The 60948-nt window shown below is 43.1% G+C and overlaps 2 protein-coding genes across 6 annotated transcripts; one reads left to right on the top strand and one right to left on the bottom strand.

The window, feature by feature from the left end:
* The first annotated feature begins 9399 nt into the window (after nt 1-9399).
* On the top strand, nt 9400-25376 carry LOC144608502 (tubulin beta-4 chain-like). Of its 5 annotated transcripts, none has more exons than XM_078426350.1 (5): nt 9400-9456; nt 17547-17655; nt 18107-18217; nt 24305-24623; nt 25125-25376. In XM_078426350.1, the coding sequence occupies exons 1-5, from the start codon at nt 9400-9402 to the stop codon at nt 25363-25365; spliced, it is 837 nt and encodes a 278-aa protein (XP_078282476.1). In that variant the 3' UTR covers nt 25366-25376. The 5 variants fall into 5 exon arrangements, with proteins under 5 accessions (XP_078282476.1, XP_078282477.1, XP_078282473.1 ...); XM_078426351.1 differs by having other exon boundaries at nt 24305-24445; nt 25145-25376; XM_078426347.1 differs by having other exon boundaries at nt 24305-25376.
* Nucleotides 25377-36760: 11384 nt separating this feature from the next.
* On the bottom strand, nt 36761-60405 carry LOC144608397 (NADPH oxidase activator 1-like). Its single transcript, XM_078426121.1, has 11 exons — nt 60223-60405; nt 57099-57181; nt 56216-56324; nt 54584-54718; nt 48946-49053; nt 47586-47645; nt 46475-46600; nt 42648-42790; nt 41432-41537; nt 38252-38375; nt 36761-37082 (listed from the first exon to the last, which is right to left on the bottom strand). The coding sequence occupies exons 1-11, from the start codon at nt 60397-60399 to the stop codon at nt 36898-36900; spliced, it is 1356 nt and encodes a 451-aa protein (XP_078282247.1). The 5' UTR covers nt 60400-60405; the 3' UTR covers nt 36761-36897.
* Nucleotides 60406-60948: the final 543 nt, after the last annotated feature.

Consider the following 60948-nt stretch of genomic DNA (forward strand, 5'->3'; position numbering starts at 1 on the left):
TAATGGAAGTCACAATGATTAAATTAATAAATTGATGGGTCTGTGTTAAATCTCAGCCCTTTATTCTAAAAGCATAATGCTCAATGCCAGGAGCTGGCCTGCTAATTACTGGGTAATTATAGAATGATTAAGGTTTCACATAAGCCTTTGTACGGTCTCAGTAGGGTTGAACACCAGAGTACAATAGCATCAATCAGTCAATATATGAGCAATGCCATTGTTTAAAAACAATTCCAGCTTTTGGTGTTGCATACACTGGAAATCTAGTTCCCAGAGCTGATTCACCTGCTGTATGTTTACAGCACACCTATATTATTCTTCAATTATGTCTCTTTTTGAAAAATGTAATTTGCCATGTAACAGCTTTCACAAATTAAAACAAAAACTGCTAGAGATTCTCACGTGGGACTGAGACACAGTCGAAAAGGGCCAGGTCTGGTACCTCAACATTCATGTCCGAAACCTCTTAAAGTGAGGAAAATGAATTTTGAAGGGTGTCTGAGGAAGAATTGGTTTGCCCAGAGGGTAGTTGGGTGCTAAAACATACTGCCTGACAAGGTGGGGGAGCCAGGTCCTCTCATAACATTTATGCATCTGGGTAAGCACTTGAATAGCCAAGCCGAAGTAGATGACAGACCACATCTAGTAAAAGGATTAATGTAGATTGGTGCTTGATGGTCAGCATGGACATGATGGCTGAAGTGCTGTCTGACTCCATAAGATTCTGTCTGCATAGCAAAAGAAACAATGTTTCAAGTCAATGATCTTTCAACTCCCAAGTTATCCCTTGGGCGAGTGATAGGTTTATTGAATAAAGGTGGTCACCAGTTGGAATATGGCAGTAGACAGGCATCCAGCCACAAATGGCTGGTGGAGAGCTCTTTAGTAATGAAGGCTCTGGTCTCAATGCTGACCAGCGGCAGATGGTTTCCCAGGCAAGTGATGTTGGAAGTGGCCCATCATGCATTTCATTTTGGTTTGGATTGAAAGATAATCAAACTCTTTTGGATAAATTTGCTATCCAATGTCAACAAGTTAATTTTCCTGCCAAGTTACACAAGGGGCTCCAGGTTGAGGACCCTTGGGCTTGTTGACTTGGATATTTGGGATAAAATGCACAATGTTAAAAGTGTAAATGAATAAAAAGACAGGTGGGACCTGAACTGTGATTGATGTGCCTTCTTGGCTGTTGCTTCAATGTGGTGATCCACAACAGAACATTGGTAATATTAATGCCAAGGAACTTGAAGCTCTCAACCATTTCCTCTTCAGCACTATCAGTCTGAAGAAGGGTCTCGAGCCGAAACGTCACCCATTCCTTCTCTCCAGAGATACTGCCTGTCCCGCTGAGTTACTCCAGCATTTAGTGTCTACCTTCAGCACTATTGATGTTGATTGAGACATGTACTCCCCCATGCTGCCTGAAGTCAATATTTAACTTCGTCTTGCTGACATTGCAGGAGGGGTTCTAGTCCTGACACCATGTTCCCAAGTTCTTTATCTCCTTGGTGGACTCCGTCTCTTCATTATTCACAACCTGGCCCGCCACAGCAGTGTCATCTGCAAACCTGTAGATGAAGTTATAGTAGGGGAGTGGGAACACATCCTTGCGAGCCACCGCTGTTGAGGATTATTGTGGAGGAGCTGTCTCCATTCCTCAGTGATTATGGTCTATGACTCAGAAAGACAAGGATCAAATGGCAGAGGGGGTGCTGGGTCTAAGAGTTCAAGAGTTTGTAGTTAAATGTGGATTGAATTACGATGTTGAAGGCAGAGCTCTGGTCAATAAATGGGAAACTAGCGTAGGAGTCCTAGTTGTCTAGGAGTGTCAGAGATGAGTGGGGCCAGAGAGATGGCATTTCCTGTGGACCTGTTGTGATTGTAAGAAAACTCCAGTGGATCAAGACTGGCTGGGAGACTGGACAATGTGTGCCTTCACCAATCTCTTGAAACACTTAATGATGGTGGATGCCAGAGCTTCCGGACAGTAGACATTAAGACATGCTATGCGTTCTTAGAAAAGTTGGCAAATTGGATGCAAAATTGGCCTGGAGACAGGTGGTTGATGGTGGTGGGTTAACATAGTGACTAAGGTGTACCACAGTTCTTGGCCCTTGGAACTGTACTGCTTGCTATATGCATTCATAATTTAGATGTGAATACCACTGATATGATTAATAATTCTGCAGGTGACATGATGTTTACAGTGAGGAGAGTATAAGGCTACAGGGATCAGTTGGTAAAATGTGCAGAGCAATGGCAGATGGAATTTAATCCACATAAGTATGTGAGTGATATTGAGAAGATAAGGCTATAAGATAAGCATGGCATAGAATGGTTCTGTGGAGTATTGAAGGAAAGGGACCTTGGTGTACAAGTGCAAAGATCCCAGAAGAGGAAATGCATGTGGGTGGAATGATGAAGGTTTACAGGATTCTAGCCTTCATTAACCAGAGCATAAAATGATTAGAGCAGGGAAGGTACAACTTTATAAAACATAGAAATGTAAACATGTACAGCACAGGAACAGACCCATCGGCCAACCCTGGCCACGCTGACCAAAATGGCAATCTAATTAATCATATCTGTCTGCACATAGTCCATATTACCTATTCCCTGCCTGTTTATGTGTCTTATCTAAATTCCACTTAAAAGTTTATATTATATCTGCTTCTCCCACCTACCCCGGCTGCACGTTCCAGGTACGTCCATTTTCTGGATGAAATGCTTACCTTACAAATCTTTTAAACTTTCCGCTCTCACCTTAAACCTGTCCTATTGTGTTTGATATTTCCAACCTGGGATAAAGACTACTTCGGCCACGGCTGGAGTACTGTGTATGGTTCTGGTCATCCCGTTGTTGGAGAGCATGCAGAGAAAAGGCATTTTATAGAGTCATGCAATGTGGAAATAGGCCCTTTGTCCCAACTTGCCCATGCTGAGCGACATGCCCCATCTATCCTAGTCCCACCAGCCTGCACTTGGCCCATAGACCTCTAAACCTATCCAATCCATGCACCTGTCCAAAAGTCTCTTAAATGTTGCGATAGGAACAGAACAATGGAATGACCTGAACTATACAGTGTATGCCAAGGTATTTAATTATATGGACAGGAAAGATAGCCTTGGAGTAGAGCAGGCTAAAGCGAGGGGAGGGGGGTAACCTGACAGAAGTATATACTTAATGCAAGGTAAAGCCAGTAATCTGGCTTAAGATTTGGAGGCATAGATTTGCAGAAAAACACTAAACGCTGGAGGAACTCAATGGGTCAAGCAGCATCTGATGGGAATGGACAGACCATGCTTTGGGTAGAGACCCTTCTTGGGAAAACACCATCTGTCCATTGCCTCCACAGATTCTGCCAGCCTTTTGCTTAAGATTTCAGCATCAGCAGTCTTGTGCTTGCAAAGATATAGAAGGGATTTGTGGAAGAGTTTTTGTCGCCCAGAGGGTTGATGGAATCCGGAACACACGGCCTCAGTGGGTGGTGGGGGAGGAGACTCATTTGAGGTAAAGTGTGGAGATACAGCACAGAACCATGCCTTTGGCCCACTGACCACCCATTTACACTATTCTACATTAATTCATTTCTATTCTCTCATTCTCGCCCACATCCACAAGGTTCTACATCTCGCCTACAGACTGAAACAATTTACAGCAGCCAATTAACTGGCCAACCTGCATGTTAGGGTGTGGGTGGAATCCAGAAGAGCTGGAGGAAACCCAGGTCAGGGTTAAACCCCATCTCTGGAACTGTGAGGTAGAGTATTTACGAGCTGTGGCACTGTGTTGTAGACGGCAGTTAGGTGGCTACAATTGAGTGCTGGAAAATGGGATCAGTATAGATGGGTATGATGGTAGCATGGTTATGATGGGCTGATGGGCCTGTTTCCACATGACTATGACACACTGGAACCTCTGCATCCTCCTCCCAGTTTAGTCAGATAATCCATCCTGGAGAAGTGGAGGTTTTGAGTTGTTCTTTCACACCACCTGGTGGCTGAGAATAAGGGTTCCCTCATTACATGAACAAGGTAAAATCTCACCAGCCAGAGGATGCCTGACAAAGGAAATATGTGCAAAGTAAGCTTGACAGAGAATATTGAAATCCTCAATTTCACTCCGAATTCACTTATTTGAGATTATTTCATAAGACTGAAAACCATCAAATGGTAGGAAACAGGAATTCCTAAGAACGAAATTCCGACAATATCTTAATTCAATACCTTTGACTGCTTTGAGATTCAATATGCACTGTCATAGTTTAATCCACGGTGCATCTGTCACTTTATCTGTCTGGTTCCCATGGTTCCCAAGATAAATTAAGCTTGCTTTACTGTGTGCTGAAAATATTAAGTTGATCAAAACATCTTTATTCTTTTAAGACTTTAAAAAAATTATACTGCCAATTATGGCTGCAAAATCATATGGTAAAGGGATTGTTCTATTTAGTACTCTTCCCTCATGATTAAGAACATAGTACATAGAACAGTAGAGCACAAGAACAGGCCATTTGGCCCACAGTGTCTGTGCCAAACATGATGCCAAGACCATCTCTTAACTACCTGCACATAATCCATATACCTCCATTCCCTGCATATCCATAAGCCCATCCAAAAATCTCTTAAATGCTGCTATCATATCTGCCTCAACTACTACTGAACCCAGCAGCACGTTGCAGGTACTCAACACCCTCTGTGTAAAAAAAGGTTGCCCTGCTCAGTAATCTCTGGAGGACATGGATTGGTGATGTTTCGGGCCAGGACCCTTCCTCAAACAGGTTTGAAGAAGTCCTAACCCAAAACATCACCTACCCATGTCCTCCACTTACTGCCTGACCCGCTGAGTTACTCCAGCACTTGGTGTTCTGCACCAGATTTCAGCATCTGCAGTTCCTTGTGACTCCAATAGATTAGGAAGATAGGATTAAAGAATTATGTAGAAAATTCCATGTGTTGTTATCTCTGTTAACTGATGAAAATCTTTGATTCTTATAGTTTGCTGATGAGATGCTCAGAGCTGCCCGACCTGCTGAGTTACTCCAGCATTTTGTGAATAAATACCTTCGATTTGTACCAGCATCTGCAGTTATTTTCTTATACTGCTCAGAGCTGACAGCAGTTAGAAAGTTCGGAATCACAAAATGCTGGAGTAACTCAGCGGGTCAGGCAGTATCTCAGGAGAGAAGAAATGGGTGACGTTTCGGGTCGAGACCCTTTCTTCAAGGGTTGTAGTGCGGATGGTTGGCTGGAGTCAACTGGAATTAGAAGGTAAGATGGTAGATCGGTAATGACAGACAACAATGGAAGATATTCCCTAAATCTGAAAATTCTAATGAAGAAGCTCAGCCTGCCAGTAACTAAGGAAGTTAAGAATGATATGAAAAGTCAAAATACTGGTTAAAGAATAAAAAGCAGAATATAATTGGGAGCAAAGTCGAATGATATATTAAACAGGGAGGACTTCTGCACATGAAAAGGAAGCTCGGGGAATAAAGGGGAAATGGGCAGTACAGTGGTGCAGCAAAACAAATCTACTGTATATAGCTCCAGCATGGTCTGATTGTCTAGACCTGATGCCTGCACAATGAGATCTTAAAGCATTAGCTGAAGGATAGGCTGATTAATTAGTGATAACCTAATAAAGCTACCCAAATTCTGAAGAGATCTCAAGATAATTGACAAATTACAAATGTAATGCCATTGTTCAAGAATGTTCAATTGAATGTGGGGAAAACATATATGATAGCCTGTATCTCGGATTGGAGAAGTACCGGTATGTATTAGCTGGACATTCAGAAAATAAGAACAGAGTTAACATGGTATTATCACATTGTAGTGACAGATTGGACAGAGTTTGAGAATTACAAGGATTGATAAAAGGAAGCCAATAGATGTAATATTTTTAGTTTAGAGGTACAACATGGAAACTCATTTTAGTCCAGTGATCACTCATTCATGCTATGTTATCCCATTTTTGCATTTGCTCCCTTACATTAGGGATAATTTCCATAGGCTAATTAACCTACAAACCCCAATGTCTTTGGGATGTGGGATGAAACCAGAGCCTCTGCAGAAAGTGCAAGCTCCACACCGAAGCACCCGATGTCAGGATCAAACACGGGTCTCTGGCGCTATGAGTCAGCAGCTCTCGCCAGTGGTACCATTGTGCTGCTGCAATGTTAGTTGGGTTTTTGCAAGTTCCACGTGAGGGTTATTGCACAAAGGAAGAGAGCATGTGGTTGGGTGTAATAGATAAGGAAATAGCTAACCAACAATGTGTATAGATAGTAGTCATTTTCAAACTGGTAATCAGTAACCAGTTGGGTCTCATAGATCAGCAGTGGGGCTTCAACTATTCATGTTTTTTGATATAGACAATAGACAATAGACAATAGGTGCAGGAGTAGGCCATTCAGCCCTTCGAGCCAGCACCGCCATTCAATGCGATCATGGCTGATCACTATCAATCAGTACCCCGTTCCTGCCTTCTCCCCATACCCCCTCACTCCGCTATCCTTAAGAGCTCTATCCAGCTCTCTCTTGAAAGCATCCAACGAACTGGCCTCCACTGCCTTCTGAGGCAGAGAATTCCACACCTTCACCACCCTCTGACTGAAAAAGTTCTTCCTCATCTCCGTTCTAAATGGCCTACCCCTATCCTGGATGAAGAGACTTTGCTAATGATGCACCGAGGGGAGTTGGCAAGTTGAGGAAGATAAAGAACATATAAAAGGATGTAGATGGATTAAGTGAGTGAGCAAAGATAGCAGGCGGCATATGATGTGGATAAATTTGAGTTTTGCACTTTGGACGAAACCATGAAAAAGTATTTTAACCGAGTGAAACCATAAAATGTAGATGAATCTGATGGCCCTATTACATGAAATGCATAGTTGACACCCAAGTAATTCCTTATCTATGATCCCACTCCCCTGCCATCAGTCTGAAGGTCTCGACCTGAAACGTCACCCATTCCTTCTCTCCTGAGATGCTGCCTGACCCACTGAGTTACTCCAGCATTTTGTGATACCTTCGATTTGTACCAGCATCTGCAGTTATTTTCCTAAGCAGTTAGAGACTTTAGTTTTCAACTGCAGTTAACTATTAATGTAATGTCTGTTTGCTATTTAGAAAGATTGCCTACAAAGTCTAACCAGAATAATACTGTGGCCAGATGATGAAGACAAAGGAATATAAGTAATTATTCACAAATTTGGAGATCAGTGGGTCAAATTTGGAGGTCAATGGAGGAAGAATGATGCAGGAGTTGGTCAAAATATTACACTGGAAAGAAGAAAGAAATTGAAAAGAGATTAGGACAGCAGCTTTTCTGAGTGGTAACCTATTAAGGTAATCACTAATCAGCAATTTGTCTGCTTTATTAAGAAAGCTAAATAGCAGGATGAAAGTCATGCTCTAAAAGGTCACATGAGGTTTCAAGAGGGAATAGCATTTTTGATTACCGTATCCAAAGAAATCGCTAGACTTTTCACCAAAGACTATATTTGGGCATTGAGTAGCCTTTGTCCAAGTATTGAAGAATGAAGGCTGGAAGCAAGGTTCATCTAGGGTGAATGACTAGACAGGTGTCACTAGCATGATCAGCAATTTTTGATTCCACACCTGGAAATAAATACAATTATGAATTTCATGCATTAGATGCTTATATAAGGTGGAAAAGGTTTTGCAGAATGGAGAAACAACACAAGGTAATTTTGCTCATTACAGCTGTGAGAGTTTTTCAATTCATGTCACATCCCTCTTCCTCTTGGACTCTCCCTGCCACTGTTCTATCTTCTCTAGACATTTTTATTTCCAACTGCCGGCGTGACATCAACTGTCTTGACTTCACTCCTCTTACCCACTCCAATCTCACCCCCTCTGAACGCACAGCAGCCCTCCACACACTCAGCAACAACATTGTCTTTAAACCTACCTGCAAGGGAGGTGCCATTGTAGTCTGGCAGGCTGACCTGTACTGTGCTGAGGCCAGGCGCCTGCTGTCATACCTCCTCCTTAACTATGACCCCACAGACAAAGACCAGGCCATCATTTCCCAGACTGTTGCTGATCCCATCACCTATAACAATGTGCCTTCCACAGCCTCCGACCTTATCACTCCCTGACCCTGCAATGCCCACTTCTATCTCCTCCCCAAAATCCACAAACAGGACTGCCTTGGCAGACCCATTGTTTTGGCCTGCTCCTGCCCCACTGAACTATCTCCACATTTCTTGATTCCATCCTATCTTCTCTTGTGCATTCCCTTAAAAAAAGAATCAGTCCAAAGAAGGGTTCTGACCAGAAACCAATCCATGTTCTCCAGGACACTGCCTGACTCACTAAGTTACTCGAGCATTTTAAGCTATATTTGGTATAAACTAGCATCTGCAGTTCTGTTTCATCTCATACCATGTCCTGCTTTGTTTTTTGCCTTCTCGAACATACAATTAATTTTAGACTAAATACCCAGTTTTAACTTAAATCTCACCCCAGCCCTTGTATTCCTTCCGATATAAGGAACTGCAGTTGTGTAAACCAACAACTGCAGTTCCTTCTATCTAAATCTAGTTCCATGTGTTAACTGGTACATTTAGGGGCGAAGGCAGGAGAATGCGGTTGAGAGGGAAAGATAGATCAGCCATAATGGCGGAGTAGACTTAATGGGCCGAATGGCCTAATTCTGCTCCTAGAACTTATGAGCATATTGTCTTTCTGCTCGCTGGTTAGCAGGTAACAAAAGACTTTCACTGTACCTCAGTACACATAACAATGAACTAAACTTAACTGATAAACCAGTCAAGGTCAACCATAAAGGTGCCCTATAAAAGTACAGCATAACAAAATGATTTTCACTCAATGTGTCAAAAACAATAATATGCTGGGGAAAAAAACCCACTTCCCTCTCCACTGATGCGGAGTGTTTCCAATTTTCTGGGCTTATTTTAGATTTCCAGCAACCAATATTGTCTCCACCTATATCCTTCCTTTGTCCCGCCCCCCTGACATCAGTCTGAAGAAGGGTCTCGACCCGAAACGTCGCCCATTCCTTCTCTCCCGAGATGCTGCCTGACCCGCTGAGTTACCCCAGCATTTTGTGAATAAATCCAACATTGTATCCAGGTGCATCCCACTTGCACCACGTGGACAGCGTGACGTGCTCGCCGCCGCGGGATATTGTGACACGATGACGGGGGCGGCGACAACGTCGGTCCCTGGCAACGGCAGCTCACGGCCAATCACAGGCAGGACCATTGCGTCCAACCAATAGGAAGAGACGGAGCGTGGAGAGGGCGGGCTTTTGACGTGATTGACGTGCCGTAAGCCAATGGAAGGGGCAGGCGACTGCTTGACGTCCAATAGGAGAGGCGCTATCGCTTACACCTGTCTGTCAGAATGCGGGAGATCGTGCATATTCAGGCCGGCCAGTGCGGTAACCAGATAGGGAGCAAGGTGTGTTGTGTCGCGGCGAGGCGTGGAAGATCCGGCCCTCGCCATCATAGAGGCCTACAAATCGAGTCTTGCGGCCGATGGCGAACTCAAAGGGAAGGGTGAACTCAAAGGAAAGCGCGAACCAGCGCGAGCTGCCGACCGTTAGTCGGAGGGTCGCAAAATGGCCGCCTCGCCCCCTGGTTTTGCGCGGGCTTGGCTGGCGCATGCGCGGCATGGTAGTGCGGGTTTTGCGCCGAGAGACAGATGTCGACAGGTAGCGGCCGTCGCTACACCCAAGGGTCGGCTCCTCATTGCTTTAAATGGGCCCTGAAACTCCAGTCGACCCTTCAGTTCCTTATATATAGGAAAGAACTGCAGATGCTGGTTTAATTGGACGCAAAATGCTGGAGTAACTCAGCTGGACAGGCAGCATCTCTGGAGAGAAGAAATGGGTGACGTCGCGTTGAAACGTCAGCCATTCCTTCAATCCAGAGATGCTGCCTGTCCCGTTGAGCTACTCCAGCATTTTGTGTCTATCCTCGGTTTAAGCCGGCATCTGCAGTTCCTTCCTACACACCTCGGTTTCTTGCGATCTGTCCAAGAATTGTAATCCCTTTGGGGGGAAAAAATCACCAAAAAAGAGGCGATGATCGCTACCTGTCGACCAAACATACTCGAGGAACAAGATAGACCACTCTACCCTAAAAACTGTAGTACGTCATGGCGCCATTTTAGGAGGCAAAAACTTGCAGAAACATTTAAAAAGAAAAATAACAAAAATCTGTGAATTGATAGATGAGATATATTCTGCATTTTAATGGTATCATCACACATCTTGTTCCCCCAAAACACTGATTACATTGCGAGAGGCATAACGGACGGTGGGATTTGCCTTCTAAAATGGCTCCTTTGCGTACTACACTTAAGTATAGGCGATTTCAACGGAGTGGTCCATCTTGTTCCTCTAGTATCTTTGCTCGACATCTGTCTCAGCGAAACCAGCATAGTGATGGAGAGTGGCACCCAGATCACTCCCTCTTCTGCCCTCTCCCGGTGGGTAAAAGGTACAGAAGTGTGAAAATGCACACCTCCAGTTTCAGGAGCAGTTTCTTCCCAATTGTTATCAGAACCATCCTACAACAATTAGAGAGCAGCCCCGAGCTACTGTCCATCTCACTGGAGACGCTCGAACCATCTTTGATCAGACTTTACTGGCCCAATTTTGCACAATGTTATTCATGTTAGTTATACAAAACATAGAAAATAGGTGCAGGAGAAGGCCCTTCGAGCCAGCACTGCCATTCATTGTGATCATGGCTGATCATCCACAATCAGTAACCTGTGCCCAACTTCTCCCCATATCCCTTGATTCTGCTAGCCCCTAGAGCTCTATCTAACTCCATGTATCTGTACATGGTGAATGGCCCAATTGTAATAATGTATTGACTTTCTGCTGACTGGTTAGCACGCAACAAAAGCTTTTCACTACCTCGATATATGTGACAATAAACTAAACTAAACTGAGCCACAGCCAGCACCCATTACCCCGCCATCGTCTGACCAACTCATTGAGACACAGATTCTCAAAGCCTCCTCTACATTAGAGTTTCCCCAGGTGCACAAACTATTTTTCAGTGGGCATTTTGCTTTTTAGAACCTTCTGCACTGCCTGATCCTCATTCTTGATCACATATTCCTACTCTCTCCCCATTTCCTTGATGCCTTTGGTTCTAAAATACATCCAAAAATGTATCTGAGTCAGACAGCACAAAATAGCCCTCACATCCATGCCAACCATCGCATTGATTGATACCCTCATTTGGTATGCAGCCCTCTACACTCTACGCAGACAATTTGATGAGCCCTCTAGAATTATGTACACTTCAATGAGATTTCCCCCCTCATTTTTCTAAACTCCAATGAATACATGTCTAGTCAACCCTGTCTCTTCCAAATACATTCTTCTGCGGGTAAGGTCATAAGTGATAGGAACAGAATTAAGCCATTCGGCCCATTGTCTACTCCGCCATTCAATCATTGCTGATCTATCCCTCCAAACCCCATTCTCCTGCCTTCTCCCCATAACCCCTGACACCTGTACTAATCAAGAATCTATCTCTGCTTTAAAAATATCCATTGACTTGGCTTCCATAGCCTTCTGTTGCAAAGAATTCCACAGATTCACCACCCTCTGACTAAAGAAATCTCTTCTCATCTTCCTGAAGGAAAGTCCTTTAATTCTGAGGCTATGATCTCTAGTCCTAGACTCTACCACTAGTGAAACATCCTCTCCACATCCACTTTATCCAAGCCTTTCACTAGTTGACAAAGGTAAGAAGAACAAAAGCTGCACACAAAACTCTGGATGTTGTCTGCTTGGGCCCTGCTGTGCCGAAGAGACCCATGAATCCCAGAAACATAACCAAAGGGCCACAGGTTTTGTTCGATGAAACATAACTCACACAGGTTATTTACAACAATGTGAATTTGTCGACTAAATATTCAACTAAAAGTGTTCTGAATTTTGTTGATAAAATACCGAATATTTTTATTAATAATTTTTATATTGATTTACACTGATCTTTGTAAAGTTTTGAAAGAAGTTCCTCATTCTTGTACAATTATGCCTGTGAATTTCATGGAAAAACTGTAAAAATGTAAAATCTCTGTTAATATCGACTGTCTTTAAAATAACAGTAAGATTATGATTCAATCAATCACAAATTGCAAAATTGCAGACAGTCACAAAGGTCACAACAAAAAAGGCAGATGGCAGTACTGAACTGTGAAGACTGGCAAATCATTTATCTTGCCAAGTGCCACGTGGCTGCTTCAGCTTGGAATAAGGACACCCAGGAGGGAGTGAATGGGAAAAATAGGAGAGCTGAAGCTGTCTGCCCTGCACAGAGGAAGATGGCAGCTATGAAGGTTCTGCATCCGACACTCAACCTATGTGTGGATCTTGGATTGCAAGCTGAAGTAGATGTTTTTGCACGTCAGCATAGCGTGTATCTTGGTGGAGAATCCTCAAGTGATAATGCAGCACATTTTTTCCATGGTACACACCGCAGCCACAATGTCCTGGTGGTGTAGTGAATTAATATTTAGTGGTGATGGAGTGCACATTAACCTCGCTGCTTTGTTTTGGATTATGTAGAAACTTTTGAGTGTTGTTGGCACTGTGCTCATCCAAGCAAGTAAAGAGTATTTCATCATACTCCTGATTTTGCCATCTTTTGGGTGTCATTCACTGTATGCCGTGGAAATGTTGTAAATAACTGATTGCTATTGTGCCTAGCTTTCATGCATTATTTTGCAGCCCATTGATATTTTTGGTAATTTTTTATTAGCTTTATAATACGTCTTAGCGTTAGAGTTCTGAAGAAGGTCAGTGAGGTTTAAATTGGAGTGCAAATGTGTAAATTTTGAAAAGCAGTAATCGAGCAATGTCAAATTAAAAAGAAAAAACAATAGTTAAGCTAAATGGCACTTTTGAAGAATTAGCTCTGGACCTTTGCATGTGCCTCAACAATACTTTCCACCTATGATAGCAAACAAACAATTCTAAATTGAATTCTAAATTGAAAAGGATCATCTCCCTCCCAGGGTTCTGAAAATGATTTGCATAAATAAATTCAAGTAACTATAAATATATCCTTTTTATATTTATGTGAACATTTTGACTTCTATTCTGTAAGGATATGTTTATCTAATATGTTTAATTTCTCAAGTCAACTGATTTTATGAATTTTCCAGAGATTTTTAATCTGTTCAGAATTCTTTAAATGTGTGCCATTTTTCTATGTTTTAATAAATTACGCTTCCAAAATATGTAATTCAACCTTTTTATCACATATCAGTAAACTGAATACCTCAATTTTAGATCCTAATTTGTGTTTTTCATATCACTTCAAATTCCATCATAATTGGTTTTGAACATCAGGTCACTTAGCAACAGCATTATGTACTACCTCTAACAAAAATCTATTTAGTAACATATCCCTTCATTCCTTTAATATATGATTTGATCTATATTATTATCTGATCTGATTGGGTAACACGCAAAACAAAGCTTTTCACTATACCTCGGACATGTGATATTAATAAATCGAAACAATATCCATTGCCCTTATTTTTAATGCATTTCAGTCATTATCTGAGCCTGCACAGCCCTCTAGTGGAGAGAGTTCCATACATTTATGCTGTCTTGAGTGAAGAGATTTCTCTTCAATAGCTTAAATAGCCTACCCTTTATTTTGAACTAATACCCTAGTTTTAAACTTAGCAAGATAAACATCCTTCCTTGTGAATTCTAAGAATTATCTAAATTTAAATCTCATACTTCTAAAATGTTATTAGAGATGTAGCCTATTCTTTCTCTCTTTAATCAACGGATCTGTTGTCCCAGCAACCCATCAGGTGAATGCTCTTTCTACAACAAATGTGTTTTTTAAATTTTACATAAGATCAAAACTGTACACACTGCTCTAATTGTGCCTCATCTGGACTATAGTTGTAAGAAAATATCTTTACTCTTATATTCAAATCCTCTTGCAGTAAAGGCAAACCTATTTCTCTGAGATGCGGTGCACCTGTGCATTAGTTTTCAGTGAGGATGTCAAGGATGTGCATACTTTTTAAGCAACATTTCCCAATCTCACCATTTCAAACGTTCTCAGCATTTGTTTGCACATTTCAAAGTAGGTCGGAACCCTGTTAAATTTATTTACCCTTTCCTTTATCGCCATTATATTTTCTCGCTTTATTTTTATATAATTTCTTCTTAAAAATGTATATTTTATGTTCGTTTACTCTAATTTTGCTTTCTCATGATTCATAATGGCATTAATACTTTATTAGCCAAGTACGTTTTGCAACATACGAGGAACATTTTGTGTGTCCTGTTGCTTTTTATTGTTATGACTGTTGTATGGCAAATGAAGTTCCTCGTATATTGCAAAACATACTTGGCTAATAAAGTATTATTGTGATTGTGATGATTTATCAAAAAAAAATTAGACTTGCCCTTTAGAGAATGTTGAAAGCCTTTTACCCAAGATGATCTTTAACATTTCTTGTTAACCATTGGACTTAAATGTTTATTTCTAAATGTCTTTAGCACTAATATAATTTTTTGCTAACTTTTAGAAATTGTTTGTATAATTTATGTATAACTTGCTTTTGTCTGCTTATCTAAGTTTGAGTGCCTGTAATGCTGCTGCAAGCAATACTTTTCATTGTACCTGCACTTCATTGTAATTGACCTTATGACAGTAAACTTAATTTGACATGACTTGAGTCTGTTAGAATCCATTGGAGTCTGCACTTAATAGTTTGTATTTAGATGGTGCTTTCATCTGAACCAAACACTCTCTGTCTTATGGCACTTTCTCTTGCAACTGCAGGAAATGCCCTTTCATCTCTTTATTGTGCACCATCCAGAGGCTTTATAAAATGACCTTTTCAGATTAAGTAGAAATTCACTTGCACTTTTTCCAATCTAGCGCACTGCATTCAGTGTGCAAGGATATCGCCTCCTTTACATTGATATTGAACAAATTCCTTGCACCACAAAAAAATAGAAGGATTGGGATGTCTTGGATCAAATGCAGTGCCAAGCAGAGCACAATTAAGCAATCTCAGAAACCACTGAATCACTCAAAGATGGATAATGGTTCCTCCAAAATGAAAATGAGCAAAGACTAGAGTGGAAGTCATTGACATGAGGAATATTTAGGAACATTGGTGTACTAGTCTGTGAAGCTCTAAAGCTGCATCACAGATAGATAAGATAGTGCAGAACCTATATGGAATGCTGGCCATCATTGGCTGAGGCATGCATATAATATGCAGTGAGGTCATGGAAGAACTTTATAAAACATGGGTTAGTATCGTGCGTATTTTTGACCATATCAGGAAGGATGTGGTTGCACTGGAGAAGGTACCGAGGAGACATGTCAGAATGTTGCTTGGGATGGAAAACTTCAGTTATGAGAAGAGTCCATACAGATTGGGTTTGTTTTCTTTGGAGTTGAAGAGACTGGAGGGGGGGGGGGGGGAGAGTGGTGGTGGAGGGGGGATGTATGGAAGGAGGAAGAGCTTGATACAGGTTTACCGGGTTTACAAAATTATGAGGGACAGAGATAGAGTGGGGGCTGAGAAACATTCTCCCATATTACAGATGTTTAAAACCAAAGGATACAGGATTTAGATAAGGAATTAGGTTAGAGGGGGTTCTGAGGAAGATAAATTTTACCCAGAGTGTGGAATGCACTGCCTGCGAAGGTGATGGAAACAGGCGCTCTCACCATATTCAAAAAGTATCTGGATATACACACGAATGGCCAAGCACAGAAGGCCATAGGTAAATGGGATGACTGTAGGTAGGTACTTGATATTCAGCATGGACATGATGGGCGAAAAGACTTGTTTGTGTGCTTCATGATTCTCTGACCTCCTGTCTGTAGCATTGATTGGAAGGATGACATATAATATGTCATTTCACTTTGGAAATAGATCATTAATTTAAGACGTGGCAGTATGAATGGCATTATTAGTTGGACACAAAAAGCTGGAGTAACTCAGCGGGACAGGCAGCATCTCTGGAGAGAAGGAATGGGTGACGTTTCGGGTCGAGAAACTTCTTCAGACCCTTCAGCATTCAGACTTCTTCAACATTATTAGTAACATCGGGGTGAATACTGCTGACTATCCAGAACCATCAGTGTTGACTCATTTAATTTGCAGTACATCTTAGGCTCACGCTTTAAGCTACCAACTGCAAAAGTCCTGGACCTACTGACAGTTTTGCAATACCAAATATTAAGTCCAGCGGCAAACCAGAAGCTTGCTAAGATTCAATTGCATTACGAAGGGAACTCGCCACTCAGACCCTGTTCCATGTTAGTCCTCTGCAGAATCCGAGGCCCTACTGATTTCAAATGTGATTCTATAGTTTTGTATTACGAAACAGGTGGGGTAAGTTACACCAAACTTTATTTTATTGTAACTTGCCTTTTTTTAATTATTTCCTTTTAATTTTTTAATTATTTCCTTTTAATTTGTTTTTCAAATCATTTAACTACTTATCTCAAATTTAATAAAATCATTACAGATTATAAAATAATCCTCTCAGATTTTACCTAACAAAGCTGGAGCTGCCTGTTGTCTACCTGCAAAGGCTTTTGGAAGTGTGTCCATACCGCAGAGCCAGAGCCCTACTATTCCTAAATACTGGATATTGAGAGCCGGCAAAATGTTCTCTGTGTCTAGTTTACGTAAATGCTGATCTGCAGAGATGTTTGGCAGGATTCTTGCCACAGAGGGAGTCGTGGCCTGCAAGTTCCCCCTTCTGTATTTACAAGGTAAAACCACAGCAAAGATGTTTTCAGCTCGTGATCCATCAGAAAGCTGTTTTTAATGTTTACTTTTGATAATTTTCATGTTTTTATTTTCTCTTTTTTAATCTGATGGGGTTTTTTCTCAAGAGAAAGAAGATAAATTTTCAAAAAGGGAAAATAATGTTGACTTTTTTTAAATTCCCACATCCATCCACTCTCCTGTGGCTGATGTTGTTTTGTTCATGAGTTTAGATTGGTATAAGCTCTTCCCAAGACAATTTAAACATGTTTATGGTACATTTGTAAGGCATAATGTCAGAGTCTTTGAAGAAAGAAAGTGGAGAAGGTACAACAAATGGGCTACAACAATTCTATTGAATTGATTTATCAATCAGAAATGATTGAACAGACGAGGACTTTTTAATTTAGACAAGAAAAGGCTGATAGATGATCAAGATCAAATAGATGTTATTATCATGGGATAGAAATTTGTTGTGTGTTATTTGGTTTAAATAGTATCCAATGGAGTAGTAGCAATTGAAACTTAACAGAAACAAATTTTAGAAGCATTAACAACCAGGCTGAGTATAAAACATGTTTGACTGGAGATTAAGTCTGCGTCTAGACTGAAACTAGACCTCAGAGCCTTCTGATGCACTGAGCCAAAACTGACCACATCAAGTGTCATCAAAAATTTGTTTAAGCTAATAATTACTGAAAGGTTATGCATTTTCTTTCTTGTTAATTTCTGTGTTCTTATTTCCTGTTTAGTTCTGGGAAGTCATCAGTGATGAGCATGGTGTTGATCCCACAGGAATATACCGTGGAGAGAGCGATCTACAGCTCGAGAGAATTAATGTCTATTTCAATGAGGCCACAGGTATCGAGATCAGTTTTTCATCACAATATATCTCAGGTGCATTACTGCTTTCTACTAAAAAAAAAGACACAAAGTGCTGGAATAAATCTGTGGGTCAGGCAGCATGGCTGTAGAACATGGATAGGTGACTTTTCGGGTCGGGACTTTTCTTCAGACTGATCATGGTGGGAGGGGGGAGGGACAAAGCTGGAAGAGAGGAGGGGATGGACAAAGCTAGACAAATGATATATGGATACAGGTGAGGGGGGAGGGGTTGATTGGAAGATGGTTGGACAAAGGTCAGAGATGAAAAGACAAAAAGGTGTGAGACAAGTAGAGATGTAAATAGTGAAGTCAGAGGAAGGAGAAGGGGAGAATTTTGTGTGAATCCAGGTGAGGCACAGGGAAATGGGGAGGGGGGGACTTTCTACTGTTTGTTTATATACCTTTATTTAACGCTACATTTAAATAGGTGGTAAATTTGTGCCTCGTGCTATACTTGTGGACCTGGAACCTAGTACTATGGACTCTGTTCGTTCTGGGCCTTTTGGGCAGATTTTCAGACCTGATAACTTTGTGTTTGGTAAGTAAAACTTTTCTGAAAATAATGATACTGTTTGGTAAAATCATGGACTTCAACTTAAAGTTATTTACAAGTTGTGTTCAGAATTCTTTGACTATGTTTGGGTGTTTAGTGCTTTGAGGATTGGTAAATTGGTTGTACATTATTGAACTACAACTGCAGGATTTAAAAAAAATCAGTCTAAATAAATTAAACGCAGTAATATTGTGTTAGTGTTGTAGATATGCAAAACAAGGTCAATGTCAAGACTCGAGAGTTATCTAATACAGCAGCAATGTAACAATCGGCTACTTCGTTTTGACTCTTTACAAGAATTATCCAGTTAATCCCCAAACCTCCCCCTTTCTGTGTGGTCCACATAATTTCCATTTGAAAGTTTTTGACACCTCGTGCAGAATCCTTTTAGGCAATGTATTCCAGATCATTATAATCAGCTTCTTAAAAGAAACAAACAATATTCCGCAGTTTACACCCCAGCGGTATGAATATTGACTTCTCTAACTTCAAGTAGCCCTTGCTTTCCCTCTCTCTCCATCCCTCTCCCTTCCCAGTTCTCTGACCAGTCTGACTGTCCCTCTGATTACATTGTATCGCTGTTTGCATTGTCGTCACCTTCTCCCAGCTAACAATGGTCTATTCTCTTACACTTTCTTATCTCCGTAACTCCCTCTCCCCTGTCTGAGGAAGGGTCTCAACCAGAAACTTCACCCATTCTTTCTATCCAGAGATGCTGCCTGTCCCGCTGAGTTACTCCAGCATTTTGTGTCTATCTTTGGTGTAAACCAGCATCTGCATTTCCTTCCTAATCAATATTCCTACTTTCTCCTGACCTAGGAAGGGAGGGGGGAGGATAAGGAGGGTTGAGGGGGATGGAGTGGGGGGAGGGGAAGGGGGGAGAGGGGTGGGTAGAGGGGGGAGGGAGGGAGGGGGAGGGAGTGAGGGGGGAGGGAGTAGTGTGGGGGGAGAGAGGAGGGAGGGGAGGGGGAAGGGGGGGAGTGGGGGCAGAGGGGAGGGGGAGTGGGGGAAGGAGAGGATGCTGCACCAATGCAGGAGATGTTTGGGCCCAACCGGTCCACTTGGTCTAGTATAGTAATAAATATTACTTAGCAAAGCATGTTATTTACTATTTTGAACCTGTTCCACCATTCCTTGTTGAGGGCAACCCAACATGGAAAATAAAATCAAACAAAATTAGTTTTTCCAAGTATATAAAAAGGAAGAGGTGCAAAAGGTAGAAAATCTCCCTGGAGAAGGAGACTCAGGAACAAACAGATATTTTGCAATATTTTTGGTAGTGGAGGACAATGAATATCCCATTAATACTCAATAGTGCTGTGAGGAATTAATACAATCACTTTTACTGGAGCCATGAGACAATCCTAACTGCTGCACCACTAGCTTTTTCAACATGTGATTTTCTCACCATTTAAATATTGAACGATTCTACCTTATCAACCTCCTACTGTAAACTGTTTATGAAGACTGCTGTAAAGGCATTAGTGTATCTATATTGCAGAAGTGCTCTCAGCCAGCAACCACAACTTCCTTTTCAACACATAAACCGTGCTTTACAGATTCTAAGGTGCAATGAAATTTCTTGTTCTCAGGAAGCTCATAACGTGCACAGGCATGTATACAATAATGATAAATGTAACAATAAGTACAATGAGTGCAAAAAACCCCATAATGGTGCACGATTGTAATGCGATACAAAATTTTGCCAAAAAATAGCATAACAGCAGTATAATGGAAGATAGAAAAGGGAATGGCCAGGGTGGCAGGAATCTGTGATGATACTTTTAATCTTCCTGCTGCAAAGCACCACGAAGATGTACTGGATGGACAGAAGTGCTGGACTGTGCTGTGTTCACCACTCTGCAGATTCAGGCAGTCAAGAGCAGAGCAATTGCCATACCAGGCTGATATGTATTTCATCAGATTACCTTTCACAGTGCATTTGTAAAAGGCAAGAGAATCCTCATGGACAAGCTAAATCTTCTCAGATGCCGAAGAAAGTAAATAAGCCGATGCACGTTCTTGATCGCCACAACAATGTGAAGGTGTGAAGCTAGTTTTCTGATGATATGGATGTCTCAGAACTTGAAACTGTCGATCATCTCTACATGTGTGCCATTGATGAGGATGGCTGTGTTCAACCCCTCGCTTCTTTAGGTCAACAACCAATTCTTTCTTCTTGCTGAAATTAAAAGCTAGGTTGTTGTCCTGACGCCAATGACACAAGGTACTCTTTCTTGTACTGCATTTCATCGGTGTTGTTGATCTAGATGATAACAGTGATATCATCGGAAAACTTAAAGATCGGGTTCGTTTATTTTAATTCATTGTCACTGAGGTATAGTGAATAGCATTTTTGTTGTGTGTTATCCAGTTAGCGGAATGACTATACATGATTACAATCAAGCTTTTACGGTGTACAGGTACATGATACAGGGAATAATGTTCAATGCAAGATAAAGTCCAGTAAAGTCCGATTAAATATAGTCTGACGATCTCTAATGAGGTAGATGGTAACTCAGGACTGCTCTCTAGTTGGTGATGGGTTGGCAGTATACTTACCCATCCAGTCATGGGTGCACAGGTAGCAGAAGAAGGGACTGAGCACACATCCCTGAGGGGCACCAGTCTTGAGGGTCAATTGAAGACAATTGAAGGAAATGTTATGACCATTTCTAACCGATTGATGTCTGTCAGTCAGGAAGTCCAGGAGCCAGTTGCAGATGAATGCTGCAAGGCCCAGAAGTTTAGGGATGAGCTTATTCAGTTGTATGGTGTTGAAGGCTGAGCTGTAGTCAGTGAAGAGCATCTTGTCATAGGAGTTCCTATTATCAAGGTGATACAAAGTTGATATAGTGCAAGAGAGATGGCGTTCGACAAGGGATACTTCAAAATGTCATTTCCTTTTCATTCATCTAGGCCTGGCACAGGTCTACATTGGTCCCCAAGTAGTTAACAAATGGAATAGAATTGGCACCAATAGACTGGGAGCAAAATGTAGATAATTCACCGTCATTGTTGAAACAATATGGGAAAGGAATTAAGGTAAAATAGAACATGTCGTAAGAACAACGTTTCTGCACAGAAGTGCCAAAGCCAGTTTCCCTGGTGCAATATTCACAATTGAAGGGGGTTGGCCAAAAATGCTTTATGTATATTGGAAAGGTAGTATCGAAAAGAACAAGAACATTGTTCCAGATGAAAAGGGGATGGATTCAGAAAGAATAAAATAACTGTGCTCTAGAGTCTGAACGAGAAGGTAGTAATTATATTTTAAAGGAATCTAACACGTTAAATGAAGTAATAAAGTCTGGATATTTATTTCACCATGGGACAATAAAAAAATAGGGAAACATTTATTTAAGCAGGTATTAGAAAGTTGTTTCTATTAAGGGGTGAGGAATGTCTGGACCATTGGGTGTTGGATAAACTCCCCTGAGGGTTGTCCAGAACTGCAGGAGTTAGACAATAGACAATAGGTGCAGGAGTAGGCCATTCAGCCCTTCGAGCCAGCACCGCCATTCAATGCGATCATGGCTGATCACTCTCAATCAGTACCCCGTTCCTGCCTTCTCCCCATACCCCCTCACGCCGCTATCCTTAAGAGCTCTATCCAGCTCTCTCTTGAAAGCATCCAACGAACTGGCCTCCATTGCCTTCTGAGGCAGAGAATTCCACACCTTCACCACTCTCTGACTGAAAAAGTTCTTCCTCATCTCCGTTCTAAATGGCCTACCCCTTATTCTTAAACTGTGGCCCCTTGTTCTGGACTCCCCCAACATTGGGAATATGTTTCCTGCCTCTAATGTGTCCAATCCCCTAATTATCTTATATGTTTCAATAAGATCCCCCCTCATCCTTCTAAATTCCAGTGTATACAAGCCTAATTGCTCCAGCCTTTCAACATACGACAGTCCCGCCATTCCGGGAATCAACCTAGTGAACCTACGCTGCACGCCCTCAATAGCAAGAATATCCTTCCTCAAATTTGGAGACCAAAACTGCACACAGTACTCCAGGTGCGGTCTCACCAGGGCCCGGTGCAACTGTAGAAGGACCTCTTTGCTCCTATACTCAACTCCTCTTGTTACGAAGGCCAACATTCCATTGGCTTTCTTCACTGCCTGCTGTACCTGCATGCTTCCTTTCAGTGACTGATGCACTAGGACACCCAGATCTCGTTGAACATCCCCTCTTCCTAACTTGACACCATTCAGATAATAATCTGCCTTTCTATTCTTACTTCCAAAGTGAATAACCTCACACTTATCTACATTAAACTGCATCTGCCATGTATCCGCCCACTCACACAACCTGTCCAAGTCACCCTGCAGCCTTATTGCATCTTCCTCACAATTCACACTACCCCCCAGCTTAGTATCATCTGCAAATTTGCTAATGGTACTTTTAATCCCTTCATCTAAGTCATTAATGTATATCGTAAATAGCTGGGGTCCCAGCACCGAACCTTGCGGTACCCCACTGGTCACTGCCTGCCATTCCGAAAGGGACCCATTTATCCCCACTCTTTGCTTTCTGTCTGTCAACCAATTTTCTATCCATGTCAGTACCCTACCCCCAATACCATGTGCTCTAATTTTGCCCACTAATCTCCTATGTGGGACCTTGTCGAAGGCTTTCTGAAAGTCGAGGTACACCACATCCACTGACTCTCCCCTGTCAATTTTCCTAGTTACATCCTCAAAAAATTCCAGTAGATTTGTCAAGCATGATTTCCCCTTCGTAAATCCATGCTGACTCGGAATGATCTTGTTACTGCTATCCAAATCCTCAGCAATTTCGTCTTTTATAATTGACTCCAGCATCTTCCCCACCACTGATGTCAGACTAACTGGTCTATAATTACCCGTTTTCTCTCTCCCTCCTTTCTTAAAAAGTGGGATAACATTTGCTATCCTCCAATCCACAGGAACTGATCCTGAATCTATAGAACATTGAAAAATGATCTCCAATGCTTCCACTATTTCTAGAGCCACCTCCTTAAGTACCCTGGGATGCAGACCATCAGGCCCTGGGGATTTATCAGCCTTCAGTCCCATCAGTCTACCCAAAACCATTTCCTGCCTAATGTGGATTTCCTTCAGTTCCTCCATCACCCTAGGTTCTCCGGCCCCTAGAACATTTGGGAGATTGTGTGTATCCTCCTCAGTAAACACAGATCCAAAGTAACGGTTTAACTCGTCTGCCATTTCTTTGTTCCCCATAATAAATTCCCCTGCTTCTGTCTTCAAGGGACCCACATTTGCCTTGACTATTTTTTTCCTTGACTATCCTCCTTTATATTATTGGCTAGTTTACCCTCGTACCTCATCTTTTCTCCACCTTTGCCTTTTTAGTTAACTTTTGTTGCTCTTTAAAAGAGTCCCAATCCTCTGTCTTCCCACTCTTCTTTGCTATGTTATACTTCCTCTCCTTAATTTTTATGCTGTCCTTGACTTCCCTTGTCAGCCACAGGTGTCTCTTACTCCCCTTAGAGTCTTTCCGCCTCTTTGGGATAAATTGATCCTGCAACCTCTGCATTATTCCCAGGAATACCTGCCATTGCTGTTCTACCGTCTTCCCTGCTAGGGCCTCCTTCCAGTCAATTTTGGCCAGCTCATGCCTCTGTAATCCCCTTTGCTATACTGTAATACCGACACTTCCGATTTTCCCTTCTGCCTTTCCATTTGCAGAGTAAAACTTATCATGTTGTGATCACTGCCTCCTAATGGCTATTTTACCTCTAGTCCCCTTATCAGATCAGGATCATTACACAACACTAAATCCAGAATTGCCTTCTCCCTGGTAGGCTCCAGTACAAGCTGTTCTAAGAATCCATCTCGAAGGCACTCTACAAACTCTCTTTTCTGGGGTCCATTTCCAACCTGATTTTCCCAGTCTACCTGCATGTTGAAATCTCCCATAACCACCGTAGCATTACATTTGTGACACGCCAATTTTATCTCCTGATTCAACTTGCCAGAAGGTGAGTGTGATGGTCAAATGGTCTATCCTTAACCTTGACTGCTCTTGTGCCTTTAAGTAAAACATGTTATTTGGCCTTTGTTCTAGGGCACAGTGGTGCCTCCAACAACTGGGCCAAAGGCCACTACACTGAAGGCGCTGAACTGGCCGACTCTATTATGGATGTGGTGAGGAAGGAGGCCGAGGGGTGTGACTGTCTCCAGGGATTTCAACTCACTCATTCACTGGGTGGTGGTAGTGGTGCTGGCATGGGCACTCTCATCCTTAACAAGATTCGTGAAGAATACCCTGACAGAATGATGCTATCTTTCAGTATTATTCCATCACCCAAAGTATCAGATGTTGTAGTTGAACCGTATAATGCTACCCTGTCAATTCACCAGCTCATTGAGGATACAGATGAGACATTTTGCATTGATAATGAAGCTCTCCACGATATCTGTTTCCGAACTCTCAAACTTACCAGCCCCACGTATGGTGACATGAACCATTTAATATCAGCCACAATGAGTGGTGTAACCACCTGCCTGCGCTTCCCTGGCCAGCTCAACGCTGACCTCCGTAAACTAGCAGTGAACATGGTCCCCTTCCCTCGCCTGCACTTTTTTGTGCCCGGCTTTGCTCCTCTGACCAGCCGTGGTAGCCAGCAGTACCGCGCCCTCACTGTGCCCGAGCTCACCAAGCAGATGTTCGATGCCAAAAACATGATGGCGGCCTGCGACCCTCGGCACGGCCGCTACCTGACCGTTGCCGCTATTTTCCGGGGCCGTATGTCCATGAAAGAAGTGGATGAACAGATGCTGAACGTGCAGAATAAAAACAGCCCATACTTTGTGGAGTGGATCCCGAACAACGTCAAGACGGCTGTGTGCGATATCCCACCCCGAGGACTCAAGATGTCCTCCACTTTCATCGGCAACACGACAGCCATCCAGGAGCTGTTCAAGCGCATTGGTGAGCAGTTCTCTGCCATGTTTCGCAGGAAAGCCTTCTTGCACTGGTACACCGGCGAGGGAATGGACGACTCTGAGTTCACCGACGCTGAGGCCGACATGCTTGACCTGATAGCTGAGTATCAGTATTACCAGGAAGTTAAAGTTCATGAACAAGCTGAGTATTATGTCGATGAAAATGAAGAGGAGCCCTGAATACGGCTGACGTGAGATTCCAAGAGTGAGGCACCATCTTTCTTCTCACACTCCTGCACTATTCACGTCTCATTGCATTACTGAGTGAACTGCAATTAAAGTTGCCTGACAGTTCTCAGAGTATTAACTTGTTAAGATTAGAATTAACGTGTGCTTTTTAACATTAACTGTGTAGGCAGGAGAAACACCACAGCCCATTTTGGGTTCTTATCCCACACAACTCTTTATCAGTACATTCCTACAAGCCCTGAAATGTGATGCCTGCATTGATGAAGAAGGTGTGAGTACTTCCCATTGTTATACGAGATTTTTCTCACAACTGAAAACTTTTATATTATGTCGTAAAATGTTTACATGAGCTAAGGAACAGGGGGGAACTTGTATTTCTGCAGCATCTGCCATGGTATCAGGGTGCTGAAAGTACTTTGCTGTTAATGAACTACTTTTGGAAGTGCAGTCATTCTTATAACGTGAGAAACAATAATGAATTGTACACTATAATGTCCCATAAAAATGTACGTGTAACATCCAGATAATTTGTTTAAGTGTAGGAAGGAACTGCGGATGCTGGTCTAAATCGAAAATAGTCTGAAGGTTCTCGACCCGAAACGTTACCCGTTCCTTCTCTCCAGAGAACCTGCCTGTCCGCTGAGTTACTCCAGCATTTTGTGTCTATCTTCAATTTAGACCAGCATCTGCAGTTTCTTCCTACATCATTTGTTGAAGTGCTAGTTCAGGATTACTAATAGGGGTGTACATCCAACAGAACCAGGTCATCATCTAAGCCCACCTGCAAGAGCAGATGAAGTTGAAATAATGGTGCCTCTAATGGCAGAACCGGAGTCTCTGAAGGGATCAAGGCAAAGGCCCAAATGAGGAAATAAAAACAGAAAATGCCAGGAATACTTAGTAGATGAGGCAGCATCTGTGGAGAAACAGCATTAACATTTCAAGTCAAAGCCTTTTTATCAGAATTGGAAAATTAAGAATCTTGGCATGTTTAAATTTCAGAGAGTGGGAGGGGTGGAGACTACTAAGAATATCAGTGAGGGAGTGTAAACATGGGTTGTGCAGATGACATGTTTGCTTTCAATGTCATCTGAGAGAGGAGAATGAATTCTGTTTAATTTTAGCTCACCTGTACAGAGATGTGTAACCCGAGCAAGGTGAATTGGGGTAATTGGAGAGAAAAATAAAACAATGTGACTTTATGATTCTAATATGCAGAACACTGAAATTAGAGGCAAATGTCAAGAGTGTTTTATTGTCAAAGATAGACACAAAAAGCTGGAGTGGGACAGGCTCTTCTCTGGAGAGAAGGAATGGGTGATGTATCGGGTCGAGACCCTTCTTGTCAAATGTCCCAAAAGGAACATTGATATTGTTACTTGCAGCAGCACAACAGAATATGTAAACATAGTATTCTGTAAACAATATAATAAACGAGAGAAAAAAAAAAAATATATATATACACACACATATAAGTACACAAAAACAAACAATAATAGTGCAAAAAGACTAAACCAATGCCCCCAAGTCGATGTAGTTCAGAGCTTATTTGGAGGTTGTAGTATTTAACATCCTGATGGCTGTAGGGAAGAAGCTATTCCTGAGCCTGAACATTACAGTTGTCTGGCTCCAATATCTTCTTCCCGATGACAGGAGTTAAATTAATGTGTGACTAGGGTGGTGTGGGTCTCTGATGATGCTGGCTGCCTTTTTGAAGCAGCAACTTCTGTAAATCCCTTTGATGGTGGGGAGGTGAGAACCCATGTTGGACTGGACAGCATATACCACTTTTTGTAGTTTTCATTCTTGGGCATTCAAGTTTCCAAACCAGGCCATGATGCAACCAGTCAATATGCTCTCTACACCAGTAGATGTTCAAGAGAGTCCTCTCTGACATACCAATGGCACAAGGGTATTGCAATAATCTTGGGTTTAGGTTTAATATTGTCATGTGCACTAAGGTACAGGCTATTTCAAGTCCAGTTTTGTGAAGTGAAAAATGGTTAATTGAAGATCAGGCAGTTAAGAGGTCTTTTGGGAACAGAGACCATAAGGTGATGGAATTTTATGTTAAGATTCAAAGTGATTCTGAACCAGGGTCTTAAATCTGAATAAGGCAAATGGAAGTATGAGATGGTTTTGATAGATTAAAGTAATTAGATTGAGGAGATGGGTCTCGACTCAAAACGTCACCCATTCCTTCTCTCCAGAGATGCTGCCTGTTCCGCTGAGTTACTCCAGCTTTTTGTGTCTATCTAAAGTAATTACATTGACAGGTATGAGAGCACATAAACAATGGCAAACATTTAAAGAATTATTACATGGTGTGTATATCCCTTTAAGGCAAAATACAACTTAATAGGAAAAGTGGTTTATAGCTGTGCCTATCAAGTTAAAAAATGTATCAGATCAAAGCATATTATATTGCCAAAAACAGTCAATCAAATGCTTGGGAGAACTTCAGAATTCAGCAAAGGAGGCACCAGACATTGACAAGGAAAGGAAAGTAGGATAAATTTGAGAGCAGTTAACAAGATAAATCAAAACAAATTGTAAAAATCTTTTATATTTGTGTAAAAAGGAAAGATTAGTCAAAGTTAGTGTGGATCCCTGACAGACTGACAGGAGAAATGATATTTGGGCAGAAGGAAGTAGCAGAGAGTTAAAAATATATTTTGTGTTTGACTTCATGGACGAACACCGAGAAAATCCTCTCTCAAATAATACTCTCCAGGTTCAGAATAAATGAGGGAATCAAAGGAATTAGCATGATTTAAAAATAAAACTTGTATTGGAGAAATTAACAGTAGTGAAAGGCAATAGGTTCCCAGGACCTGATGACCTACATTGTGTGGCTATGAAATAGCTGGCTGTGGATGCTCAGATAGTCATCTTTCAATGTTCCATGGTTCCCACAGATTAGAAAGTACCAAGCATAACCCCACTTTACAAGAATGGCGAGTGAGAAAACAAGGAACAGTTAGCCTGACATGATTTGTGGGAAAAATGCTGGAATATTAAGGTCACAGGGCCTTAAATAATAGTGGGCAGTTAGAAAATAATAGTGGGCTCTGGCAGAGTCAACATGGTTTTATGAATGGAAAATCATGTTTGACAAACATGCTAAAATTGTTGAGGTTCAAACTAATGGAATAAATAAGAGTCAACAAATTGACGCGGTGCTTTCGGATTCTCAGAAGCTCTTCATTAAGTTGACACAGTTGTCATTAAATGAACCAAGACTGCACAGTCAAAGAGTAATAATAATAATAATAATAATACATTTTATTTATATAGCGCTTTTCATATACTCAAAGACGCTTTACAGAGATTTTGAGAACATAGGGAAATTAATAAATAGATAAATAAGTAAATAAATAAATGAACAGAGAAAGGAGACAGTAGGTGAGGTGACCTTCAGTGGTTGAAGGCAGTGCTGAACAGGTGAGACTTCAGCGATGTTTTGAATGTGGTGAGTGTGGGGGAGTCTCTAACGGTTTGGGGTAGTGAGTTCCATAGGGTGGGAGCAGCGATGGAGAAAGCCCTGTCCCCCCAGGATCTGAGTTTAGTCCGGATGTGGGGGGATAGGAGATTGGCAGCGGCAGAGCGGAGGGTGCAGGTGGGAGTGTGCCTGTGGAGGAGGTCGGTCAGGTAGGATGGTGTCAGGTTATGGAGGGCTTTGTAGGTTATGAGGAGGATTTTGTACTGGATTCTCTGGGGGATGGGGAGCCAGTGGAGTTTATAAAGGACGGGGGTGATATGGTCACGGATCGAGGTGTGTGTGAGTAGACGGGCAGCGGAGTTTTGAATGTATTGAAGTTTATTGATGATTTTTGAGGGTGCGCCATAGAGGAGGCTGTTGCAGTAGTCCAGACGGGAGGTGATGAAGGCGTGGATGAGGGTTTCTGCAGCTGTGGAGGAGAGGGATGGACGGAGACGGGCAATGTTTTTGAGGTGGAAGAAGGCTGTCTTTGTGATGTGTTTGATGTGTTTGTCGAAGGAGAGGGTTTGATCAAGGATGATTCCAAGATTCCGGATGTGAGGTGAGGTGGATACTGGGAGACCATCAATGTTGAGGATGAAGTTTTGGGTGGATTTGGTGAGCATTTTTGGACCAATGATGATGATTTCAGATTTGTTGCAATTGAGTTTGAGGAAGTTTGATTGAAGCCAAGATTTTATTTCAGTAATGCAGTTTGTCAGTGTAGAGTGTGTGGTGGAGGAGATTGATTTGGTGGAGATGAGGAGGTGGATATCATCGGCGAAGCAGTGGAAGTTGAGACCATGACGGCGGATTAATTGACCAAGGGGGAACAGGTAGAGGATGAAGAGGAGGGGGCCAAGGACTGAGCCTTGGGGGACACCTTGGGGGAGGGGAGCGGTGGGGGATTTACAGTTGTTAATGGAGATGAACTGGTGTCTGTCAGAGAGGTAAGATTTAAACCAGGATAGGGCTGTGCCGGTGATGTTAAGGGAGGTTTCAAGTCGGGTGAGGAGAATGGAGTGATTTATGGTGTCAAAGGCGGCGCTGAGGTCAAGTAGGATGAGGATGTTGAGGTTGCCAGCGTCGGAGGAGAGGAGAATGTCGTTTGTGATTTTGAGGAGCGCAGTTTCAGTACAGTGGTTTGAGCGGAATCCAGATTGGAAAGTTTCATACAGGTTATTGGTAGAGAGGTGGTATTTTAGTTGGGAAGCTACAGCACGTTCCAAAACTTTGGACAGAAAGGGTAGGTTGGAGATTGGTCTGAAGTTGTTTGGGGTGTCAGGGTTTAGACCAGGTTTTTTCAGAATGGGGGTGACAGCAGCGATTTTGAGGGATGGCGGGACGATGCCAGTGGACAGGGAGGAGTTTATTGTTGCAGTGATAAGTGGAGAGAGAGCAGGAAGGCAGGCCTTGACAAAGCTGGAGGGGATGGGGTCCAGAGAGCAGGTGGCAGTTTTTATTCCTGTGAAGAGGTCAGAGAGGTCGGTGGTGGAGATTGGGGAGAACTGAGGCAGGGGCTGACAGGATAAGGGGGGGCAGGTGGTTTGAGGGGGAGCAGGTGCGTTGGTGGTTAAGGTGCTGTAGATGTTGTCTATTTTGCTTTGGAAGAATGAAAGGAAAGTGGTGCATTTGTCAACTGTGAATGATTGGGAGATGGTGTCCAGGGGGCTGAGGAGTTTGTTTATTGTAGAGAAGAGTGTTTTGGGGTTTCCGGAGCCAGAGTGAATTATTTGAGAGTAGTAGGTGGAGTGGGCATGGGAGAGGGCATCTTTATAGTGCTGTATGTGGTCTTTGTAGGCTTGGGAGTGAATTGTGAGACCTGTTTTGTTGCGGAGTCTTTCAAGTTGACGGGCATGAGTTTTCATCACGCGGAGTTCAGGGGTAAACCAGGGAGCAGAGTGGGTGAAGGAAACTGTTTTGGTTTTTATAGGTGCAAGCTGGTCGAGGCAGGAGGAGAGAGTGCGGTTGTAGTAGTCAGTGAGGTCAGAGGGGCTGTGGAGGTCAACGAAGGGAGAGGCGGACATTATTTCAGAGAGGGAGAATGAGAGCGAGGTAGGTGAAACAGAGTTCAGCTTGCGGAAGTTTATTTTGCGTTTTTGCTTTGGAGCTGGGGTGGGAATGTTGACGGACATGGTGATGGCTAAGTGATCAGAGAGGGTGGGGTCGGAGCCAGAGAGGTGATGTAGATTTAGTCCAGTGGAGCAGACAAGGTCCAGAATGTGCCCACGGTTATGGGTGGGAAAATTTACGTGTTGAGTGAGGTTAAAGCAGTTGAGTATTTCAGTGAAGTCAGCGGTTATTGTGGAGTCAGTGGAGGAACTGCAGATGCTGCTTTATACCAAAGATGGACACAAAGTGCTGGAGTAACTCAGCAGGTCAGGCAGCACCTCTGGAGAAAAAGGATAGGTGACTTTTTGGGTCGGGACCTTTCTTCAGTGAAAGAAGGGGGTCCCCAGTTTGCTCCCCCCTCATCCACCTAATTTCAGTCTGAAGAAGGGTCCTGACCCAAAACAACATCCCACTTCTGACATACACTTTCAGTGAATGGTAGGGCTCTGGGGAGTGTTGTAGAGCAGAGGGATCTAGGAGTGAAGCAGCATGGTTCCTTGAAGGTGGAGTCGCAGGTAGATAGGGTGGTCAAAAACGTTTTTGGCACATTGGCCTTCATCAGAGTATTGAGTATAAAAGTTGGGAGGTGATGTTGCAGTTGTATAAGAGTTTAGAGTATTATGTTCAGTTCTGGGAACCATGTTATAAGAAAGTTGTTGCCAAACTTCAAAGGGTACAGAGAAGATCTACGAGGATGTTGCCTGGAGGATCTGAGCTATAGATGGAGGTTGAGTAGGCTGGGATTCTATTCCTTGGAGTGCAGGAGGATGAGGGGTAATATTATAGAGGTGTATAAAATCATGAAAGGAATAGAGCAGGTAGATGCACAGAGTCTCTTGCCCAGAGTAGGTGAATCGAGGACCAGAGGACATAAGTTTAAGGTGAAGGGGAAATGATTTAAGAGGAATCTGAGGGGTGACTTTTTTTTACACAAAGGATGGTGGGTTTATGGAACAAGCTGCCAGAGGAGGAAGTTGAGACAGGGACTATCCCAACGGTTAAGAAACAGACAGGTACAATGGATAGGACAAGCTTGGAGGGATATGGACCAAACGCGGGCAAGTGGGATGTGTAGCTGGGACATGTTGGCCAGTGTGGCCAAGTTGGGTCAAATGGCCTGTTTCCACGCTGTATCACTCTCTGGCTCTACTCTATGCTTATTCTGCAGAGATGCTGCCTGAACTGCAGAATTACTCCAGCACTTTGTGTCTACAGTCAAAGTTGTGTAGCACCGAAACAGGCCCTTCACCCCATCGCAACCATCATGTTTATCTGTACTAATCCCCCATGCCTACATTAATTACATCTCCTTCTAAAGAAGGGGCCCAACCCAAAACGTCACCTACTCATGATCTCCAGAGGGGAAGAAATAGGGAGAATGCAAAGATAGTCTTTTTTTGCAGAGTAGGGAAAATCAAGAACTAGAGGCCATAGGTTTAAGATGAAAGGTGAAAGATTTAACAGTAATCAGAGGGGCAACTTTTTCCACACAGAGGGTGGTGGGTATATGGAATGAGCTGCTAGAAGAATTATTGAGGTAGTTGGACAGGTACATGGATGGGAATGGTTTAGAGGGATATGGGTCTATCACAGGCAAATGGAACTAACTTTAGATGGCATGGACGAGTCAGGCCAAAGGCCCTGTTTCCATGTTGCATTACTCTATGACTTTAGGACTGTGTGGTGGTCACTTCTACCATCATTGTCATGTACACAGATAGATTAGTGAGGATAAAATCAAGTAGGTTTTTCCCTCATTACCCACTGCTCACCACTCTCTGACTTGAAATGTTGATTCTGCTTTTCCCTCTACAGATGCAAGCTAACTTGGTTAGTATTTCCAGCATTTGGAGTTTTTAAAATGTTCTCTTTTGTGTTTTATCTACCTGTAAAATTTTGAATTGAGTCAATAATCTGAAAGTCAAAATCTGAAATGAAGTATTCTAATTTACTTGGTTTCAATTTATCGCCTATCAATGAAAAAGGTGAATTCTAAATGTATAATTATTTTCAGCAAATGAATAAACAACAATCATTAAATCATTGTTGCATCAAAAAGCAGTAATTGATGGAATTCAATGCTCATCCTCAATGTAATATGTTGTTTTGATCAAGTTAATCCAAAAGAGTGTCAAGAGTCAAGTGTTTCTTTTAGCCATTTGTCCCACACAGAACAATGCATAAGACTTTATCCCAATGTAAGGTTTATTTTCATTTAAGTTTAATAAGTAATGAAAGAATTGTGAGTAATTGGTTCCAAAAAAATATCAATGGAAGACAAATATTTTATTCAATGTAAAATGTATTAAACAAGTTAACAAAAATTGAGAAAAAACGAGAGCATGACGATTTTCAAACTTAATAATAGCAGAAATATTTCAGAACTTCCCAATTTCCCCAAGAGGTCTTCCTTCCCTTTGTCCAAAAACCTGTATAAGACCATAAGATCATAAATAGTAGGAGTTGGCTATCCAGCTCTTCAGTTTGCTCTGTCATTCATCAAGATCACACTGACTTTCTACTACAGTGCCATTCTCCTACACTATCCCTGTATCTTTTGCTTCCCTCATTCTTCTCATCTCAATCATAAATGGCCTGACCTTTATTCACAATCTGGTCCCCTTGTCCTCGGCTCTGCCAACAGTGAAAATATTCACTTTAGTTCAAGACTGTCAAGCTCTTTAATCATTTTTTAAGACGTTTCAGTGAAATATCCCCGTTCTTTTAAACTCTAGAGAATCCAGTCCCACTCAATGTTTTCTTATACAGCAAGTGCAACACCCCTGGAATATGTCCAGTGACTCTGCTGCATTCCCTCTATGGCAGCTGCATTCATAAGCGGCAACAGCACATACGTTCTGGATGGGCTAAATACCTTTTATGCACTCTTTGAAAGGGAGAATAATGTTACACCTATACAAGCCAAAATAACCCCTGACAACCCTGTGATCTCAATCTGAGAGCAATGTCAGGGAATCCAACAAGAGAGTGAAACCACACAAACCTTTCAGCCCAGTCGAAACGCCTGGCCAAGTGCTAAGGACCTGTTCAGTCATCAAGGACATCTTCAACCCCTTGTTTCTGCGATCTGAAGATCTCACCTGCTTCAAAAGGGCATCTATTGTGCTGGTGCCCAAGAAGACCACTGCTTGGTTGTGTCAATGACTCACATCTGGTGGCACTTACATTCATCGCAACAAAGTGCCTCGAGAGCTTGGTTATAAACGAAATGAACCTCTGCCCGAGAAATAACCTTAATCCGCTTCAGGTGATATGTTAGCTTACAGGAGACAGATAGAATATGTGGTGGATTAGCGTCGCAACAACAAACCTTTGCTCAACACCAGAGAGTGAAGTTGGGAGATCTCGTGCCAATTTCCATTGGTGGGTCGGTGGTGGAAAAAGTTCACAGCTTCATATTCCTGGGTGTTAACATTTTGAATGATCTGTATTGGGTCCAGCACAAAGATGTAATCACAAAGAAGGCCTCTACTTTCTTAGAAGTGTAAAAAGATTCAGTGTATCACCTAACGCTTTGACACTTCAGTGCATCTGTTGAAGTATCCTAACTGCATCATGACAATTCCAACACACAGGAAATCAAGAGGCTGCAGAGTGAACCCTACCTAGTCCATCACAGCCACTGCCCTCCCCACCATTGAAAGCATCTATGAGGCACTGCCTCAAGGGGCCCACATCAAGGATACCCATATCCAAGCTGCAATGTCCTCTCACTGCTATCATTAGGCAGAAGGTACAGGAGCCTGAAGACCCACACTACCAGGTTCAGGAACATCTACTTTCTTACAATCATCATGTTCTTGAACTAATCAACACAACCCTTAATCCAAATGGAATACTACAAACCACCTTTTCTTCTACTGTGTACTTGTTTTCTAATTGTGTTTTTGCACCACGTGATTTTTTGCAGTTATTTTCTTTTTGCTGTCTTTGATACTTTATGTGTGATTGATAGCCTTGTGTCTATGTGCCTGCAAGGTTGCTCAAGCAAGACTTTTCATTTTACCTGTACCTCACCGTACGTGCATATGGCAAAAGAATACTTGACTTCTTTCTTGGGAAGGAGGCTCAATCAGTACACAGAATTCTCACCAAAAACCTACACAACTGTAATAAGATTTCCTTAACTCCTGTGTTCAAAGCCTTTCATAATAAAGGCAAATATACTAATTGTGCTCTCAATTGCTTTCTGCAGCTGCATGTTGGTACAAGTACTTAACTCGCTTTGAATATCAATACTGCCTAATCTATCCCTTTTTCACAAATGCTCTGTTTTTTTCTGTTATGCTCAAAGCAATAAATAACATGTTTCCACGTTACTTTCTATCTGCCATCTATTGTCTACTCACTCGGCTTGACAATATCCTCAAAGTCTCCTTCCATCCTCCATTCTGCCTTTGGCATTAAATCTCTTTCTCTTCTAAAGTCTAATTGTTTCCTTTCCCTGGAGTAGTCCATCGCTCCCAGTGACTTCTAAGCCCTCAAAATCCAATACGGCATTTTCCCCAGAGTAGGAACAATACTACTTTTCTCAAGAGGCAATCTGGAATAAGGGGACGCCCATTTAAGACTGAAATGAAGATGTATTTATTCAAGTGTCCATGAAAGATGAGATAGATGCATGTTTGGATCATAGGAAAGTCGAGTGTTTTAGAATCAGGCAGAGAAGAGGCCAAGGTCAGATCAAGGAGCAAGCTTGAACTGACTCCTACTCCCATATCCTCTGATCTCTTGAGACCTGGAAGCCCAAGGATCCTTCAGAACCTGGTTATATCCATCCCCTAAAACAAGCACAACCCCTCCCTTGTCAGAAGGTGACCAGACCTTCCCCCACAACCTGTATGTATGCTGATCTTCACAAGAAACCAAACCTCTCTCAGAGAACCTCTCTCTGAATGTGACCTGGTCATTCTCTTAAAGATCTGCCCACCCTTCCTTTGAGCGTATCCAGACCTCTTGCCAAAGACTGACAAGGAGTCCTTTCTTCCAGAATTCAGTCATCCTAAAGGCAACCACCTTCCTTTAATGACTGACAAATCTGTCTACAGAGGTCAAATAGACCCTTCATTCCGCAAGGTTCTCTGATTGCCCTCAGAGTCTGATCAGGACTCTTTCATTGGAGATTAAATGTTTCTCTCCACTCCTGCTCCCGGACCCCGAGGCAAATCCAAATCCTTGCCCTAAAGATAAAGCAGGTCCCAATATTCCCGGGACTGTTCAGCAATCCTGCCCTCTTTTCCACAAGAGATTGAGCAGTTGCTTCCCAGAGACAACTAAACCACTTACCCCAAAGGCTGCTAAACTAACTAAAACCAACTGGAACTCGTGTCTCTTCCCCCCAGGCAGATCTGACCAGACTTCTATTATTGGAATTCAAACAATTTACCTACCAGACACTGATCCCCCGAATTTGAACATTCCCAACCTCCAAAGACAAAAACAAACCCACAGCTCAACCTTGCATTTCTCTCCTCCACAGAGAACAATTAGGTTCTGCTCTCCCCTCTCTGGAGACCAGAGCCTCCACTTCTCCAGAGATTGTTTAATCCCAACTTCACCCATAGACATGGAATTCCCTTGCTTATCCACCCCCCCCCCCCCCCCTCTTACTCGAGAGACTGTGCCTCATACAGACTAAGGTTATTGCCTCCCCCGAGATTAACTTTACATCCCTAGAAACAGTTCAACAGTTCAACAGAGCTTTATTTGTCATTCGGTACCGGGGTACCGAACGAAACTACATAGCAGTCATACACAAAAAGAACACAAGACACATAACCCCAACACAAACGTCCATCACAGTGACTCCAAACACCCCCTCACTGATGGACAGACTGGAACCTGCAGCCTCTCCCCAGTGACTGGCCAGACCTCCCTCTCTCACCTCACCCTTGTAGGTGGTATCCTGTCTAGTATTTAATGCACCCCTCCTCAAAAGCTATCTTCTTAGCAGCCCTTGTTGGTGCGCAGCTGGTATCTTCAGAGCAAGATGATTCCTTGGAGTCAGTGATTTCCGGCATTTGTGGTCCCACGAAACACAGAGGGAAAATGCCGATTTTCCCATTGCAATGTCCCTCCAGCCACTCGTCATTCACTGCAAGGCAACACATTAAAGTAAGAAAAGGCTTCTTGAAAGGGAAATGGTATTGATGGATTGACAGCGATTCAGGAGGAGAGGGTAGAAATGTAATGTCAGTTTTGCATGGTTTCACTGATGTACTATTAACGCAAAGTAATATACTATTAAAGTATATCGACAGCAAAGATTATGTGTGCTGGGTGACAGACTATTTATGAGGTGGGCAGAACTGAAAGGGAGTATGTATGGAGAAAGAGGGTGGAGGTTCTACTGATAGCGGAATGGCAGCTTTGAAAGGACACTGGATTAATGGGGAGAAACAAGGATGGTGGGATTCTCTATAAAAAGGTAGGGTCTGTAAAGACGGAGCAGAAATTGCATTGATGGGGGAGGTGGAGGCTGTATTAGTGCGACTAAAGCCACAATCATGAATTTGTTCCAAGTTGTACATCATCCTACCTTGGAAACATGGATAGGGAATGTTTAGAGGGATTTGTCTGCAAAACACAGACAAATGGGATTAGTTCAGATGGGCATCTAGGTCTGCATGGATGTAGGGCTGAAGAGCAAGCTTCTGTTCTGTAGTACTTTAATTTCATATCACCGGTCCTTCATTGTCATTGCGTTCTGATGAAAATACGTTCATAGCACTGTTGCCACTCCCTAATATCTCTGTGGGAGAGCACCTTCATCATGACTACAGTGCTTCAAGGAGGCATAAAACAATCTGAAGAGTTCTGAGAGCTTGGAGACATTTCACAGCTCTCCTGGAGAGTTCATGCAGAAAAGTGAAGAAAGAAATTCTTCGTAATATCCTGAGCAGTTTGAATATCTCCCTTCCTGTCCACACTTTCTAGTTATGCAGAAGGTGATTTGGTGTATGGCTGAACTCACATGGCTGTTAGTTTTAACACATTTCATCACAGGAGTGGGGGGGGGGGAGAACAAAGGTCATTATTGACCTCTTAGACACTGCAGCAATCAGGGAAGGATCCCAAATGATGAACCCTTCCCCATCAAGAGAACCGCATCCTTTTATATCCCCATATGAATGGATGCATAGCGGGGGGATGGGGGGAATAGGATGTGGTTGACTTGATGGGAAGTGTTCCTTCATAGATCTTGTTTGTTTAGAATGTGGTGGGTTACATGTGAATAGTAGATTAAGACAGATTACATTTTACCTTCAGACAACACATCAATGACATCGCCCACATTGAATTCCATATCCTCAGGACCTTCTCCACTGTAGTTGTAGATGGCCAGGGTTCTGAAGAGCACATGGCGGCCGGCCAAAGGGGCTAGAGACTAATAAAGGTTTGTGTTACAATAGTCAGGGTATGACCTGCAGTGTCTGTAGTTCTGATTGAATATAATGCGAGGATGCGAGCTGCAAGGTCAGTATCTGCACTGAAGGTGTGTGCTGTGCTGTGTATCTCAAATGTCCACTGCGTGAGGTTTGTGTACAGTGAGGGGGCATGTACTGCACTGTGTGCTGCAGAGAAGGTGCAGGTGCAGAGAGGATGTAAGCACAGCACTGTATTACAGAGAGAGTGCATGAAACGCACTGTATACTGTCATTACTGTATGCATATTTCCATTTGGGTGTACTGTTCTCAGGTACTCTAGTATACATATTACACTTTGTATACGCATATGTGTACATATTACACTTTGTGTGCCCACACTGAAGTCTCAGGTGTGTATTGTAAATATGCGTGTCCCCTATCATAGACCCCTCAGCCCAGGGAGACATTCTCTCTGTATCCGGCCTGTTAAAACATAAGAATTTTGTACGTTTCAAAGAGATCTCCTCTCATTCTTCAAACCCAAGAAAATAAGTACCAAACTACTCAAACTCTCTTCATGTGGAAAACCCACCTCCCCAGGAACCATTCTCATGAATCTTGGTTGTACTCACTCTGTGGCACGTACATCCTCTCTTACGTAAGCAGACCAAAACTATATAGAGTGCTCCTAGTACGATCTCACCAAATCGTTACACAATCACAATAAATTTCCGTCCTTCTGTGATCAAACTCTCTGATAATCAACCATTTACATTCATAATCACCTGGAATACCTGGACCTGCTGCTTTCAGTGACATATTCAAACACACCTAGGACCCTTTGAACGTCAACATTATCCAAATTCTTTGCATTTCATCCTCGGATTCTCTGCTTAATATTTGTTTTCCTACACTATATTCCATCTCTGCCCATATTCACTTGGGGCTTCCTTACGTCTTCCCAATGCTCACAACCCCACCTAATTTAGTATTGCCAACAAACTTGGAAAAATGACATTTGTTCCCCTCAGGTGACTTGAGAAAGATTGTGAATCACTGGGGCCCCAAGCATCGCTCCCTGTCCTATCATAATTTGAAAAGCATTCATTTATTCCACTGTGCTTTATCCAAGAACAAATTCTCTATCGTGTCTATACACCGTAGTGGCTGCCTCGCCAACAGTCTGTCTGTCCTTTCTACTGTTTTTTATTTAAGTATGTGTTAAAGTATGTTTTAGTGTCTCTTGGTTTGTTTTAAGTGGGGGGGGCTGAATGGGGGAAACTTTTTTTCAATCTCTTACCTCGACGGAGATGCGATTTTTCTTCATAACGTATCTCCATCCCCTCTACGGCCTAACATCGTGGAGTGGTGCGGCCTTTCCTGGAGACCGGCCCAGCGCTTCAAGCCACGGGCGCTGCGCGGACTTTAACATCGGGAGCTGCGATCCTTTGCTGAGGATCGACTGTGGAGAGCTCCAACCGCGGGGCCTGTGGACTTTAACACCGTGAAACCTGCGGTCTCTGGTAAGAAGAGGCCGACTCGGGAGCTCCAATGCCGCGGAGAGTGTTTCAATCCGTCCCGACACCGGAGTTTCGATCATCCCAACACGAGGGCCTCGGACAGTCTCCAGCTGCCACTGCCGATAGTTCAACAGCCCCAACCGCAGGTTAACAAAGAGGAAGATGATTGAACTTTATTACCTTCCATACAGTGAGGAATGTGGAATCCGCTGTGGTGGATGTCTATGTTAAATTTTTTTTTATGTGGCTGTGTGTCTTGTTGCTTTTTACTTATTGTGGCTGTATGGTAACTCAAATTTCACTGTACCTTAACTGGTACATGTGACAATTCAATTGAATCTTGAATCTATATACTACCTTCATTTTTGTGCTCTTTTACCTTGTTCCCAATCTTGTGTGGAATCCAAACACAAACTATATCCACTGCATTCCCTTATCTATTCTATGAATCACATCCTGAAAGCACACCAGTAGATTAGTTGAACATGATTTATCTTTCATAAATCTATATTGTTATTACATTTTTGATTGTAGGTTCCAGCTTTTTCTCTACAACTGACAATAGGTCAGTAGGTGGCCGTTTGACCCTCCCTCTTTTCTAATGTAATGGTGTCATATTTGCTGCCTTCCAAGCACAGGACAGAAATAGGCCCTTCATGACTTCCCCCCGCCACCCGTATCCATGTCAGTCACCAAGTATCTAAACTATTTCTTTCATCCATGTGGCCTACATCAACCTAATCCCACAATGATAGAGTTTGCACACTCAGCCTTCTGTGCCACAGTGTTTAAGTACTTATTAAATGTTGAGAATACTTGCTTCTACCAATCACTAAGGCAATGTGCTCCAATGTTAAACCATCCTCTAGAATGAAAAAATCTCAAATCCCCTTAAAGTCTCCCATCCCTTACTTAAAGATACAACCTTCAGTTATAGACATGTCTGCTCAAGGGAAAAGTCTCTTACCATCTTTGTCTCTCACAATTTTTTTACCTCAATCAGATCTCCCGTCAACCTTCTCCAGTCTAAGATCAATAAACGCAACCTATCCAGTCTCTCCTCAAAGCTGAAAACTCCACCCCAGGCAACATCCTGTGAATCCTCGCTCCAGTGCAATCACACCCATCCTATCATGTGGTAACCAGAAATGCACACACTACTCCAACTGTGATCCAACTAATCTACTTGTACTATAATTTCCCTTTCTTGTATTCTGTGCCCTGGCCGAAAAGCCTGGGAACAATAGACTGGCAAGTCTAACATCTGTAGGAGATAAGCTACTGGAGAGGATTCTGAGGGATAAGATATCCATGCGTTTGGAAAATCGGGTTGACTAAGGATGGCATGGTTTTGTGTGTGGGGATCATGTCTCACAAATTGGCCCACAGTATATTCTGCGAACTGTAGTATGAAGAGTCTGGGGTGTAATTCAGTATGAGTGCTAAGCAATGAACAAATGAACTGGTATATTTATTTGTACCTAGACATACAGTCAGGCAAAACCCAACTCGTGTGCTGAGTATCATCAAACCAGAATTAGTTTCAAATACTCACCTTATACCAGAGAGTAATGCGTCCTTCAACAATATGATTCCACATCTTTTCAAGACCTGCCTCTCCTTTAATGGGTATCAGCTCTTGCTTCTCATTGTCTTTGTAACTGGGAAAGAAATGGATGTGATGATCAGAATGATAGAGAGAAATACACACAGCATGGGTTAGAGAACAACTAACTATTGGGTTAAGTGTTAGACAATGTTGACATCACTAATGACGCATATCCCTGATGGCCATTGGAAAGCAGTGAAACACTTTATTTTTAGGCACTGCAATCCTTGTAATGAAGTACTCCAGTTATACTCTTAGGTAAGCTAGGTTGGACACTGCAATGGGGGAAAAGACAACATATTTGCAAATAGGGGAAAGTGCCTGGGAATTACAATGTGGTAACCACACAGAAGGGCCCCACCATTTGGGCCATTGAGTCAATGCTAGCACTCTGTGTCATAGCCCCAATACCTCTCTCCCTCTCTGTGAAAAAATGCACTTTTATTTTCTTTCAATGCTGATCCAATTTCCTTTTGAAATTATTATTCATCTTTGCTTTCACCACCCTCATCAGCAACGAGTTCTAGGTCATCACTACTCACTGTTTTTAAAAGGGGTTTTCTTTGCATCTCTCCGTATCTCCTGTCCACATTCTTTTGGGCCATCAGCTGGGAGAACAACCTTTCTTTACCGACCTTATCTAAACCTCTCATAATCTTGTCTCTTTCTACCAAACTTTCTCTTGACCTTTTTTCCCCACAAAGAGATTCCAAGCTTCTCCAACCTAACCTTGTAACTGAGATCCCTCAACTCCAGAAGATGGGATCGATGAAGTAGCTGATAGTAGATGGATTGAGGGCACTGCTTTGAGCAATCCTGCTTCAATGCCTTGGGCCTAGGTTTTCAGGTTTAATATTCATCATCGTTTTTTCTGAGCTGAGTATAACTTCAGTCAGTGGATGGTTCTCCCCCAAATTCCTACTAACTTCAAATCTACTAACAGTTCTGCAATGCCACACGTGGTCAAAAGCTGTCAAGGACGGTCACTCTCACTCGATCCCTGAACTTTGGCTCTTTTGTCATTGTTTGGACTAGGTTAGGATTAAAGAAAGATTAACTCTAGTCCTACTCAGAGGGAAGTAATAGAAAATGAGTGTGATAAATTAACTGCACAAGAACTGTGAGTGTTAAACTTGTTCAGTGTCCTCTCCCCATCCTTCACCTTAATTGCATCTGTTCTAACTGGTGGCCAAGCTTGGATTTGATGATGTTTAGAAGATCGGTGTAGGATGTGCCAGGTATCACTCTTGTTGCCACTGTATACTCGTAGTGAACCTTCAATATCACCGAGTCAGGATAAATGACCTGATCAAAAGCAATTTCAGAACGTTAGATGCACAGAAATTGGAACCAAATGCAATTTTGTTACCTAATTTTTTCCACATTTTTCATTCCTCCCCTTGAAGTCCAACCTTACTTACAACCACCAGAATGTCTGTCTGGTGGGTCACGGAAGGCTGAGAGAGTTCAGTGCCCATGAACTCCTGGCCTCGGATGAAACTGTGAGGGGCCCAACCACTCTCCATTGTAACAATATCAGAAGCTACTTTCTTAGAGTGAAATGGATGCTTCCTCATTTTCAGAGGAATTAGTTTCCTCACGAAGAAGCCAAATCAGTAATAGTTAGAAAAGAGATTAGGAATGAAAGAGACCTGTGCTCAATGGTGTTTAAGTGTAGGAATTATGCAAACCACTAGAACAGGAAATATTCTAGTCAGTCACAGACCTCAATTCCTCTGAAAAACTTCCACAGTGCCCCACAGTCTCCGGACACTCTCAGCTCACTTCAACGTTCTCCCTGGATGGCACGGTGGCGCAGCGGTAGAGTTGCTGCCTTCCAGTGCCAGAGACCCGGGTTCAATCCTGACTACGGGTGCTTGTCTGTACAGAGTTTGAACGTTCTCCCCGTGACCTGTGTGGGTTTTCTCTGGGTACTCCAGTTTCCTCCCACACTCCAAAGACGTACAGGTTTGTAGGTTAATTGGCTTGGTAAAATTGTAAATTGTCCCTAGTGTGTATAGGATAGTGTTAATGTGCAGGGATCGCTGATCAGTGCGGACTCGGTGAGCTGAAGGGACTGTTTCCGCATTGTATCTCCAAACTAAACTAAACTGAGATCACAAACAGGACAATCCCAGTTGACCCAACACCTCGGCCTGATCCTGATTCACAGAAATAATTTCTTCCTGCCTAATTATTTTCCCTTCCCTCATCCTGGGATTTCCCTCTTGGTTCTGTGTCACCTAGGACGCCCTTCATCACTGACAGTTTACAGTTTCCTTGTCTCAATCACCTCATTTTCCCAATAGATGTCCAATTCCTCGATACCTTCATCCCACACCAGGTTAGCCTGCAAGCTTTATTCTTCTTTCTTACATAAAGGTTCCTAGCTGTTTTGATAACACCTCTTCCAATCCCGCTTGCTAAGCAGAATCCATTCAATTCTTCAGTTTCACTATCGCCTTTCTGTTCTATTAATGTAGCTTCCTCTCCAGTGCTTCTGAGATATCTTCATTTCCTCAACTATGATATCCCTCCACCTTAGTTGACAGGGCTCTCAACTGTTCTGGATGTATTTCCAGCCCTTCTGTTCTCACCTCCTCTACTCCCACCATGCACCCCTCTGCCTTTCTCTTACTTCCAACATTATTACACCACAAGACAGCATTCTGAGGGAACAGTCAATCCAGAACACTGAGTCACTCTTCCATCTCCCTCAACACTCCTCCTCCCCCCCCCATGGCATTTTCCCCGTTTAACTGCAGAAGTAACACTTGCACTTTTAGCTCTTCCCTTCCTACTAATCAGGGACATGTTCACTTCTTCCCGAAGAAGCAGTCATTTACTTGCACTTCTTCCACTTTGGTGCATACATCATATTGGCAAAATTAAATGCAGATTGGGTAAGTGCTTTGTGGAGCAGTACTGTTCAGACCGCTAGTCACCTTGAAATTCTAGTTACCTGTCCTTTAATGTTCCATCCTACTCCCATTCTGATCTCTCTGTTTTCCATTGAAGGTAGGGAACATCTCGTCTTCTAATTAACAACATCACAGCCTTCAGGACTTAATAATGATTTCAAGTTGATTCCCAAGGGTCCCTGCCTAAATATACCTACATCCCTCCTCAAGAAGGTTCTCAAGATCCTTACTTCTTTGTGCAACAAAGATCCCACCAGTTCCCCGTCACTAACACTCTCATCCACCTGGTTGAACTTGTTCTTATCCTCAACGACTTCTCTTTTGACTTCTTGCCCTTCCTGCACATCAAAGGTGAAACTATGGCCACTCACATGGGCTCCAGCTATGCCTGTCTTTTCATTGGCTATGTGGACCAGTCCCTGCTCCAAATCTTCTCCGATACCACTCCCGTTACATCAATGACTGCATTGGTGCTGCTTCCTGCGCCCATGCAGAACTCAGTGTTTTTACCAACTTCGACACCAAGCATCAATTGGAGCATTTCTCTCCCTTTTGTCGATCTCTCTGTCTCCATCTCAGGAGCCAAATTATCCACTGACATCTAATATAAATCTACTGACTCCCACAGTTGTTTTCAAAGAATAGAGGATTCTAAAACTAGAGGACATGTGCTTAAGATGAGGGAGAAGATATTTTAAAAGGACGTCAGTGGGTAGTTCATATCTGGAAGTTCTACTCAATAACCAAAGTCTGTAGTCTCTTTTTTGCTCTGGTTTATTTTCACCCACATAGACCATAATGGTGTATCCTTATTGTTTTAATGTGTTTATACTTTACTCGTAATAGTTAACTGTATGTTTGTGTTGCCATTTGTGAGCGATGCACCAAGGCACATTCCTTGTATCTGCATACTTGGCCAATAAACGTATTCATTCATTCATTCATTCATTCATTCGAATGAGCTGCCAGAGGAAGCTATCAAAGCTCTACAATCATGACTTTTATAAGACATTGGATAGTTATATGGATAGGAGAGGTTTAGAGGGCAATGGGCCAAATGATAAATTACAGTGAGATGCACACCAAAGTGTACAGACTGGTGGGCAATCGGTGTTAAGCAAGTTACCAATGATGTGAGATGGAGACAGATTTCAGTCACAGGCCTGTCAATGACTAATAAACGAAGAATAAGCTTGATGGACAAGATGGCATTGCTAGATGGTACCACAGACAAACTCATCTTGTAACCTGTTTTAGATGTCACAGAAGTCCAAATGGTCAGGCTTGGAGACACATGGGTCAGAAACAGTCAGGGAGGGGGAATGAAGGATCATGAGGGTTCTTCTGCAGTTGTATAGGGCCCTGGTAAGACCACATCTGGAGTATTGTGTACAGTTTTGGTCTCCTAATTTGAGGAAGGACATCCTTGTAATTGAGGCAGTACAGCGTAGGTTCACAAGATTGATCCCTGGGATGGCGGGACTGTCTTATATAAGGAAAGATTGAAAAGACTAGGCTTGTATTCACTGGAGTTTAGAAGGATGAGAGGGGATCTTATAGAAACATATAAAATTATAAAAGGACTGGACAAGCTAGATGTAGAATTTTTTTTCCCAATGTTGGGCGAGTCCAGAACCAGGGGCCACAGTCTTAGAATAAAGGGGAGGCCATTGAAAACTGAGATGAGAAAGAACTTTTTCTCCTAGAGAGTTGTGAATTTGTGGAATTTTCTGCCATAGAGGGCAGTGGAAGCCAAATCACTGGATGGATTTAAGAGAGAGTTAGATAGAGCTCTAGGGGCTAGTGGAATCAAGGGATATGGGGAGAAGGCAGGCACGGATTATTGATTGTGGACGATCAGCCATGATCACAGTGAATGGCGGTGCTGGTTCAGAGGGCCAAATGGCCTCCTCCTGCACCTATTTTCTATGTTTCTATGTGGGACAGGGAGTGGAACTAGGGGGAACAGAGAACCCTGTAAGGAAGTGGGAGGAGTGGGGGTCCTAGGGAGAGATCGAGAAACAGAAGGCCCAAGGAGTTAAATAACAAGACGTTGCCACACTGATACCTGAATGTTGTCCTTCATTGCCTCCCTGGGTACAGCAGCCGGTGCAGAAGTTAATTGTGCTGTAGTTCCTGCAGGTATGCCGGGCAATGTCTGAGGCGCACTACTTGGTTCAGCAGATCCAAGGTGCTGGAAAAGACAAAATACAATATTATGAAACCAGTAGATTCCTAATACTGCTGCTAATCGATGGAAGCTACATTATCATCTGCTATTGCCCCACACATGAAGCTACTGATGCAGACTCCCGCCCTGCACCATCGGTTCCCTCACTTTGTGACGGTCACCAACTCCCGCCACTTTCTACGAGGACCAGCATCAGAAGCAAAGCCCGCTTGTTAGCTCGGAGGGGGGGGGGGGGGTCACTGCCCTGGAAGGAGGGGAAACAGTGGTCACCAACCAGCCATCAGAGCTAGGCTTTCCTATCAGTTTTTACTTCTCACTGGATGTCTCATGTTTCTGCTGCCCCACTTAAACAGGTTACTTTTCCATCAATCTTCAAGGTTTAATATTTCTTAGTAAGTTGCCCTGCCTTCAAGTTGTGAAGTTGGAGTTCCTGTCTTGGTTCATCAGGGTTCATGGCTTTTATGCTGGGTCTAGTAGATGAGGATTGTGCGTGCCCATTTCAAACAAGAGCTCATTGCATGAACACACACATTCCCCCAATGACTTTGTTCACATCCTCTGACTCCGTGCACAGATTGCATCTTGGTCCCCTTACAGAATATGTTACTCACTATTTCACTTTTAAACGTCTGCCTGCACGTAGATTTATCTGCTCCCTCAGTCTGAGGTTTGCCTGTTCCTGTCTTATTGAAATCTGTCTTTACCCAATCCAGAACCTTAAGCTGGGGGTTTCCAGTATTTTAAGTTTTTACTTAAGATTTATAGTATCTGCAGATCTTTGCTTTCCAATTAAGAGAACCTTAAATTCGAAATGATCCACATCCCTCACCATAATTACTTTGAAACTTACTGAGTTTCACAAGCATGTGCACAGGAGTATCGCCCGTCCCTATTTCCTGCTCCTCTTACCTGCATCCTGCTATTTTCAGCTCCTTTCATCACACCTTCCCTCCTCAAGTCCAATTGATCAGAAAAAACACAAACATACCACTGGGCGAAGAGGTCCGAATCCAGCAAATCGATCATTTGGGACAACGGAGGAGATTACCTGGAGATAAAATGGAGAGAGTCTCTGTGTTAATCGGCTGGAAGACAAAGCTTGCATTTTACAGCTTGGTGAAGACACTTGATTCGGTTTCCACAAAGATCCACGTTATAACTTCTGTCCGATTAAATATGCATTTAGTCACATTCCCCTTGTGTCAGTTGGCCTAAATCTGTGCTCTGTTCTTTCAACAGAGTTAATGTTTAAGGTCAATGGCCTTTCATTAGAATTGTCATCAACCTGAAATGTGAACTTTTTCTCTCTCCCACAGATGCAGTCTAATCCGCTGAGTATTTCCAATATCTTCTGTTTTTGTTTAAGATTTATAGTCTCTGCAGATCTTTGCTTTCCAACGAAGAGAACTAGTTTACGTTTTCTATCTAAACTTAATCTGTGGTAGGAAAGTTACTGAATTCTGAGGGGTAAGATGTTCATGCATTTGGATTTAAGGGGTTGATTAGGGATAGTCAACATGGTTTTCTGCGCGTAAGATCGTGTCTCACAAATTTGATTTGAGTTTTTTGAAGAAGTAACCAAGAAAGTCGATGAGTGCAGGACCATAGACATTGCCTATATGGAATGCAGCAAGGCCTTTGATGAGGTTTTGCATGCTAGGCTATTTTGCAAGGCGAGATCGCATTGGATCCAGGGAAAGCTAGCCGACTGGATATTGAATTGGCTTCATGTTGGGAATCAGAGGGTGGTGCTGGAAGGTTGTTTTTTGGTCCGGAGGCCTGCGACTAGTCGGTTGCCTCAGGGATCAAGGGATTCTAACCCTTTCCTACCCAAGCACTTGTCCAAATGTCTTTTAAATGTTGTTATAGTACCTATATATACAGTAGTAGTTTAGTTTGGAGATACAGCGCGGAAACAGGCCCTTAGGCCCACCGAGTCTACACCAATCAACGATCCCCACACATTAACACTACCCTACATACACTAGGGACAATTTACATTTATACCAAGCCAATTAACCTACAAACCTATATGTCTGGAGTGTGGGCGGAAACCGAAGATTTCGAAGAAAACCCACGCGGTCACGGGGAGAACGAACAAACTCCGTACAGGCAGCACCCATAGTCAGGATCAAACCAGTGTCTCTGGTGCTGAAAGCGCTGTAAGGCAGCAATTCTACTGCTGCACCACCGTAACCAGTAAGGGGTGAATTGGAGAAATATAATGCGCTTCTTTTGAGAAGTTATAATTTTAATTGACAAGCATTCTCATCAGTGAACTATTATCAATAACGAGACTCCATTTATAAGGTTAAGACTGAGTGAGATATGGATTAACTTCCACTTACTTTGGATGTTCCCAGGAAGTCCTTGAGTTTCAGTTCGTCCACTTCATGTTTGCTGGGTCTGAACACAATCCCCTCAGGCATTTCAACTGGCTCAAAGGTGTTATTAGTCTAAAAGAAACAAACTAAAGGTCAATTAATATCAGCACCAACTGCACCCTTGCCAGGCAGTGGGGCAGTAGCAATGGGTCAAGGAAGGTAATGGTGCCGGGTGGGGGGCAGGAAGCAGAAGGAGAATTAGCAAGGAAGGAGGAAGCTGGGACCGTCAGTGGAAGAGGAGGCAGCAGGAGAATAGATGTTAGACCATGGTTTGGCGTAGCCTGTTTGATTGGAAATGTTAGTCTCTGATGTTTAAGTTTGAAGTGCTGTGATGATTATGTTACTGGGTTGCTAATCCTATGGTCTAGATGAGTGAAACAAAGGTGTGTTCCAATCTAATAGATGTATAGATGTATTCAAGAGAGTGTTAGATAGAGCTCCTAGGGCTAACGGAATCAAGAGATATGGGGAGAAAGCAGGAACGGGTTACTGATTTTGGATGATCAGCCATGATCATATTGAATGGCGGTGCTGGCTTAAAGGGCCAAATGACCTACTCCTGCACCTATTTTCTATGATTCTATGTTTCTAATTATGATAAAATATCCGTTCAGTGTCCAGGGAACCACTAGACTGCGGTACACTCCCAATTTGTCCTCCAGGAAGAAATCACCACCTTTACCCATTTCAGGCATCTTTCGACATCGACATGGCCTACTCACAACTTCATTCTGGAAAGATCAGCGAGGTACCACTCCAATAAACAGAGAGTAGATGGTTTTTATCCACTTTCCCTGCCCAGAATCATTGCTGCATCCACACCCCTGCGTTCCCCCGTCATAAAACCATACAATATATAGTACAAAAACTAGGCTTTTGTCCCAACATCCATACCAAATAAACTGTAGAACAGTCTAAGGATCCTGACCCAAAACGTCACCCATCCTTTTTCTCCAGAGATGCTGCCTGACCCACTGAGTTACTCCAGCACTTTGTGATCGGTGTCTTTCCGAGATCATGTAAACTAGGTTTCAGCCATAAACACTGCAAGCACTCAGGAGGCTAAGCAGCATCTGCGGAAAGAGAAACAGAGTTAGAGCTTCACATCTAAGATTGCTGCCAAGCATTTTGAGAATTTTCTGCTTTTATTTCAGATTTCCAGAATTGGGCCAATGCAATTCATTCCACATGGTGAACTGTTTCCATGCTATACGATTCTAGGAGCAGCTGAGGATCCAAGGGTAACCAACTTTGACTGTGGAACTAAATACCTGGGCTCAGAACTAGCTTTTCCTCTGTTTAAGATGTCCAGTATCCAGTATATATACAAGGACAGTGTGTTTCTATGGTATATGCTCAGAGAGGGAGCTCGGACAAGGGCAGCAAACGGGTGTAGCCACCTGTTTCAATCAGGGCAACAAGTGAATCAGCCTGGACAATGAAGAATCAAGATTTCCTATGGAGAAAAGCCAAGATTTATTGCTTGCAATTCCTGCAACATGTTATAATTTCAGGAGAATTTCTGTGAGTCGATATATCATGTTTATTGGCAATGCTCCATCTGCCTGAACTGAAGCTCAGGGCTTCGAGACTGTATGCAAGCAGGAGTCAACACAGAGCAGAAGGGGAGCTGGTTGTTGGGATCAAGGCGTGGCCATCGTGCAGCTCCAGATTTCAAGATGGCAGGCGTGTGGTCACCTGAAAGTTCGGGATGTCCAAGAAGCTTTAGAGAGTGGGCCTCCCAAACTGGTGGGCTTGTAACACTTTGAAGGAATTCAATCCTTAACGTTACACCTTGGAAGTAATTGCTCCACAAGAGGAATATAGAAGGCGAGAAATGTGAGGTCACAGAGATTCTGTGGTTGGGGAACAGACAAGTGTTTCTCTAACCATCATCGTAGGTCATGCATAGTGTCATGCATCCCAGCTGCCAGGGTTAATGGATGCACAAAATTCTGTGGGAGAAAGGAAGGAGCCAGAAATCAGAACCAAAGACATAAATAGCCATGGTCCTACCAAGTGTCAGGTTGGAGGGAGGAAGATCACATCAATTGCTGCAAAAGTCCTGGACTGGACATTCAACATTCTTGTACAGCAGATGTTCAGAAAATATATACAAGGGGGAGCTTTCGATAAGGTGCCACACGTTCGGCTGCTTCGGAAGAGCCCATGGTATCAAAGGGCAAATACTAGCATGGACAGCAGGTTGGCTGAATAGCAGAAGACAAAGTGTGGCAATAACGGGGGCTTTATCTAGTTGGCTGCCAGTGACTAGTGGAGTTCCGCAAGGGTCGGTGCTGGGGCCACTACTCTTCACCTTGTCTATTAACGAGGGAGATTGAAGGCTTTGTGGCATAGTTCGCAGATGATATGACAATAGGGGAAGGGGCAGGTAGAGCAGAAAAAGCAAGGACTTTGCAGAAGGACTTGGACAGGTTGGGAGAGTGGGCAGATGGAATATAGTGTAGCAAAGTGTGGAGTCATGCATTTTGGTAGTAGGAATAAAGGCATAAACTATTTTCTAAATGGGATGAGATTCCAGAAATCAAAGGTGCAAAGGGACTTGGTAGTGTTGGTGCATGATTCTAAAGCTAATCTGCAAGTCGAATTGGTAGTAAAGAAAGCAAACTCATTGCTCGCATTTATTTCAAGAGGGCTTGTATACAAAAACAGGGATGTAATGCTGAGGCTCTATAAGGAGCTGGTAAGGCCGCATTTGGAATATTGCGAGCAATTTTGGGCACCATATCTGAGAAAGGATGTGCTGGCTCTGGAGAGGGTCCGGAGGAGGTTTACAAGAATGATCCCAGGAATGAGTAAGTTAACCTATGATGAGCATTTGTCGGCACTGGGCCTGTACTCATTGGAGTTTAGAAGAATGTGGGGGGACCTCATTGAAACATACAGAATAGTGAAAGGCTTGGATAGAGTAGATGTGGAGAGGATGTTTCCACTAGTGGAAGAGTCTAGGACCAGAGTTCATAGCCTCAGAATTAAAGGACATTGTTTTAGGAAGGAGATGAGGAGAAATTTCTTTAGTCAGAGGGTGGTGAATCAGTGGAATTCTTTGCCACAGAAGGATGTGGAGGTCAAGTCAGTGGATATTTTTAAGGCAGAGATAGATATATTCTTGATTAGTACAGGTGTCTGAGGTTATGGGGAGAATGGGGTTAGGAGGGAGAGATAGGTCAGCCATGATTGAATGGCGGAGTAGACTTGATGGGCTGAATGGCCTATTCCTTATGATTAAAGAAGGCAGCATAAAGCTGGGGGTTACTACTGATTCAGGGTAGCTTATTGTCATAAATACCAGGATGCAATGTTCTTAGTTTATATGAAGCTCAGAGTACATACACATACATATATATATGTGCAAACACACATATATATACACACATATATGTACATAAAAATAAAACTGTGTGTGTGTGTGTGTTATATATATACACCGATGAGCCAAAACATTATGACCCGATGAGCCAAAACTTTATGACCACCTGCCTAATATGCTGTTGGTCCTCCGTGTGCAGCCCCATATGCAGCAGGCAGCACTGTGTATTGTGACACATTCCTCCTGTGACCACCATTAAAATTTTCTGTGACTTGTGCCACAGTAGACCTTCTGTCAGTTCGGACCAGATGGGATAGCCTTCGTTGCCCTCGCGCATCTAGCCTTGAGCCCTCGAGCCTTGGGCGCCCAACACCCTGTCGCCAGTTTGTCCCTCCTCGGACCACTGTCGGTAGGTACTCACCATTGCTGACCAGGAGCACCCCACAAGCCTTGCCGTTTCAGAGATGCTCTGACCCAGTCATCTGGCCAAAACAATTTGGCCCTTGTCAAAGTTGCTCATGTCTTTTCTCCTGAATCCAACACATCAACTTCAAGAACTGACTGTTCACTTGCTGCCTAATATATCACACCCCTTGACAGGTGCCATTGTAACAAGATAATCAATGTTATTCACTTCATCTGTCAGTGGTCATAATGTTGTGGCTCATCAGTGTATATCATATGGTATAAATACTGTGTGTGTGTGTATATGTGTATACACACACAGAATTTACATCAATAAATGCAATGTAGAATCCTCTTGATGGGAGTTAACAACTTAATTAGCGGAAATAATCCATAGTCCCTCAGGCCTGTTTAGTTTTTAATAAGACCATGGGTGATCTGAATGTAACTTCAACCCCACATTCCTTTTACCCCTTTGCTATTAAACATTCATCTACATCTGCTTTAAAAATATTCAAAGACACTGCTTCTACTGCTCTTTAAGGAGGAGATCCAAAGAATCATGACCCTCTGGGGAAAAGGTTTCACTCAATGTCTTAAGTGGGTGACTCCTTATTTTTTTTAAGTGATTCCTGAATCTCGATTTTCCCTCAGAAGGAAACATTCTCCCCACATCCACTCTGTCAAGGTCTTGCAGGATCTCATATGTTTCAATTATCGCTCCCTTATTCTTTGGCCCAGCCCATTCAATGTTTTTCTAAGAAACCTAACATCCAATAGTCTGGGAAATCTGCCAGACTAATGCCACAAAGTCCCGAGTGTGCTGGCTTAACAGAGTTTTACTGTTTTTGCACTTGTTCGGAAGCCTGTAAACATCCTAAACTGCCAGAATGATCTGAATATTTAAGTGGTACCAGTTAATTAGTTTTAAACACTACTACACTGGGACTGAGGTTGTTTGGATGTTACCTGCACCGCACTGATCAAAGTCTCAGTTCCTCTGACCATTGAGGGACTTGAGTGTTGTGGCATCTTAATCTCCATCTATTTGACTACAGGACTGCTGATTCCCTGACACAGGGGAAGGGCAGAAGTACCGTGATGTACAAATGCGATGACACCACTGAAGTCTAACAGCTCTCCCATTGTTGGCCAGCTACCAACTTGTACAAACTGCTGCAGCTCAAGGCAAGAAGGTGCAGTCAAGAGCTGGGCCACTTCAGGAGAACAGCCCACGAGCATTTGCACAGTCATCCGCCACCCGTTCTGCAAACTGTCCGTGCACATCCGACAGAGTCTTCCATTGTCTGTTTCGTGGACTGCCTGGGCAATCCTACGCTGCCACTTTCTCCACCCCAGGCAGAAACTCTCGGGCACTTGAGTGCAGTTAGCTTATGAGCACTGCATCTCCACCCTTATGAGCACTGCCTCTCCACTCTCGAGCACTGCATCTCCACTCTTATGAGCACTGCATCGATCCAGTCGACAGACAAAGGCACAGGTTTTGCTTTTGATTGAATGTACAAAGTTCATCCAGTGGTTACCTTGTTTATGACTTGTGCTCAAGGAGATGATCAACCAGAGATGGAGGATAACATAGGACCTCTGTCAAAGGATGATCTTTCCTGGCAATCATTCTGAGGGGTCGAGGGGTCTGTGTGTGATTAAAAGGGCACTGCAGTACTTGCCCATGGCACCCCAATTCATAGAGCACACACCTTATCCATCCTGATACACCCACTCAACCACGCCTGAAACAGTCAGGCCATCTCAGTGCGCCCCACCTCACACTCAGCCATCCACCCTGATCCTCATGATCTTCATGATCAAGTCTCACTCAACAATGAAATCCTCAGGCAGTCTTACCTTTGCCTTGGATAGAGCACTGTTCAGATTGAAGTTACTGCCCTGGGGTTTCCTCTGCACCGCTTCCTCCAGGCTTTGCTGGGCCTCTTGCCATCGGCAGAGTCTGCAGTAAACAGCAGCCACGTTGTACAGAACCTGGGGCAGGAAGGCAAGGCCAAGGTTTAAGATCTCCTTGCAACCAACGTTCACACACAATCCTCAGCCAATGGCTTTTAGCCGAGCCAGTGGAATATGGCTAAAAAAATGATTCCCACATTTTCTTAAACTGGTGAAAGACAGCAACTCAGTGATGCAACAACAGAAGTCCATTCACTGCACTCACACACTTTGAAAAGCACATCTAAATGGTTCCACACCCCTGGCATATCCCAATAGTATTCTCAACCTTTTCCACCAAAAATATTCAATTTTCTTCTGAAAATGACTATTGAATCTATTTACACCATGCCTCAGGAACTTCAATCAGATTAGACTTTGCTGCATTTAAACAAATCGCTTGTTTCCCTTTTTCTTCTTTTAACTTGTTTTCCCCTCCCTTCTGCACAAAGGAGAACACTAATGCTGAAAATAATGCAGTGTGAAAAAGGGACCTGACCCGAAATGTCTCCTATTCATGTTCTCCAGAGATGCTGCGTGACCCGCTGAGTTACTCCAGCACTTTGTGTCATTGTTTCTAAACCAGCATCTGCAGTTCTTTGCTTCTACTAAAAAATGTCAATATCCTGGCTGTCTCCATGTAACAAAGTTGTCTTATTCTTGACCGGTGGTCTGGAAATGTTAAGACTTCCACAGAGGCTGCTGAACAGTTATTTTCAGCTTTCATTGGTTTTGTTATAAATTTGTAGCATTTGCAATTATTTGATTTTCGCTCATTCTTGGTTCTTTAAAGCATCTTCTAGGAGAAGGATATTGTAGTTGGTGAAAAGAAAGATGGGAACTGTGAAGCTCTAAAACGTTATCATTAAGAAGTAGGAGCTCTGGCAGCTAGAATTTACAACTGCTTATTGCAGGGTGATGTTCTTTGGGTAGGGCATAAGCAATTCTGATCACTGTTCTTTAAGCACATTCTGACTAACATAAGGTACCATTTTCCTCACAACATTCCCAAGACCAGGTCTATCATAGCTGTTCCCTTTCGTGTTCAGCTGGAGATACTTTGACCAAGACAGCTCTCTTGTACATCATTCATGAAGACCTCTGTCCCTTTGCCACTGCTGCAACACTATTCTTTATTAAGATAGTCCAAGGCCATGTCATTACTCTGTGGTCCCTTCAGTCTTCTGTAGCTGGCCTGCAAATGTGTTTCTCTATTTTCTTCATAATATTTGCTGGATTATAAGCATTCACCTAACCATGTAATAGCTTCTCGATTGTACCTTAAATCTAACAAATCAGTTTCTTGCTTCTGAAATATATAATTCCTCTCCAGTGATGTTGTACCCAAGTAGAAGCAGTATTTGCAAACTGAAATGGGCAGCATTGAACAGGGCAACCTTTCCCATGTTGCTTGAGTCTCCGAGGAAATTCTCACAGCAGGGCTGCTGCGTTTAAAGTAATGGTTTGTTGCTAAATATCCTCGCCCATCGAAAGGAAACCAAACAAAGTTGCATTGAGAATCCAGTGATTCTTTACCTGCCAGGAGTACAGTCTGTGCCTGAGACCGAGCTGTGTGTAGTCAATCACAGCGTTATCTCTTAAATTGGTCAGAGCATGTCTGAAATCTTCCAGTGCCCCATCAAGCCTGAAATTCAAAAAGGACAGATGTTATCGTACATGTAGAGAAGGTGATTTGGTCCAGCAGAGGGGGTGACTAATCTAAAATGAAGAACAGGGTGGGTGTAGACTGGTGAGTATATGGAACGAGCTGCTGGAGGAGGAAGTTAAGCCAGGTACTATCGCAACGTTTAAGAAACATTTGCACAGGTACATGGATAGGACAGGTTTAGTGAGATATGGGCCAAATGCAGCAGGTAGGACTAGTGTAGATGGAACATGTTGGCCGGTGTAGGCAAGTTGGCCTGTTTTCACGCTAGAAACTTTATAACTCCATGACTAACAGGGAGTGAATCCAGATGAAAGGAAGGGAATCAGGAATTTGTGATTAAAATATAGGCAGAAGTAGAGATTCCAAGTTAAAATATCAGGAATTAGAGGGACTCACGACACTTGTAGAGGAGGTACAGGGCATGACAAGTACAGTGTGTGGCTCCCTATACACTCTCACCAAATGCACCCAGAGTAAGTACAGCTTATGTTAGATGTATTCTTAAACCCACTTTATTCCGTGCACAGGTTAGAGGGAGAAAACATTTTGCTTTCTATCCCTGAGACACCCCAGGTGTGGTGCAGCATATCTGAGATAGAGACCACTGCTTTATCACACATGCCCAGAGAAGACAGGCACAAAAAGCTGAAGAAACTCAGGTCGGGCAGCATCTCTGGAGAAAAGGAATAGGCGACGTTTCGGGTCGAGACCCTTCTTCAGAAGACTTAGGTGCCTGTGGTATTTGCTTACATGTCCAATTGTAGATGAACTATGCCTCTCTGGAAGAGGCAGATTGCCAGCCGATCATCTTTAGCTATTGCTTTGTCAAACTCCTGCAGAGGAACAGCAAAATTGTTAGCCAGTGGGGCAGGGATACAAAATCGCCGTAAGGGTTATAAACCATGGATTGATTGTGGTTGTACCACACAAGATCAGAACATGACCCAGTAATCCTTAAACCCACTCGTTTCCTCCTGCCACTGGCCCAATCCCTTCACACAAAATCCCCACAACCACTCATCACATCCGCAACACATCTCACCTCTACTCACACCTTTAATCTCGTCCACTACATCCACACCTTCTGGACAAAGAATGTGGGTGGTGTGGTTGGTAAGTTTGTGGATGATACTAAAATTGTGGGTACAGTGAAGACACAATCACAGATCCTAAATTGGATCTTGGTCAATTGGGCCAATGAACCGAGGAAAGACAAATGGAGATTAATCAAGATACTTGTAAAGTGATATTTGGCATGTTTGCCTTCGACATTCAGGGTACTGACAACAGGATGTCATATTATAACTCTGCATACTGCAACCTGTGCAAAGGAACTAGTAGACAAGGAACTGCAGATTCAGGTTTACAAAATAAGACCCAAAGTGCTGGAGTAACTCAGGGGTCAGGCAACATAGAAACACAGAAAATAGTATCCCGCTACTCTTTGCCATGTTATACATCTTTTCTTTGAGTTTTATTCCATCTCTAACTTCCCTTGTCAGCCACGGTTGCCTCTTACTCCCCTTAGAATCTTTCTTCCTCTTTGGAATAAATGATCTGCATCTTCTGGATTATGCCCAGAGATTCTTGCCATTGCTGTTCCACTGTCATTCCTGCTAGGATCCTTTTCCATTCGACCTTGGCCAGCTCCTCTCTCACGCCTTCCTCGTCCCCTTTGTTTAACTGCAACACTGACATTCCTGGTTTAACCCTCTCAAATTGCCGATTAAAACGAATCGTATTATGGTCACTACCTCCAAGCGGCTCCTTTACCTTGAGTTCCCTTATTAAATCTGGTTCATTGGACAACACTAAATCCAGAATTGCCTTCGCTCTGGTAGGCTCTAGTACAAGCGGCTCTAAGAATCAATCTCGGAGGCACTTGACAAACTCCCTTCCCTCCAAACATCTCTGCAGAAGATGGATAGTTGATGTTTCGGAACGGGTCAAAGTCCACGGTAGATTGTTGCTGAGGTAGGATTGTGGTGAGAGTTGTGCAGTGTGATTCAAGAACCGGATGGGAAGAAACTGTTCTTGACCTGGAGGTCCCCGTTCTCAGGCTCCTGTACCTTCTTCCCGATGGTAATAGTGAGATGCGAGCCTGGCCAGTGTGATGTGGGTCTGAAGATATTAGATGCCTTTTTGAGCTTTATTTAGATCCCTTCAATGGCAGAGAAGTCAATACCAGTGATGGACTGGGCAATGTCCACCATTCTCTGCAGTCTCCTTCATTCTTGGGCATTTGAGTGACCGAAGCCGGCCATGATGCAAAGTCAGTACACTCTTCTATAGAGTATTTGGCAACATGCTGGATTTCTTCAAACTTCTGATAAAATCGAAGCATTGATGAGTTTTCCTTGTGATTTTGGGACAGATGTCAATAAAACACTCTTGACACGGACCGCCAGATTCAAGAACAGCTTCTTCCTCACTGTTAACAGACTCTTGAACAGACCTCCCATAGGTTAAGACACAAGGTGCTGGAGTAATGCAACTGGTCAGGCAGCATCTCTGGAGAACTTTTTTTTAGGTCATATTTCAGATCAAGACCCTTCTTCAGACTTAAAACATTGCCTATTCATGTTCTCCAGAGTTGCTGCCTGACGCACTGAGTTACTCCGGCACTTTGTGTCTTTTTTTTTTGCAAACCAGCCTCTGCAGTTCCTTGTGTCTAAGTCTCTCATAAGTTATATATTTCTTAACTCCCAATTTCCTTCACTGCTGCCCTTACCCTTAGCTGCCTGATTATATATTGCACGCTGATTATTTTTCCTTTCTGCACTACTATTGTACTCATGCTTAATATAATCTGCCTGATAGGACACAAAAAAACTGTTTTCACTATATCCCGGTACAGATGACGATAATAAACCATTATCAATAGTCTGTTTCCTGCCTATCATTCCAAGCCAGGATTCTACCTGTTATATAGCACCTTAAGACCTGAGTGATAAGCTGAAGAAATTTCAATAGGTCTGTCACACATCATTTCCCTTTCATAAATCCATGGTGCTTGCCCAATCCTACCATTATTTCCCAAGTGTGCTAACACTACTTTCTTAATAGATGCCAGCCCATCACCAATCCCACTATTGACGTCAGGTTGGTTACATCCTCAAAGAAATTCCATTGTCATTGTATCATATGATTTTCCTTCCCTGTTTCTTACAGGCCTATCATTGATTTGCAAATGACCTCTTGTTAATGGATCCTGGCACTTCACCAACCTAACAGCAGAAGGGGAGAGAAGAGAGAGAGAGGGGGATAGAGAGAGAGAAGGGGAGGGAGAGAGGAGAGAGAGGGGGAGAGAGAGAGAGGGGGAGAGAGAGAGAGGGGGAGAGAGAGAGAGAGAGAGGGGGGGGAGAGAGAGAGAGGGGAGAGAGAGAGAGGGGGAGAGAGAGAGAGGGGGAGAGAGAGAGAGGGGAGAGAGAGAGAGGGGGAGAGAGAGAGAGAGATGGGGGGGAGAGAGAGATGGGGGGGGGGAGAGAGAGAGAGAGAGAGAGAGAGAGAGAGAGAGAGAGAGAGAGAGAGAGAGAGAGAGAGAGAGAGAGAGAGAGAGAGAGAGAGAAGAGCACATGAAATAATGAGAGACTGAGGAGAGGGAGAAAATGAGAAAAGGAAGCATGCAGCGGGTGAAGAGAGGAAGGGGTGAAAGGAGAAAGGATGGAGAAGGGATGAAGAGTTGGGAAGCGTAGGAAAGGTGGGAAAAAGAGTGAGGGGAAGTAGATAGAGATGATGAAGGAGAAAGATATAAAGGGAGGGAGGGGAGATGGGGAAAGAGACGGAATGGAGAGAAATGCAGATTAGAGAGCTCCTCTGACCCCATGTCCATCAATTCTCCCTGCCCCCCTCCCCCCTGCACCCACTCCCCAACCTGTAGGGCCCCGGACAGGTCACACAGGTGTTTCCGGACGCAGCCGAGGTTGAACCAAATCCGGACGTTGGGTTCGGCGATGTCGGTCAGGTAGTTGAGGGCAGAGAGCCAGTCCTGCCGGTCAATGGCCTGCACGGCCCGGTCCCAGTCCCCGATCAAGTCCCGGTAAGACATCATCCTGCCGCTCCGTCCTGTGCCGTGCCCGCACCTTCACCAGGAAGTGTTGCTACCTGAGAGCGTCTCTGCCCCTCCCCGTAGAGGCATCCGAGAGGAGGGGAAAGGGGGAGAGCAGAAGGAAGGGTGGGAGGGGAGATAGAGAGGGGGGGGGGGGGTGGGTTGGGGCTTCGTTACCAATCTATCTCACTTTTGTTGTCACTTTCAGGAAGTTATGGACTTGAATATTACCCGAGATCGCCATGGGTGCAAAGTTAAGAGATGAAAGTCTGTCCAGCAGAGTTTTCTGATCTGGAATGTGCATCTTCCGTCTAGTGAAGGGACGATGCTTGATCTAATCTTAAGGAATGTACCCATTCCTTCTCTCCCGAGATGCTGCCTGACCTGCTGAGTTACTCCAGCATTGTGTGAATAAATCGATTTGTACCAGCATCTGCAGTTATTTTCTTATACTATATGTAGCCAAATAAGTGATTGATATGTGCACAGGAGAGCATTTTGAAGATAGTGACTTTAACCGTACAAGTTTCAAGGAAGTTAACGATGGTCGAA

The sequence above is a fragment of the Rhinoraja longicauda genome, chromosome 31, assembly GCF_053455715.1.
Source record: "Rhinoraja longicauda isolate Sanriku21f chromosome 31, sRhiLon1.1, whole genome shotgun sequence".
Classification (NCBI taxonomy): Eukaryota; Metazoa; Chordata; class Chondrichthyes; order Rajiformes; family Arhynchobatidae; genus Rhinoraja; species Rhinoraja longicauda.

Coding starts and splice junctions, on each gene's coding strand:
- LOC144608502 (XM_078426347.1), top strand. CDS start 9,400: ATGCGGGAGATCGTGCATATTCAGGCCGGCCAGTGCGGTAACCAGATA. Junction 17,656..18,106: donor CTATTTCAATGAGGCCACAG/GTATCGAGATCA, acceptor ACATTTAAATAG/GTGGTAAATTTGTGCCTCGT. Junction 18,218..24,304: donor ACCTGATAACTTTGTGTTTG/GTAAGTAAAACT, acceptor CCTTTGTTCTAG/GGCACAGTGGTGCCTCCAAC.
- LOC144608397 (XM_078426121.1), bottom strand. CDS start 60,399: ATGATGTCTTACCGGGACTTGATCGGGGACTGGGACCGGGCCGTGCAG. Junction 47,646..48,945: donor ACTTCCTGGGAACATCCAAA/GTAAGTGGAAGT, acceptor TTTTATCTCCAG/GTAATCTCCTCCGTTGTCCC. Junction 37,083..38,251: donor CATTGATGTGTTGTCTGAAG/GTAAAATGTAAT, acceptor GTTGCCTTGCAG/TGAATGACGAGTGGCTGGAG.